The sequence below is a fragment of the Apteryx mantelli genome, unplaced genomic scaffold, assembly GCF_036417845.1.
Source record: "Apteryx mantelli isolate bAptMan1 unplaced genomic scaffold, bAptMan1.hap1 HAP1_SCAFFOLD_33, whole genome shotgun sequence".
Lineage (NCBI taxonomy): Eukaryota > Metazoa > Chordata > Aves > Apterygiformes > Apterygidae > Apteryx > Apteryx mantelli.
Genome location: NW_027118682.1, coordinates 6238290 through 6307600, shown reverse-complemented (window position 1 = coordinate 6307600; position 69311 = coordinate 6238290). Strand labels below are relative to the sequence as shown.

General features: G+C 55.4%; 1 protein-coding gene and 1 pseudogene across 1 annotated transcript; one reads left to right on the top strand and one right to left on the bottom strand.

Annotated features, from left to right (window-relative positions):
- Window positions 1–24575: 24575 nt before the first annotated feature.
- LOC136996282 (adenylate cyclase type 10-like) lies at window positions 24576–48522 on the top strand (annotated as a pseudogene).
- A 626-nt stretch (window positions 48523–49148) lies between these two features.
- On the bottom strand, window positions 49149–64990 carry LOC136996281 (olfactory receptor 14C36-like). The gene is made up of 3 exons (XM_067317208.1): window positions 64979–64990; window positions 62928–63919; window positions 49149–49317 (listed from the first exon to the last, which is right to left on the bottom strand). The coding sequence occupies exons 1-3, from the start codon at window positions 64988–64990 to the stop codon at window positions 49149–49151; spliced, it is 1173 nt and encodes a 390-aa protein (XP_067173309.1).
- Between the last annotated feature and the right edge of the window lie 4321 nt (window positions 64991–69311).

The window sequence follows — 69311 nt, the reverse complement described above, 5'->3', positions numbered from 1 at the left end:
AGCTACACTCCAGAAACCTCTCCAATTAGCCATACAAGACTTGAAGAAAATTATAGGGAGAGGCATGGTTCATCAGGGCTTTTTGCATTTTAATGAGCCCCATGGTGTATTTAGTGCTGAGTCCATGAATCACAGCTACTGAGAGGAGATTGAACAAAACATTCAATCAGTCAAGGTCAGAAGCAAACCCCAAAGTTTCATAGCACATTTATGGGCCCCACTGAGGGACACTAGCAACAACGACTCACCAGGGGGCTAATCAGAGCAGAAAACTGTAATCGCTGATTACAAGTAGGCAAAGGCAATGTGCAGGTGGCTCTGATGCCATGTAAACCCTTCATGTGTTTTATCACAGAATCACACAGAATCACAGAATGGTTGAGGTTGGAAGGGACCTCTGGAGGTCATCTAGTCCAACCCCCCTGCTCAAGCAGGGTCACCTAGAGCACATTACACAGGATCGCATCCAGGCGGGTTTTGAATATCTCCAGAGAAGGAGACTCCACAACCTCTCTGGGCAACCTGTTCCAGTGCTCTGTCACCCTCACAGTGAAGAAGTTTTTTCTCATATTCAGGTGGAACTTGCTGTGTTTCAGTTTGTGCCCGTTGCCTCGCGTCCTGTCACTGGGCACCACTGAAAGGAGTCTGGCCCCATCCTCTTGACACCCTCCCTTTAGATATTTGTACACATTGATAAGATCCCCCCTCAGCCTTCTCTTCTCCAGGCTGAACAGGCCCAGCTCTCGCAGCCTTTCCTCATAAGAGAGATGCTCCAGTCCCCTAATCATCTTTGTGGCCCTTTGCTGGACTCGCTCCAGTAGTGCCACATCCCTCTTGTACTGGGGAGCCCAGAACTGGACGTAGTACTCCAGATGTGGCCTCAGCAGGGCTGAGGAGAGGGGGAGAATCACCTCCCTCCACCTGCTGGCAACACTCTTCCTGATGCACCCCAGGATACCATTGGCCTTCTTGGCCACAAGGGCACATTGCTGCCTCATGCTTAACTTGGTGTCCACCAGCACTCCCAGCTCCTTCTCCGCAGAGCTGCTTTCCAGCAGGTCAACCCCCAACCTGTACTGCTGCATGGGGTTATTCCTCCCTAGGTGCAGGACCCTGCACTTGCCTTTGTTGAACTTCATGAGGTTCCCCTCCGCCCATGTCTCCAGCCTGTCCAGGTCTCTCTGAATGGCAGCACAGCCCTCTGGTGTATCAGCCACTCCTCCCAGTTTTGTATCGTCAGCAAACTTGCTGAGGGTGCACTCTGTGCCTTCATCCAGGGCATTGATGAATAAGTTGAAGAGGACTGAATGCAGTACTGACTGCTGGGGGACACGGCTATCTACAGGCCTCCAGCTAGACTTGGTGCCACTCATCACAACCCTCTGAGCTCTGCCATTCAGTCAGTGCCCAATGCACCTCACTGTCTGCCTATCTAGCCTGGGCTTCCTAAGGATGTTATGGGAGACAGTGTTGAAAGCCTTGCTGAAGTCAAGGTAGACAACATCCACTGCTCTCCCCTCATCTCTCCAGCCTGTTACTCCATCAAAGAAGGCTCTCAGGTTGCTGAAGCATGATTTCCCCTTGGTGACTCTGTGCTGACTACTCCTGATCACCTTGGAAATGGTATGCAGGATGAGCTGCACCTTCAGCCTTGCAGGGGTTGAGGTGAGGCTGACTGGCCTGTAGTGCCCTGGGGTGGGTACTCCTTCTTGCCCTTTTTGAAGACTGGAGGGACATTTGCTTTCTTTCAGGCCTCAGGCACCTCTCCGGATTGCCATGACATTTCAGAGGTGATTGATTGAGAGTGGCCTCTCGGGTAGTGAGGCAGAAGTGACCTCAAAAGTACAAAAAGCAGCAATGTGCCTGCTCTCAGCCTGTCACATACTCAGGTGGAAGTGACCTCACAATGATGACCCAATCTATGTGCCTGCTGCTGTGTATGAGTTGATGATGCCTAAGTCACCTCACAATCAGCATTGAAGCCATGGGACTGCTCCTGAGAAAAGCAAGTATTCAGCCCCTCAAGGAGAGGTCCTGCTTAAGGTGGCAGCCCAGCATGGTTCTCTGGCCCACTTGCCCTCTGAGGCGGCACTTTAAGAACAGGATGAGCAGCTTCTGGGCTTTCCTGAAGGCCTTCAGCTCATCAGTATGAGTTAAGGCCTTTGTGATGAGGAAGGAGTTCCAGTCCCCTTTTCAAAGCCAAGTGGTGCTCACATACACGTGACTCCATGCTGTGAAGAACACGCTCTGGAGGACAAAGGCAGCCCAAGCTGTCTTTTTGCCTTGCTTTCTTCCGGCAGGGATTGGCTGTTGACAACAAAACCAAAACCCAACCCCCTCATTCCTCTCTGTGTTATAGGCCCTCAGAAGAAGAGCTGCAGAAGGCTCCAAGCACACGCAATGGCTGGGCAAGAAAGTGTCAGAGGCTATTCACTGCAGGTGGAGTAAGGCATCTCGGGGAGGAAAAAGCCCAAATCTTCACTTTGCATATACAGTGGCAGGCTGTGAGCTAGTGGCTCTTGGTCAGGAAGGAGAGCCAAGCAGCGCAATAGGGATGTCCGTGAAAGCAGAAGCTCCTTGCTGTGCAGAGGTGAAAAGAAGCCAAGGAAATGTTCTCTGAAAAGGAACAGAAAAGCCAAGCAAGGAACCGCATTAGGCCCTGCCCTAGACTGATGGTGGCACTGACATGGCAAGGCCTCAGGACTGAGGCTTATCAGGCTTGCTCTCGTTGAACTTTTGGAGAGCTGTCTGCAGCTTGCTTTTGCTTGGTTGAGCTGGGAGAGCAAGTTCTCTCTTGGACCATGTTCCTATGGCTCATGGCCTTTGTTTCTCTTTGTGTGCTACGACCCTAGTTTGATCTTGCTCGCAGTAGCAAGCAGTTCTTGTGTGCAGGATGAGCTGTTTAGGGCTCTAAGGCAAGGCTGTAGTGTGGAGAAAGAGAGGGCTGGGCGAAGTGGAGAGGCAGGCCATGGCGGAGAGGAGTCGCGGTCTACGAGGGTAAGAGATGGGGCGCAGGCTTGGCACCGGAGACCCCATGGCGAGAAGCAGCTCGCCAATGGTGGCTGCAAGAAATGCAGACCTGGAGATGGACAGAACAGGCAGAACAGACACAGCTGCTTGCTTGCTGGAGTTTCCAGGTGGAGCACTGTGGCACTTGGAGGAGGCTGTCCTTCAAGACCTTCAAGACCTGCCAGCTTTCCTGAGCTCCCTTCAGCTCAGGGAGCTCCCTGCAGCTCCTTTCAGAGCTGCCTCCCATGGCACCCCCCTAGCAGGTCCCTGCACAAGGGGAAGTCTGCTCGCCTCAAGTCTGGGCTCTGTGTTCTGCTGTTCTCCTTCCTCGCTCCCCTCAGGCTCTGCCACTCCATTAGTTCATGGGCACTACAGCCAAGGTGGCCATGGACTCTCCTGGCACCAAGCCTCCTGGGTGGCAGCTTCCCCTTCTGGCCCTTGGCACCCTCCTCATTCCCCTCACACCCGCAAAAGCCCCACACTCAAGTGCACCCAACACACACACACACGAGTTGGCAGTTCCTTCCCACCGTGCAGCCACCACTGGGCACCAGCAAGGGAGGTGCAGGCTCAAGCCCTTCTCTGCCTCAGAGGCCTAAACCAGCTCTTCCCTCCTCTCCCCACCGGCCCCTTGGCCCAGGGCATGTGCTGGCCATGGCAGGGCCCTCTCCATGCCTCTCTCAGGCACCAACAAGATGCAGCACACCCCTAAGCCACAGCCACCACAGCTGCAGCCCAAGAGCTGCAGCAGGACCTTGGCACAGAACTGCCCTGGCAGCAGCCACTCACACCCAAGCCCTGACTCCTCAGCTGGCCTCTTCAGGCCTCTCCAGTGCTCCCATGCTGCAAACGGCAGAGCTCACAGCACACCCAGCAAAGAGCCACACCACTTGGGGCGGTTGGTTTAATTCAGCGGAACAAATCTTCCTGTGTGCCCGCATGGCTCACAGTCACTGCTGCTGCTTCTTCTGTGTCCGCACATGGCTATTCTTGCCCCTGGAGAAGGAGGGAGAAAGGAAGAGGCTGTGTTCTGGCCAGGCAGAAAGGCAGAGAACTACTGCAGACTAGTTCAGGCCAGCGATGTTTGCAGCAGGGGCTTCTGATGGTCTTGCCATGCTCACCGTCATGGGACACAGGCCCCAGTGTCCAAACAAGGTCCCGTGGGCAGCTCCTCAGCCTGGGGCTGAGTCTGCTGGCACCAAGACTCGGGGGGGAACCTGTGTCTTGGCTTCAGCAGTCAGTGAGAGCTTTGCAAAGGGGCAGACAACCACTGGAAGGATCCCTTTGCGCTCAGCTGCTCACAACTTGTCGGTGCCACAGTGGAAGGCAATTGTGAGCACCCAAGAGCTAGCCCTTGCATGGAAGGCAAGGCTGAGGCAAGGCCAGCCCTGTGGCTTGCTCATGGGGCAGTGTGGCTGCAGCAGCACTGACACCTTCTCTCTCTCACCCCTCCTGCTTCTCTCCTCCCCCAGCCCCTCCACCCTGCTCCCAGTTGCAGCCACAGCCCTTCAGCTCCACAGCAGTGTTGGGCATTTGCTTGTGGTTGCAGAGAGGTGCTTAGTGTCAGGCTTCAACCCATGCCAAGCCCATGTCAGGAAAAGTCACGGCACACTGTAGGCAACACAGTGGCTCTGGGATTGGGAGTGGGACCCCTCACTGGCTCACTGCCCCTCAGCTCTGCCAGGCTTCTCCTGGAGCTGCCACATACCTGCCCTGTCTCACGACGCCCCTGTTGATCAGCCAGCCTTTTGGCCTCTTCCTCTATGCGGGAGAAGTAAATCTTCAGGATCACTTCCTTATCTTCTCCCACCTGGTACTTCACGACCTCCTGAATACTTGGCTTTTTTTCAGCCACCTTCTTCCCACTCTGCTGCACCTGCAAGACAATTGCACACACCTTTGTGCCCCACTTCCAAGGCCACTCACCTGCCCTCAACATGCACCTCTCAAGCAGACAGGCACTGCAGGACCTGGGCAGTCACCAGCCCCCTGGCTCTGGCCCGGCCTCAGGCACCCCACGTGACAACTGCTGCCCCAGGCAGGGATGCTGCAGCCCCAGCTGGAGAACAGCAAGGGACACTGCAGCATGCCCCAGCCTATGTGACAGCCTGAGCAGGCTTGCCTGTCTTTCCCACGTGCTCACTCTCAGATGTGCCCTGCTGTCAAAAAAGAGTGGAGGGTACTGCCACGAGCAGAACTCGAAATCTGGTGGCTACAGCTGTTTCTTTTTTTCCCAGAAGGGAAGGTTATTTCTCTCCCTCTCCTCTGACCCTTGTCCTCAGCCTTCTTGTCAGCACCCTTTTGCCCTGAAGGGAAGCTGAGCAAGGCTGAACATCCCTTTCTTGTTCACAAGAAGCATCTAAAGAATCACACAGCTGAAAAGAAACTCTCTGTCTTCTATCACAGGAAGGCCCAGCAGTTTTATTGGCACCAGAAAGAGGGCCCAAGAGGCTCTACTGGTGTGTTCATGGAGAGCGCAGGAGCAACAACAGATGCATTGCAAAACTAGGGCACAACCAGCACCTTTGAAGGGAAGCCCCCCGCAAAGTCCACCAGGGCTGAAAGGAACCCAGTGGCAGGGCTCTTGTACAGCCAGCGCCCATAGGACAATGCTTTTGCCGAATGCAGACTGGCACAAGGAGGACCTCAAGGAGGAACACTTACATGTCTTGCGTTCGGATCGACTTCATTCAAAAGCCAGTCCGCTGGTGAGCTAACTTCTGGAAATGGCTTCCTCCCACCTGGCACTGCCTTCTGTGCAGAGCGCTCTGGGGTAACTGGGAATGTGCTGCAAATACACACGGTGGGGAGATGGTATGAGAACAGGGGGGGCAGGATCTCCACTCCACGCTCAGTAGCTTGGCACCTGCTTCTGCAGCAGAAGGCAGTTCTGCAGCAGAAGCATGTGGGTTCCACTGACTTGGGTCACATCAACGGACACAAGAGATCACCCCCCACCAAAACACCCAGGCCTGCACAACATGCCTGAAGAAGAGCTCCAGGTGCCTACAATGCGACTTTTTATCCAGCAAGGAGAGCAGCAGGGTCATCTACAAGGACCAGCTCCAAGACACACCATTACCCGCTCTCCTGCCAACTCCATCAGCCACTGCTCAGGGGCCCCAAAGACTCTGTGTTCCGGGATGGACAATGGACTGTTGCTGGGCACCCAGTGTTGAAGAAGGAGGAAAGGATCAAGGCAGTAAAGCATAAAGCCCGTGGAAGGTGGGAGCCAGCACAGAGCTCTGCAGAACCACCCCCCGCACAGAGCCCAGATGAGGCAGAGCATGCCTGCAGGTCACTGGGAAGCAGCCGTTGAGAAGACTTGCTCCCAAAGCACTTCCTGAGCAGCCTTCACAAGCCCTGGCAATGCAGCCCTACCAAACCTGTGCTGAGAAGCTGCTCCCTTTGACAGCCAAGGGTGAAGAAGCAAGCAAAGGAACTCACGTTAGAAACATATTGCGACGACGGGGAGTACGAGCCTCAATATCAAGTGCTCTGCTGGCTGCAAGGTCTGAGTTCCTCATCTCTAGCCTCTGTAAAGGTGAGAAACACAGGTGAGATGCTACCAAGAAAAGGATCTCGCGGCTCTCAAGGGCAGCCAATGTTTGCACTGTTCAGAGAAGAAGCTGCCTCTCAGAAACTCGGAAACAACCCTCACTCTTCCTCACAGCACCCCCTCAAGTCTACAGAAGAGCAGCTGCAGGGCAATACAGGCGAATGGCTCAAAGTACTGGCAGGCTTTTGGCAAGGGCAAGAGCCAAGAGGCTCAGCCAGGAGACCAGTTCTTGCCGAATGCAGAAGTCAAGGGTGGCAAGCACAGGGGAAGGCAGCTCACTAAAATCTAGGGCAATCTGCAGGGCAGTGCTGCGAGGGAGGCTGGGAGGGAGCAGTGGGGGCTACAGCAGGTCTGGTTTTCCAGAAAGGAAGATTATTTTTCTGCCTTTCCTCTGACCCTTCTCCTCAGCCTTCCTGTCAGCACCCTTTTGCCCTGAAGGGAAGCTGAGCAAGGCTGAACATCCCTTTCTTGTTCGCAACAAGCATCTAAGGAATCACACAGCTGAAAAGAAACTCTCCATCTTCTATCACAGGAAGACCCAGCAGTTTTATTGGCACCAGAAAGGGGGCCCAAGAGGCTCTGCTGGTGTGTTCATGGAGAGCGCAGGAGCAACAACAGATGCATTGCAAAACTAGGGCACAACCAGCACCTTTGAAGGGAAGCCCCCTGCAAAGTCCACCAGGGCTCAAGGGAACCCATTGGAAGGGCTCTTGTACGGCCAGCGCCCATAGGACAATGCTTTTGCCGAATGCAGACTGGCACAAGAGGGACCTCAAGGAGGAACACTTACATGTCTTGCGTTCGGATCGACTTCATTCAAAAGCCAGTCCATTGGCGAGCTAACTTCTGGAAATGGCTTCCTCCCGCCTGGCACTGCCTTCTGTGCAAGGCACTCTGGGGTGACTGGGTGCACACTGCAAATACACACAGTGGGGAGGTGGTATGAGCACAGGGGCAGTAGGGTCTCCACCTCACCCTCACAAGCTGGGCACCAGCTTCTGCAGCAGAAGGCAGTTCTGCAGCAGAAGCACATGGGTTCCGCTGACCGGGATAACATCAACGGACACAGAGATCGCCCCCCGCCAAAACACCCAGGCCTGCACAACATGCCTGAAGAAGAGCTCCAGGTGCCCACAACACAACTTTTTATCCATGGAGCAAGGAGAGCCACAGGGTCATCTATAAGGACCGGCTCCAAGACACACCATTACCCGCTCTCCTGCCAACTCCATCAGCCACTGATCAGGGGCCCCAAAGACTCTCTGTTCTGGGATGGACAATGGACTGTCGCTGGGCACCCAGTGTTGAAGAAGGAGGAAAGGATCAAGGCAGTAAAGCACAAAGCCCGTGGAAGGTAGGAGTCAGCACAGAGCTCTGCAGAACCACCCCCCGCACAGAATCCAGATGAAGGCAAAGCATGCCTGCAGGTCACTGGGAAGCAGCCGTTGAGAAGACTTGCTCCCAAAGCACTTCCTGAGCAGCCTTCACAAGCCCTGGCAATGCAGCCCTACCAAACCTGTGCTGAGAAGCTGCTCCCTTTGACAGCCAAGGGTGAAGAAGCAAGCAAAGGTACTCACGTTGGAAACATACATTGACGACGAGCAGGGGCCTCAATTACAACTCTTTTCCTGTCTGCGAGGACTGACTCCCTCATTTCTGGTATCTGCAACAGTGAGAAACACAGGTGAGATGCTACCAAGAAAAGGATCTCGCGGCTCTCAAGGGCAGCCAATGTTTGCACTGTTCAGAGAAGAAGCTGCCTCTCAGAAACTCGGAAACAACCCTCGCTCTTCCTCACAGCACCCCCTCAAGTCTACAGAAGAGCAGCTGCAGGGCAATACAGGCGAATGGCTCAAAGTACTGGCAGGCTTTTGGCAAGGGCAAGAGCCAAGAGGCTCAGCCAGGAGACCAGTTCTTGCCGAATGCAGAAGTCAAGGGTGGCAAGCACAGGGGAAGGCAGCTCACTAAAATCTAGGGCAATCTGCAGGGCAGTGCTGTGAGGGAGGCTGGGAGGGAGCAGTGGGGGCTACAGCAGGTCTGGTTTTCCAGAAAGGAAGATTATTTTTCTGCCTTTCCTCTGACCCTTCTCCTCAGCCTTCCTGTCAGCACCCTTTTGCCCTGAAGGGAAGCTGAGCAAGGCTGAACATCCCTTTCTTGTTCACAACAAGCATCTAAGGAATCACACAGCTGAACAGAAACTCTCTGTCTTCTATCACAGGAAGGCCCAGCAGTTTTATTGGCACCAGAAAGAGGGCCCAAGAGGCTCTGCTGGTGTGTTCATGGAGAGCGCAGGAGCAACAACAGATGCATTGCAAAACTAGGGCACAACCAGCACCTTTGAAGGGAAGCCCCCTGCAAAGTCCACCAGGGCTCAAAGGAACCCATCGGAAGGGCTCTTGTGCAGCCAGAGCCCATAGGACAATGCTTTTGCCGAATGCAGACTGGCACAAGGAGGACCTCAAGGAGGAACACTTACATGTCTTGCGTTCGGATCGACTTCATTCAAAAGCCAGTCCATTGGCGAGCTAACTTCTGGAAATGGCTTCCTCCCGCCTGGCACTGCCTTCTGTGCAAGGCACTCTGGGGTGACTGGGTGCACACTGCAAATACACACAGTGGGGAGGTGGTATGAGCACAGGGGCAGTAGGGTCTCCACCTCACCCTCACAAGCTGGGCACCAGCTTCTGCAGCAGAAGGCAGTTCTGCAGCAGAAGCACATGGGTTCCGCTGACCGGGATAACATCAATGGACACAGAGATCACCCCCTGCCAAAACACCCAGGCCTGCAGAACATGCCTAAAGAAGAGCTCCAGGTGCCTACAATGCGACTTTTTATCCATGGAGCAAGGAGAGCAGCAGGGACATCTACAAGGACTGGCTCCAAGACACACCATTACCCGCTCTCCTGCCAACTCCATCAGCCACTGATCAGGGGCCCCAAAGACTCTCTGTTCCAGAATGGACAATGGACTGTTGCTGGGCACCCAGTGTTGAAGAAGGAGGAAAGGATCAAGGCAGTAAAGCACAAAGCCCTTGGAAGGTAGGAATCAGCACAGAGTTCTGCAGAACCACCCCCGCACAGAATCCAGATGAAGGCAGAGCATGCCTGCAGGTCACTGGGAAGCAGCCGTTGAGAAGACTTGCTCCCAAAGCATCTCCTGAGCAGCCTTCACAAGCCCTGGCAATGCAGCCCTACCAAACCTGTGCTGAGAAGCTGCTCCCTTTGACAGCCAAGGGTGAAGAAGCAAGCAAAGGTACTCACGTTGGAAACATACATTGACGACGAGCAGGGGCCTCAATTACAACTCTTTTCCTGTCTGCGAGGACTGACTCCCTCATTTCTGGTATCTGCAACGGTGAGAAACACAGGTGAGATGCTACCAAGAAAAGGATCTCGCGGCTCTCAAGGGCAGCCAATGTTTGCACTGTTCAGAGAAGAAGCTGCCTCTCAGAAACTCGGAAACAACCCTCGCTCTTCCTCACAGCACCCCCTCAAGTCTACAGAAGAGCAGCTGCAGGGCAATACAGGCGAATGGCTCAAAGTACTGGCAGGCTTTTGGCAAGGGCAAGAGCCAAGAGGCTCAGCCAGGAGACCAGTTCTTGCCGAATGCAGAAGTCAAGGGTGGCAAGCACAGGGGAAGGCAGCTCACTAAAATCTAGGGCAATCTGCAGGGCAGTGCTGCGAGGGAGGCTGGGAGGGAGCAGTGGGGGCTACAGCAGGTCTGGTTTTCCAGAAAGGAAGATTATTTTTCTGCCTTTCCTCTGACCGTTCTCCTCAGCCTTCCTGTCAGCACCCTTTTGCCCTGAAGGGAAGCTGAGCAAGGCTGAACATCCCTTTCTTGTTCACAACAAGCATCTAAAGAATCACACAGCTGAAAAGAAACTCTCTGTCTTCTATCACAGAAAGGCCCAGCAGTTTTATTGGCACCAGAAAGGGGGCCCAAGAGGCTCTGCTGGTGTGTTCATGGAGAGCGCAGGAGCAACAACAGATGCATTGCAAAACTAGGGCACAAATGGCATCTCTGGAAGCAAGCCCTGGGCAAAGTCCGCCAGGGCTCAAAGGAACCCATCGGAAGGGCTCTTGTGCAGCCAGCACCCACAGGATGATGCTTTTGCAGAATGCAGGCTGGCACAAGAAGGACCTGAATGAGGAGCACCTACCTGTCCTCCCTTCTGAAGGCCTGCATTCACAGGCCATGCAGCTTGCACTCTCGATTCTGACGATTGCTTCCTCATGCCTCGTGCTTCCTCCTTTGCAGAGCACCCTTGGATTTCTGGGAGCATGCTGCAAATACACATGGCAGGCAGGTGGTATGGCACAGGGGGAGCAGGGTCTCCACCTCACCCTCACAAGCTGGGCGCCTGCTCCTGCAGCAGAAGCTAGCTCTGCAGCAGGAGCATGTGGGTTCCACTGACTGGGGTCGCATCAACGGACGCAGCAAAACACCCCAGGCTGCATAACATGCCTGAAGGAGAGCTCCGGGTGCCCACAGCGAGACTTTCCATCAATGCAGCAAGGAGAGCAGCAGGGCCATCTACAAGGACCGCATCCAAACCATTACCTGCTCTCCTGGTAACTCCATTAGCCACTGCTCAGTGGCCAGGTTTCTTGGAAGCTTGGGAAACTGAAACGGGAATAACTGCTCTGTCCCTTGGAATCCTTCAGTCTTCAGGCACTCATGGCCCACAGTTACATCCTCTTCAAAGTGCAAATACAACCAGCCCTTGCCTCTCAGGGCTGCCTGATCCAAGGACACACCCTCTCCAATCTGCTGCTCACCACCCTGTGACCGCTGCCTGGGAATAACCCTCCTTCCTCCTTGCTGCTGGGTGTCGAAGGAAGGGCGTTGCCCAAGGGGAAACACCACTCCTTTAGGGAGATATTCACCCAAGGCATTCCTCCCCTCCAACAGCATTCCTTGCAGCCCTCTCTTCCACCTCACTCCTCTCAACCTCTTCCACTAGGCTGCTCACCCCAGCTCCACACACCTGGAGACACTGCTGGGAAAGGATCCGCTGCCAGCAGGCACAGAGGCTCTCTCTCACTCGGAATGGGGCCCTCCTGCCTCTCCCAGACCCTGCACACACACACACACACGCGCACACACACACACACACACACACACACACTTCCCTTTGCGCTCACAGCCACCAACTCCACACGAGTGTTTGGCATGCCTTTGGGGACACGGAGAGGCACCTGCCAGCAGGGTGTAGCCACAGCCTGCTTGTGCCAGCCACCAGACAAGATTTCATGGGAAGCAAAGGGCTCCCAGGTCCCAGAATTCATCTGCAACTGCTCACTGCTTACTCACTGGCCTCTACAAGCAGCCCACACCTCGGGGCAAAGCTCACACAAACACCTCCCTCTTCCAAAGGCTTTACAAGAGCATGCAGACTTTGCCTCAGCCTCAGAAACTGCCCTGAGACCCCCAGCCCTGCTCTCGGCAAATACAGAGCATCCTGGTTACTTTCATCTACGGGCTAGGAGAAAAGGCCCTCCTCTTCCCGAAGGACCAATTGCACTGAGTTGCCCAAAGCTCTGTAAGCTGCAAGCAGAGGCGGCAGAAACAGGAAGCCGTAGGCAGGCTCTGCCAGGGACTTGCTCTGGGCTGCCCAGCCAGCAAGGCATGCCTAGTCCTTGTGGCACAGCACAAAAGGCGTTCAGAGCCCCTAGGGACATTGTGTCCAAGGGACACATCACCCTCCAAGACACACAAGGCTACACGGTCACCCTCCTCCATTGCTCCAAGCGTCTCACCTGCCATGAGGCTCTTTCTCTTTGCCTTTCTCCCCCTTGCCTTCCTCCAGACTGGCAGACGCTACTTTGCGTGCAGGCTGCCTCTCTCGCAGGAGGAGGCGCTGGCCAGACACATTCTCTGGAAGCAGGAGACAAGAAAACACTTCAGAGCAGCATCACGGTGACTGTTTGAACCAGAGTGGCGTGCAGGTCCTTTGACAAATGTCTCAGGCCTACATTGCCTCTGCTTTGGGAATGTGTGTGAGAAACTCACAAGAAAAGGCTACAACTGCCTGCTTTGAAAATCCAAGAAACTCTTGGCACACCTGAGCAGACTTTTGACCATCTACACTAGGGGACTTTTCCCATGAGAGGAAAATCCTTGGATTCCAGGAGATAGGTCCCTCCTTGCATTCACATTCTGCTCTGGGCAGAATGATGATTCACAAGGACTGTCCTCCAGTTGGACTCCCTTCTTCTCCAGCTCCTCAAATGGAGGAGCACTTTGCAGGGTGCACTAGGGCACGGAGTCCAGTGGCCAAGTTGAACTTGGCAGGACCAAGGGCTGTTGGGTGTTTTGAGCTGCCCTGAGGTCTTGGTGCCTCCTCAGTCCCTTGAGAGTTGCCATCAGGGCTGAGCAGCGTTGCCTCTAGTGCCTCATGCTAGCCGAGCCATGGTGCTGCAGCCTTGGCTCCAATGCCCTGCCAAGGAGGACCGAAGGAGAAGGCACAAAGCCCTGCCAGGAAGCAGCCGCTCCATTACCTTTCTTGCTGCTGCCGACACCTTGTCCCTTCTCCTCTTCACGGCTGGTCTTCACAGCTCGCACAGCTGGTTTTCTGGGGGCACTCTCAAGCACGTACCTGGAAACCGGAAAAAGACACTCGCAAGGAAGGCCTCCACATGTCCTTTGCCACTTCTGTGAATTCTGGGCACACAGACACATGTCAGAGCTGCTAGGAGAAGAGCTCCACATGTCCTTTGCCGCTTCTGCGAATTCTGGGCACACAGGCGCATGTCAGAGCTGCTGGGAAGCCTACCCTTTCGCAAAGGGGAATATGCAGAATAGGCCAGCTCCTGGAGGACTCTCTTAGGAAGCGCAGTGACCCAACATGCGTGCCTGCAGGGCCACAAGCTTCCTCCTCACACTGCTCCAGGGCTTCCCCCTCCCTCTGGTGAGAAAGCTCCTTCTCAGCTTTCCAAGCCAAATCCTCCAGCTGGCCATTGGAGCCTGTCCGCCAGCCCCTGTCCATGCTCCTGTCCAGGCAGAAGAGACTAGGCTCCTTTCCTCCAGCTTTCCACCACCACTGGAAATTCCAGGCTGGCCCTCCACAGCCCTTGCAGGCCCTCCCACACTCAGGACAGTGCATCTGCAAAGAACAGCCTCCATCCCCAAGCCATTAAAGGAACATAGCCCTTAGCAGGGCGGGAGACAGCACAGAGCTTGGCAGAACCCCCCCCACAGAGCCCAAGCAAAGCCAGAGCAAGCCTCGGAAGCAAGCGTTGCACAAGACTTGCTCCCAAAGCACTTGCTGAGCAGCCTTCACAAGCCCTTGCAACGCACTCCTATCAAACCTGTGGTGAGCAGCTGCTCCCTTGGTGAGCCAGGGGCTAAGAAGCAAAGAAGCAAAGTACTCACGTTGGAAAGACGATGACAGAGCCAGAACGGATCTGGGAAGCAGCTGTTTTGCTGCTTGAGAGGACTGAATCCCTCATCTCTGGCATCTGCAACGGTGAGAAACATAGGTGAGATGCTACCAAGAAAAGGATCTCGCTGCTCTCAAGGGCAGCCAACGTTCGCACTGTTCAGAGAAGAAGCTGCCTCTCAGAAACTCAGAAACAACCCTCGCCCTTCCTCACAGCACCCCCTCAAGTCTACAGAAGAGCAGCTGCAGGGCAATACAGGCGAATGGCTCAAAGCACTGGCAAGCTTTTGGCAAGGGCAAGAGCCAAGAGGCTCAGCCAGGAGACCAGTTCTTGCTGAATGGAGAAGTCAAGGGAGGCAAGCACAGGCAAAGGCCTTTCACTGCCTGCTCCTCAGCTGAGAACAATGCCTTCAGATGTGGCCTTAACCCCAAAGTCTCTCCTGACATTCCAATGACTGCATCTGCAGCAGGCAGGACTAGAGATGCACAGCTTGTCCTGTTCCCCTGTACAGCGGGGGATCATGGAGAGTGCCAAACTTCCGGGGGGTGGGGGGGGAGGTGTTCCAAGAAGCGTTGACGCTCCTGGTCTTGCACCCACTGGAACGAAGGCTGCAGAAGAGGCCCTGGCCCCGCAAATGGGCTGAAAGGACACCAGGGACTAGCACAGAAGGGAAAGACTCCCGCACCGGAAAGCCCAGGCTGAAGGACAGGGCTGCACTAGAGACCTGGGGAAGGGCACTGGCTTGCAGTGACTGTGCCTGTGACACACAGAAACAGTCTTGCACAACTTGAGGTGCAACTGCTGAATGCACTGCCCCAGAATCCCAAACACGGCCAGAGGAGGCCTGGAGTCAAAGGGGATGCTAACACAAAGATCCAAGCGAAACCCTGGCTTTCTGGAAGACTTCTGGAGGAAGCCTAGTGGGAAAACCACACAAGACCTGCCCTTTCCTTGGACTTTTTCCCTGAGCATTTGGGGACAGCATGCTGGGTTGCATGGCTCTCGGGCTGCACCCAGGACACCTATTGCCAGGGTCCGCTATGTCGCCAAGTGCTCTGAATGCTGCAGAAGAACTGTGCAGGGAGCTGGCATTGCTCGAGACTAGCACTGTCCTCGTGTCCGTTCCCTTGGACTTGGCTAGGGTTTCAAACAAGCAAGCAGGAGCGCTGCTGAAAGGGAAAACTTACGGCAAGAAGAGCTGCTAGCAGCTGTTGAGAGCCATTCAGCCTGCGCAGGAGGCCTTTGTAAAATCGCATTTTCACCTCCTTGCCTTCGATGACAAGCATGCCAATGTCCTTCAGAACAAGGGCAACATTCTTCCCATTCGCCAGGCAGCAAGAGAGAAGGTACATGGTCTCCTCTACGCAAGCCGCCACTGTTTTCCAAGGAACGGAGATGTCCACGCCTACGTGAGGATACTTCAGGGTCTCAGGTTTCTTGTGCCCTAGGCAGCAACGAAAGAGCAGCACAGTCACTGAGGGAGCACTTCAGCAGGCTCAAACACAGTGCTGCGAGCTTGAAGGTCTCCCAGCAGCACAGTGCTACAGAGCTGTCTTCTTCAAGGCCCTGCAAAAGCCCACAAAGGAGGCTCATGGCCTCCCTCCCTGGCAGAAAAGCAGAAATTCAAAGCCCTCTGCAACCTGCTGGGCCAAGGCTGCAGCAGTGCTTCCTTCCCTGCAGAAACACAAAGAGCGAGCCCTAGCCATCTCCTCTGAGCGTGAGGCAGGAGGGCAGGACAAGGAGAGCAGCAAGGGGGCCAGTTCCCAGCAGAAGGCAGTGCTCATGGGAATCGTGCCCGCACTCAGGGCCTGCCAGCTTTGACGAGACATAGCTGTGCCATGTCACGCTGGCTGCAAAGAAGAAGGAAAACACAGGGGCTGCACAACAGCCCTTCATCTTACAGGCTGGATCCTGACCATCTTCATTAGGAAGCCATATGAATGACTTGTCCTCTTGACCTTAGTCCTTCTGGCCACCCCCAGGCCCTCACAATTGCTCAGCACACATCCCCACTTTTGGGGCCGGAGGCCTGTGCCCGAGGATGCCACACTGCTGTTCACAGCACCCAGAAGAGGGAGTCATTGCAAAGCAAAGGCCCACTCCAAACACATCTCCGACCTCCTGCTGCCCCACGGCCATCCCCAGCCACACACTACAGCTGCACTGCTCCCACCACTCACCAGCAATCACAGCACAGCTGGCCTCTGACACCTTTGCCTACACACTAGGCTTCCCACCTCTGCTGCAAGGCTCTCTACAGATGCCTTTGCCCCACTTTGAAGCACAAGCAGCTTGCAAGAGCCAGCAGCAATGCTGCTCTTTGCCTGTACAAGGGCTGCTGTGGCATAAACAGGGCACAACAGCTGGAACTACATGGCATTAGAAGCAGCAGCAGCCCAAAACACCTGCGATGGAGCCAGCTGATCAAGCAAATCCCAGAGAGAGAGGGAGAGTCTCATCTGATTCTGCATTATGATGTTGGGATAATCCCCAAACCCTGAAGCTGTTCTCAGGACCCGGGGGAGCAATTTGAGATTTCTAACAGCCACTGCGAAACAGCAGAGCGCCACACACCCCACCAATGTCACCAGGGGAAGCAAAGGGTTCACTCTCGCTTCTTACCACCAACAGAGGCCTTATCTTGGATGAGGCCGTAAAGATCCACCAGGTTGCTGGAGAGGCAAAATGTGGGTCTACGAACAGTCAGAAGACCATTCTTGCCAGCAACGACTTGTTTTGCAACAACACTGAAGGTGCCAAGTGGAGAAATTCTCACATCCTGCAAGCAGAAGAGAAGAGGAGAGAAGCATTAGAAGCATGGGAGATGGAGAAACAAAGCCAGAACTTCTCAGAGCATGGCCATGGTGCTATGTGCCCTGCCCATGTCGGGCATACAAAAGGGGCAAGATAGAGCCTTCTGCAAAGCTCGGGAGAAGCCTTGGAGAAGTCCTTGAGAAGAACGTTCCGGGTAGTTTCCTCCCCCTCCTCCTCCCCCTCTCCACCTCACAAGGCAATCATGTCTCACCTCACAGCAGATCCATGAAAGGGTTTGCAAGAAGGCAGATAACCCTGGAGAAATGTGCCAGGCTCTCTCTTTGGCCTTGTCCTCTGCCAGGGGGCACCAGAGGAGGCCCAGAGAGCCTCCCACCCTTCCTGCACCTGCAAGTGCCCTGGCATTTGCCATCTCCCTGTAGGGAGAAGTTGGTGAGGGGCACAGCTGTCATTTGCAGCATCCTTCTCCAGGCGGGTTCCTTTGGCTTTCAAAGGAGGGGCAGGACTATTGCACCCAAGGGCACAGAGGGGTGAGGGCTGCTGAAACCGCGAGGGCCGGAGGGGAGGAACAGGAGGGCACACGCACCTTGTTCAGCACCAGCTTCTCTATAATGTAGTCCGACACACCACCCCAGATGGGCACGGCCACTGCAAAGCAAGGCAAAGACACGTCACGCTCTGGCTGGGCCAGCTCACAGCCGTTCGGCACACGCCTAAGCAAGGAGATGAGCAGAGCAGGCGTAATCAAAGAGCACCCCCTGCCCAAACTAAGCCCCTGCCTGACAGGGGCTGCAGAGCGCAGGTGGCGGCTGCCTTCAGCCTGCACCCTGTCATCTGACGCAAGCAGAGCTCTGGACATGAAGCAGCGGCAGGAGGCCGTGGAGCTCCCGCCGCCTGACATGCACAATGCCTCTGCCAGCTCAAGGCCTGCTCTGCCGGGCTGCAGGCACCAGGAGATCCAGTGGCCAGGACCAGAGGCAGTGGCTGGGCTCCCGCACCAAGAGCCAAGCTGAGCTGAGGAAAAGGCCGAGGAGTCATCTGGAGCACATGCGTTTCCCGCTGTCTCGCCAGCACCCAGCAGAGCTGCAGGACACCTCAGCCTTCTTCAGACGGCTCTTGGTTCCTTCCCGATGCCGATCTCAGCGGGCGACCCCCTCCCCAGGGATAGTGGCCATGGATTTCCACCCCACAGAGGCTGGTGCTGTGCCCGTGGGAGCCTGGGGGCTCAGGGTATCCCCAGGGGCTCCCCTGCGGGGCCAGTTTCCCCATATGGCATCCCCGCGTGCACAGGCTCTGCACAGCCAGTGGGCAGCTGCAGCTCCTTGCCCAGCTGGCGGCAGGGGCAGAGGCAGGGCCAGGCGCCAGCAGTGCTGGCAGCCACATGGCCCCCTGCGCCACAAGGCACCATCAGTCGGGGCTCCTGGGGCACCACCAGCGCGTGCAGCCACCCCCAACAGCCCCAGGGTGTGTGCAGCCAAGCTGGGAGTTCAGGCTCTCGACAGCGACCCTGGGGAAGGAGCTCCCGAAGGCCTTACCCCGCGGGGGGATGATGGGCACCTCCTGCCCACGCTGCGTGCCGTGGCCAGCATCCCCAAGCTCCATCGTTGTCCTCAGCGCTCTGGCTTCCCCCCACAGCGGGAGGGTGCCTGGCAAACGCCTCCTCACCACTTTCCTCCTGCTCCTGCGCCCTCCTCTGCAGCCCCGCGCTGCCCCGGCCTCCCCTCGCCGGCTCCCGCTCGCGGCTCGGCAGCTCCTGGCAGCAGAGCAGTGCCGAGAGCAGCCCCAGCGTCTGGGCTGGCGCGGCCTCGCCGGGACGTGTGGGGAGGGTCTGGGGCCGCGCGGGAGAGGGCAGCTGTGGCTGTGACACGGGATGTCCCCTGTGACGCCAGCCCATGTCACAGAGGGGCACAGCCCCCCGCGGACACCAGGGTCCCCACCCAGGGCTGGTCCTGCAGCGGCCAGGGGCTGCATGGGGCACTTGTGGGGCTGCCCCAGCCCCCGCGCAGGCCCTGGGGCAGGGATAACCCCACCGGGGCCCAGCCTAGCTGGGCACTGCGGCTGTGCTCAGCCCAGCCATAGCCCCCACGTGGGAAACCTGGCTGCCAGCGTGGGCAGGGGGGCACTGCGCCTCCCTTGCCCCACAGCGACACAGCACAGGCTGCTGCTGCTGCTGCTGCCACTGCTGCCGCTGCCGCCGGGGCAAGGAAGAGCTGACAACTGACCACATGAAAACCTCTAGCAATGCCTTGGCAGGGAGCAAAGCGTTGTTCCTGGGGCTCAGACAGATGCTTCCTTCCCTTGCCAGGTAGCTCATGCCGAAAACTTCCAGGGAACCCCTGGCAAGCACCGTGAACCTGGAGACGTCTTTTGCACACACTGCCTGCAGCAGCTTACGGCCTGGGATGGAGGGGAAGTGCTCTGCGAGGGGGACAAACTGCCACCCAGAAAGTCCCTGGGGGAGGACAGCCTGCGCCCCCCAGGCACACGGGGAACACTCTTAGCACGTTCCCTGTCCACAGCATTAGGCAGGAGAGCCAAGGCTGCTGGAAAGGAGAATTGCCAGGCTTGGAGAGCGTAGGCCCCTGCGTGGAAACGCAGCTGCCTTGCGCATCCCACTCCTGCAGCCCCCCCTGAATGTAGCCAGCATGGGTCTTTCCCCAGTGCAGTGGTGGCACTCAGGTGGTGGCACCAGGCACCAAATCCATGGGAGATGCCCTGGGGTGTCTGTCCAGCCTCCACCTGCAGCTCCCCTGCTGTCCCTGCCAGCCCTATGTGCTTCTGCTGGACACCCAGGCATCTCAGGGGGCCCTGGAGCAGTCTGCTTAGGCCATTAAATTGAGTTTCTGCCCTGAATCACCTTACCACATGTGTCTAAGCTTCCTAAGGAAGGGAGATCTCGTAAATCCAGTGGATGGAGCCTAGAGAGACACATAGCTCTCCTTATCATACGTGTCTCTTGGGTTCAGCTGAGTAGCTCTGCAGGCTGCACTGAACTCAGTGCCTGAGGAGAAGTTTCTTTCTCCCAGGCGTGGGCAGCTGGTGCATTTCATACGGCCAGGGAATCCCCCCCAGAGCCCCCAGCTGATGCCACACAAGGGTGTGTGTCTCTCAGCATTGCACAGGGAGGGCTTGCAGTCATTTGTGCATGCCTTGCATCACCTCTGGCACCGCAGATGTCACCTGGTGTTCCCGCAGGAGCAACTGACTCCCACCCTCCATCGCCTTGGACTAGAATGGGAGTGGAGACAAGGTGGCAGACAAGGTGGAGACAGGCCAGCGTAAATCAGGGGAGTTGCCTCCTTGCAGTTCATGGAGCTGTGTCAGATTTGAGCACTGAGGAGATGACCTTGATTTCTTAAGAGCTTGCAAAACAGGAGATGGCATTAAAAATGTGCATGAAGGCTAAAAGGAGAAAAAAAATCTGTGTTTCCCCTGTGCTGGGACATTCAGTGATGGCTGAATGGCAGGCTTGTTTCCCAGCTGTTCCCAGAGCGAGGAGGCCTAAGAGATCCTGTGTCGCTATTTCTTTCCTCCTTGCTGCCCGCAGACCTGAGAGCCTGTAATTCATGCTAGTTTCCTCTCATGCACTGCCAACTCATCAGCTCCAAAACTGTGGCCACAGGTCTTGAATGAAAAAGGAAATGCTGAGTGTCCAAAGCAAGAATGCTGCGGAAATCCTGTCCAAAGAGGCAAAATCTAGCACCTGTGAGGAGGCGCTGTGGCAGAGAAGGGGGAAAAGTCATTTGTCACTGTGCTGTTAATCTCAGAATGAATTTTCAAGAGCAGCCGGTGGTGGCACTGGGGATTGCGTCAGCTGAAACTGGATCTGCAGCAGTGTTGTGTCATCGTATTCCTGCACAGTGCAGAGCTACGCGGCGGTTCAGGAGATTGAAGCTTTCAGGAAAGACATGAAGTAAAGTTCCTGTTGTTTGCGCTTTGTCAAGGCTCCTCAGACGGTGCCTCAGGAAGGTGGGGAGGAACCCCACACTCCCTCTGGGGAGTCCACCTCCATGGGCTGTGGGGCAGCTGCAGCCATCCCAGATGGTTCTGCCTACCTTCCTCTTGTTCCACAGCGCCACCTTCCCCCTCTCGCTCAGCCGCTCTGCCTGGCTCATGGCTGGAGCCCCCATTACGGGCAGGAGCAGGGAGCTCGATCGCGGGCCCTGTCCCACCGCTGTCCATGTTAACAGCTCTGGCACAGCGGCGCTGAGGTCACTGCTGATATGGGGAGGCCATGGTGACAGCATACCTGGCTCAGTCCCCACCTGAAGGAGCCCTGCCGGGCTCTGCCCCATGGAGGGATCCTGGGGGCTAGAGGATGCCCCCGTGGGGAGGGAGCTGCGGCGCTGAGGGCTGCTCTCCTTGGCACACAGGGAGGCAATAGCCCAGGGGCCTCCAAAATTCACCTGCTCTCATGCAGATGCTCTTCTGCAACTCAGGACAGCTCCCAAGGCACAAAGCAAGGGACCCGCCAGCCACATCCTTGCTCACAGACACCTGAAACAAGGCAAGGTGCATGCTTGGTGTTCTTACCTAGTCAGGAGACACATGCTGTCATGGTGGGCCTGGGCATCTTCAAGGGAAGCCCACACACTCTGCTTCCCGAGCAGCCGTAGCCATCTCTTATCAGTTCACTTGCCCAGGACAACCTCTAAGGCCTCAATGCAAGGCCTGGTGAATAAAAGGAATAAATTAAATTAAATTACATTAAATTAAATTAAATTGAAATGAAATAAATCTCAAGCAAGAAAAGTTTAGAGGAAGATGTGTCTTGAGCAGTCCTAAGAAAGTTTTTTGAGAAAAATGCAACGTGCACAGAAATGAAACTTGATAGACCTGCAGTCTGCAAAGCTGAAAGAGCGCTGGCCTCTTCATCCTTTCTGATGCCCCAAAGCAACTGATAGCATGAGAAAATCCCAAGGCCCTAACACACTCAGTGCTAAAAATCCCAGGGAAGACCTAATGGCTCTTCTAAAAGGCAATTGATAAAGCCTAACTTGCAGACAGCAAATAGCACTTTTTGTTTTCCCTACTCTTTATGAGCTGGAAGGTCAGCAGAGCACTACAGTGCTACAAGGAAGGCCCCTGGGGAGGGCCCCCAGGTTGAGGGTAGAGATTTTAAGGGCTGTCTAATTTCAAAAGATCAAAAACATTCTCTTTTTGCTCTCAATGCTGCTGGCAGCCTGACTAGTACTTTGCTATTTCTCCGTTTGTCCCTGTGGTGTATTTCAAGCTCGTCTTTGGTGACTGTAAAAGGCCAAATTATGGTGCTTCATCATATGAAGATGTTGAATCTTACCTCCCGATTGGCATTTGTTGTCATTTGGCAAAGAAACTTCCTTGGAGAGGAGAGGAGAGGAGAGGAGAGGAGAGGAGAGGAGAGGAGAGGAGAGGAGAAAGAAGAAGCTGCTCCAGATGGCCGCAGGATGCCCAGAATTTTGTGATGCAGTTTAACTGAATGGTACTAGTTAAATGTTGATAACCTTAATGAAGTCACTAAGAATGAGCTTGGTCTGAGTTGTGCTTTAGTCTGCACTTTTTTGGCTTAAGCTGAAGTACAAGACTTCCAAACTAGAAGGGACTAAAAGCGGAACTCTCAGGCTTTTTTAACCATGCGAAGGTGTGGTTTTGCTACGTTTTCTTGAAAAAGGAACGTGACGGGCTTTGCAAGTTGCAACTTGGCTCTCCTGCTGAGGCTTCCTGTTCCTTAAAGAGTACTTTCCTGTAGGCAGATTCCCTTGCAAGTTGCTCTGGTTTTTTCCTTCCTAGTTTTCTTTTTCTACAGGATTTATAGGCTACCTTCATTGTGGAAGCAGTGTGCAAGTAGAGTCTTTTTCTAAAGAAAATTTGCCTTCTTATACTTTTTTACACACAATTCTTACTGTAATATGTTCCTCCAGAATATTAGCGACAGGTGTTTGGGGCCCTTCATAAACCACTATGCTTCCAATTAAATGTTCCCCCAGAAGTTTCTCCAGGTCCCTTCTGAGTTCTTCTCCGTGTGAGGAAGACAGCAGAGAGGACACTGACACTGTGAGTTGTTTGCCAAATGCATTTGCTACAGGGCTGCCTTCATGCCTGCCTGGCATCTCTCCAGGCGTGTCGTGATCCTGTCCATGATCACAAGCAAGCAAGGAAGTGTGTATTTCTCCTGCTCAGCAGTGCAGTTAACAACAGAACAAAAAAAGTGGGAGATGAATGTCTCTGCTGTGTAGTGTTGAAACCAGCTCTGCTGCATGGATAAAGCTCTGCTCATTCCCCTGGAAGATGTGTCTGGGGCTGAGCAGGGGCTGGTTTGGCAGCAGCATCAGTGCCCCATCCATGTGTCTGAGGGCAAGTGGCTGTTTGCTGCACTTGTGCTGAGCTTGGTGCGGTGGTCTGAACTCCACGGAGTTACCTGCAGGGTGATTTTTGCAACTGTAGCTTTGAAGCGAAAGGGCTGCAGGGAGCCTAAATCCTGAAGCAGGCCCCCAGGGGCCTCTTCTGCTCGGGCAGTTGTGCTGACTCCGCAGCCTTTTGCACGCTGAGTGCCTGTGAAGGAGGGAGCTGTGCTGTTCCCCTGAGAATCACTGTGTGCAGGGCACACAAGTGCTTTTCTTGCATGTGAGTTTGTGTTTGGGGTGATGGCCTCCTGCTTGCACAGTCTTCAGCCTCCTGCAGAAAAATGTTTCAAGTAGGGCGCTGAGTCTCCCTCTCCTGCTGGGCGGCTTTGTGGCCACAGGGCCGCAGGGCTAGTGCCAGAGCTTCTCTTCAGTTCAGAGAAAGCTTGCTTGGTCCTGCCTAGGAAGGGGAGGGATGCCTACATGGACACACGTGAGCTTACACGGCCTCTACTTGTCTCTGAGTTTTGTGGGAGCTCAATTAAAGTAGCCCTGTGGCTGGTACAGAGCCCTACTTTCACCAGCATGTGCTGGACAAATCCTCTTAAATTTCTTCCTGCATTTCTTCCCGCCCTGCTGATGTCAGCCCCTTCCTTTTGCTGGTCTGAGCGTTACTGTGATCACAGGCTCGCCATCAGTCCCAAGGCAAGGCAAGGCAGCTTTACAACTGAATGCATGCCCTAGTCCGTAGAGAATAGGGATGCCTCCAGCAGCTGCTCTTAGGCACTCGGTCTCTGCAGGAGCTGGTCCCTGGAGCCCAGGTGCTCCCAGCTGGTGCCCTCTGGACGGAGCAGCCCCCAAAGCCCGCAGCTGTCTTCTGTCTAAAGGGACGGGTGCGCTTAAGTGTGATGCCTGGCAGGCTAGATTCTTGAGTTTATTTGAGAAAGAGAAACCAGGAAGAAAAGAACAGAAAACAAGCAACTTGTAGCAGCCAGCTGTACTTCGCCTGGCTAGAGGCCAGCATGCAGCTGTCCGTGCCGTGTTCAGCCCCTGCGGGACTGCGCCCCGTGGGCGAGGGCACTGCCTGCGCGGGGGTCACCCTCAGCTCCCGGCTCACCTTCTCATAGGGAGCAACGAGCTGTGGGCTGCGTGTGAGCTGGGGTGCCCAGTGTGGGTGCATGTCCCTGCAGCATGAAAGCTTTACACAGCTCTCAGCCCCAGAGCAGGGAACTGGAGCTGCCTCCTGCCGAGTCTTTCAGCTTTTTCTTCCCCTCTCTGATGCGCCTGTCTGCCATGGTCCTGGTGCAGCCCTGTCCATCTCCTTCTGGCCTCCCCCAGGAGGCCTGTGGGTGGAGGTTTGCTCTGTCGCCCACCTTCTGGAAAACACCCACTTGTTTGACGACAAGAGAACCCAGGACATGCCCGGCTGTGTGCTGCAGCTGCCAGGGAAGCGATGGCATGCAGAGGCTGTCGCTGTTAGCTGACCCTGTAGCCTGATGACAGCATAGAGGTAACGGATGACGTGCAGCTGATGTCACTGCCAGCCGATTGTGACCCGCCCCTTGGTGGCAGAGGGCCAGCCGCCCCTCCCAAGGCCCAGGCTTATTGCGCAGCCCTGCGTGGTGCCGTGCTATCCTGTCCTGCTCCCTGCTGGGCACGGTCGTCTTGTCCCGAGGTACCCCGTGTACCCCAAGGGTGCTGACGATGTCTTGTGCCTGGGAGAGAAGGTCCAAGCACTGCTCAGGACTGGGGGAAGTAGCTGCTTACGTCCCCGATCTCGTTTTGTCTGAGGACTTGAGGCACGAAACCGGTTGCGTTCAGAATTTTCACGGAGTACTGCTCTTTGCAGATGTGTCAGGTGGGTCAAAGGCTTGTGAAGGGTGAGCGTTGAGAAGAAGTGAGAGACACGAGGCATTGGGACTCCTCGGGCCTTTTGGAGCCCTGGTGCCACCTCTGGTGGCGAATGGATCAGAGGAGTTCTCTTTGCTGCTGACGTCTTCCGCTTTGGCGGAAGTAGAGCTCGGAGGTAGCTGACGTCCCAAGGAGCAAGGGGCTCCAGAAGATGAGAGGACTGGAAGAGGCCAGGAGTCGGCTAGCTGAGCTCGGCGGAGGCACCCAGTGCCAGGCAGTCCTCCATGGGCTGCAAGAGAGCGTGGGCCAGGGGCACCTGCTCCAGGCTGTGCGGTGTGGGGGAACACACACTGCCAGGAGCAGCGGCCAGTGCGAGAGTGTTGGTTTCTCTTGGGCGGTCAAGGCTTGTTGTAACCGGCCAGGTCAGGGCGAGATGTGATGTGCAGGATCTCTGAGGTGGGAGCGTGAAGCTGGCTGCCAGGTCCTCGGGCCATGTAGGCACTTCCTGATTTCTGTGTGCCTGTGTGTCCCTGTTCTAGGTTTCACTGCTCTGACAGAGAAGTTTAGCCAGAGCATCAGCATAGAGCGGGGTGCAGATGAGCTAACGCAAACCCTCAATGACTACATGGGTGACATTCTGGAGGGTAAGTGCCGTTCTGCAGGACTGTCTGCGATGGGGCCATGAGCCTGCTCTTTGGGAGAGGAGAGAGGTGTGCTGGGCAGCCTGCTGCTGCCTCCTTGTGCAGGCTGGGCGTTTCTGTGGGCCCTGAGGACCACCGAGAGCAGCTGGACTCTTGCGATGGAGGAAGCTTTTGCTGGTGTTGGGGCCCAGGGGAGTGGGGGGGCATGCAGCCAGTATCAGTGTGCAAGTGACGTGGGGACGCTGGTGCTGACAAATGAGCGTGTTACCTTCCCTAGCTCCCTTTTGCAGGGCCCGGTACTGCAGGCACCAGTGCTGTGGTCCCTGTGACCAAAGTAGAGAGGCTGCAGCTGTGCTTTCCTGAATTGTGCCCCACAATGCACTGCTGCCCTTGTGCTCCTCTGGCAGCAGAGTGCCTTCTTCTGCGGCTTCCTTGAAGAAGGCATAGAGGCAACTCTTCTCTTTCTTTTGCCTGCAGAGCTGCTGGGCTTTGGAGGAGACATCCTGAAGTTTGCAGGTATATCTTTCTAAACGAACCTTAGCTTTGTCTGCTGCCACTGAAGAGGCATGCTAGGGAAGAGGACAGAGTGAGCGGCAAGCTGGCAAAGCCCAGAGGGGTGGCTCTGTTGGCACGCAGGTGCTCAGGGGGAGCTGCCATCGTGGGCCCCAAGCTGGAAGCTGCAGCGGGATGGCGCTGATGTGCAGGTGTTGGGGGGGGGGGTACCCTGGGAGCTCAGGTTTGAGGCAGCATGTGAGGAACGAGGGGTCAAGAGAGCCCTTGCATCTCTGTGCTGAGTGGGAGTGGCTGTGGGGATGCCAGTGTTGCTGCAGACCCGCTGCGCGCCCTGGTCCTCTGCCAGCGTGTCTGCTGTTGTAGCTGGCCTGGAAGAGGGGAAGGCGTCCCTGTGTGCAGGGTGCTGTAGTTGAGGAGGATGCCTTCCCCCAAGTGCACGTCCCTCAGCACGCCTGCTGGTTTCTGCTATCTGTGCAGGTGGGTGCAGGTGAGGGAGTGTCAGGTCTCACCAGAGCCTTCCCCCGTTGCCTTGGTTTCCGCAGGGGATGCTGTGCTGGTGCTGTGGAGAGCGAGAGAAACGCAGCTGAGAGACACCATCAGCCTGGTGTTGCAGTGTTGCTGGCAAATCCAGGAGAAGTACAGCATCCGTGACACAGCCGTGGGTCTGAAGCTCCGAATGAAGCTAGGTACGGGGAGTACTGGGTTAGCTGCGCCGTGCGAGGCTCCATGGCCCTGTGCAGGGCTGCAGGGTGCTTTGCCCCCTGAGGCAGAGTTGTGATCCCTCCTGGGGCCAGTGGAAGCCTTTTGCCTGGAAGGCTCTTGTGCATTCTCAGGCAGCCGGTTACAAGCTGCCTGCATGCACCCTGAGCAGATGGCCAGCAAAGCTGCTGGTGTGCTGGGCCTCTGGGGTAGGCAAGCGCAAGAGGTGCCCTGGCCCGTGAAGACTTTGTCAGTGTCAGCTTCATTTGCCTCTTTCTAGACGCCCATTTCAGGCCCTCTGCCAGGAGGCCCCCGCTTAGGACCCCCTCCCTGTCGATACTCAAGCTTGACTCCATAAAGAGGGATGGGCACCTCCAGCTGAAGCAGTTGAGAGAAGGAGCCTGTCTTCAGGGCTGAGCTTCAAACTGAGCCTGTGAAGAGTTGAGCGGTGGGAGGCTGCGGAGGTAAAAGTGCTCTCTGCCTCAGCTGTGCTTGTCTCTCCCCAGGGATCTCTGCAGGGCACATGTCCCTGCTGACTGTTGGAGACAGAAAGGAGCAGCGCTTCCTGATCCTTGGCAAGGCCGTGGGTGAAGTCTGGCAGGCCCAAAACCTTGCAAATGCAAGTGAAATTATCCTGTCAGCCAGCTGCTGGGAGCTCTGCAACCAGAACCAGGTCAAGAGCAAGAGAGCGAAAGGCCAAGGAGCTGTGAAGGTGGGTGAGATGGCCTCTCGAGTGGTTTTGAGGAGCTGGAGGTGGCGGTGAGGGAGGAAGGTGTGAGAAGGCTGAGGAGACGGCCGTGGAGGGAGTTGTAGCTGTAAAAGGAGGTGGGCAGCTCTAGCTGTTGCCTTTCCAGCTGAGGCTTAGCTCTGGACTGTGCTTGCTGGGTTTGAGGTGGGGTCAGGAGGGACTGGCAGGATTTGGCCCTACTGGTAATGTCCTCTGTGGGTCATGGAGTTGTTCTGGAGACGGGGGAGATGCTTGGCCGATGGCTGCGCAGCTCGTGTGCTGCCGATGCCAGTGTTTGTCCCGGCGCAAATCCAGCAAGGTGGCCTTGACACACGAAGATCTTCTCCCCTTCTCTGGGAAGTGACAGCGGAGGGTAGGAGGGGGCCTTGGGACTCTTGGGGAGGCCGATGGCAGTGCTTTTGCTGCGTGTGCCTTCAGGTTACAGGCATGCAACGGCTGTCTGTGTCGGAACATGAAGACCTTTTGTCCAAGTTCACGCGAGCCCGGCTGAACTGCTGTTCTCCTGAAATGCCAGGTGAGTGCCAACTTTGCCTTGTTCTGTGCCTGCCCAGAAAGATGGGCACTGGCTTGCTGAGGGGCCAGTGAGGAACGGCCTCTGCCCTCTCCCCCTTGCAGTTAGGTTTTGTGCCTTGGGCCCTGCTGTGCTCCAGCGGAGGCACTGGCTGCTTCCTGCTGCTGCTTCCAGGGGACTGCTGTGGCTGAGCACCTGCAGGAAGAACACACGGGCAAAGGGCGAAGAATTTTTCTCCCTGAGTTGCAGTGCCAGCCCCTGCTTTGCAAGGCCCCCGTAGCCAGGCTCGTAGCGCCATCCTGCCAGTGACCGCCTGTATTTTTCTTGCGTAGGCATCCTGAGACCTGCTGTTACCTTGGCCCCTCATCGTACTCTGGGGAAAGTGCTGAGGAAGTACATCCCAGCAAGTGTTCTGCGCAAGGTATGGCCACAGGTGCTGGGAGGTGCCTTTTGGGGAGAGGGGAGAAGGAGATGTGCATTGCAGAGAGGGAGTTCTCAAGAAAGCAGACAAGGCAAAGAAAATGCCCCCTTCCTTAGGTGAGAACCTGGGGAAACGGGTCCACTGTGCTACACATGCCAGGAAGCTGCCCGCTGTGTGCTCCTGCAGAGAGAGACGCGGGCGGCGGGAGGTGGATTGCCCTCTGCATTTCCTACTGATGTTGTTGTGGCCATGACCCTGTGATAAGAGAGAGATTCCTCTGGAGTCGCGACAGCATTGCTGAGGGTGGCCCCTTGTGTGCATACCTGCAGCAAGGTGTGGTGTTGTCAGCAGACGTTTCTCTGCCTAGTGCTTTCTTGTCCGGTTCTGTGTCTGTCTTGCGAAGGCTGATGCCTGCTTTGCACTGCGGGGAGGCTTTCTTCGTTCCTCTGATAGCGCCTGCTACTGGCCCTCTGTGTGCTCTGCCTTGGTATCTGCTGCAGGCAGTAAGCACCCAGGGAGAGCTGGCCGGTGAAGGTGCCCTGCTCTTGTCTTCCAGATTGACGACGGAGAGCCCCTGGCGTGCTTATCCGAGCTGCGGCCGGTCACCTGCCTCTTTGTGAGGCTGCAGTTTGCTGCCAAGGTCAACCTAGCCCAAATCTGCAAGGCTATCCAGGACAGCAGCGTGCTGATTTCGGAGATCCTCCGTCCTCACAAGGGTGAAATCAACAAAATCTCCATGTTCGATAAGGTGAGCGTGGGGGAGCAGTGCCCCCGCGCCCAAGCGTGGGTGGCAGAGCGGAGGGAAGCGGCTCTGTCTCTAGAGCAGTGGGGAAAGGAGAAGCAGCTCTGCCTCGCTGCTGGGATTGGTACCTCTGGCCTGGGGTTGCCCTGAGGCTCTGCTGGTCTGGGCGGAGGCTGGAGCCTCAGGGCAGGAAGGGTTTGCTGCAGGCGTTGTGGCAAGGTGTGCTGCCTCTGTCCTGGGCAGGGCTGCACGTTGCTGTGTGTGTTTGGCCTCCCTGGAGGAAAGCTGCCCTGCGAGAGCGTTCACGCCTTGGAAAGCGCGATTCAGATCTCCACCGCCTGCTCCACAAGGCCGAGGAAAATTGAGTGAGTGGGGAGGCATGCCGCCCGGGACGGTACGGGGTGAGGTGGGCGGTGGTTTCTCGGGGAGACGTGCCCTGCAGCTTGGCCTCCACCGTCGCTGGGGGGAAGGAGGCCGTGCCCTGAGAGGTGGCAGATGGCCCTGGGGTGCGCCCCCCATAGCCAGGGGAGTTCCTGCAGCCACCACAGGCCACTCACGGCCCTGGAAGGAGCCACCACGAGGGCAGCGGCCTCCTGCGGGCCAGGGGCAGGCGCTTGCAGGTGCCCGGCGTGTGGAGCGGGACCAGGCCACGGCACCTGGCCCGAAGTTGCTGTCGCTGCAGGCGGGGTGCAGAGAGAGCCGCCTCCCCCCCGCTGAGGAGACGTGCTGGGGCCTGCTTGTGTCGGGAGGGGATTTGGGCACGTGGCAGCTCTTGGGCCTTAGGGGAAGGGTGCCAAACCGCCGGGCTGCTCTCCGCAGCCCCTTCAAGCTGGGGCTGTCCGGCTCCTGAGCTCTGCCAGTCCCCGAGGCCTGCGCTGCTGGGGCGGCTGGCGGTGCGCGGGGAGATGGGGAAGGGGTGGAGGTGGGCAGGCAGCACTGCGCACGGGCGCTGCTGAGTCCCTGCCGCTCTGCCTGCGCGTCAGGGCGGTGTCCGTGGGGGTCACCAGCGGGACGGCGTTCTGCGGAGTCGTTGGCCACCGCGTCAGGCACGAATACACAGGTACGAGGTGTTTGTCTTGGAGCGGGTGCCTGGGCTGGGTCTGTGGAAGGACAAGGCAGAGTGCCGGGGAAGAAGCTGTGGGCCGTGTGCGCTGGGCTGGGACGAGGGCCTGGCCTGCGGCCCGTCAGGAACGACAGAGGCTGAGCGGGTCCCACTGTGGGGCGGGGGAATGGGCTCCAAGCCTTGGCGTTCCTCTCGGTCGTGCTCAGCCGGGTTTGGCTCTTGCCTGTGCTGGCGGTGATGCAGCCGTCAGCCTGGCAGGGTGGTGCGGGTTGGTCTCCTGGGTCCGTCAATGCGTGCTCTCTCTCTGCGGCAGTCATGGGCCAGAAGGTGAACCTGGCAGCGCGGCTGATGGAGCACTACCCTGGGCTGGTGTCCTGCGATGCAGCGACCTACGCGGCCTCCAGGCTGCCCCAGTCTTACTTCAAGGAGCTGCCGAAGGCCAAGATGAAGGGGGTCGGCGATCCTGGCACTGTCTATCAGTACCTGGGGATGTCGGAGAAGCTGTGAGTGTCCTCTCTGAGCAGGCTGGCTGGGGGCGTGGTGGCACACAGGGTCCAGCCTTGGTCAGCAAAGAGGAGTTGTGCGGAAAGAGACCGAGCTGCCGCCCTGCCCACACCTCCCACCTCTGTGGCTGAGAAGATGGAAAGCCATAGTGTGGCTGTGCTTTTTGCCTGTTCCCCTTGGGGCCTGTTGCTGTTGGGAGAGTGGGAGCGATGCAGTAGGGGTGGAGAAGGCTCGTAGGTGTCTCTAGGCACAGAGTGGCCTGTCAGTCCCTGTCCAGATGGCTTCCAACTGTACTTTCTGCTCTGTGCTTGCTTGGTTGCGTGCAAGACTAATGCAGTGGTATTTCTGAGCCACCGAGGGGGTTTTCTCTCGGCTGCTTCTAAGCAGGAAGCTCTTGGAAAGCTTTTGGTCAGTGCTGTTCCCCTGGGAAAGCGTGGCTGGCTGGGACTCACTTCCTGGTGGAACTTGAGCTGTTCCTCTGGGACAGGCTTTGAGGTTCTCTTTGGATGACGTTTTGAACATTAGCATTGGCCGTCTCTTTGAAACTACAGAAAAGCTTGAGCCCAAGATGCCAGGCGCTTGGTGTCTTGGCCAACTAAGTGACCCTTGTGCTCCTGTTGCACGTCCTGGCTTGAACCGAGAGCTCTTTATTCCTCGTCTTTACCTGGATAGCATCTGTTGCCCTTCTATAAATTGCTTCCTGTGAGCAAACCGCAGGGAAGCAGTTTGCAGGACCAGAGGCTTGTTTTGCTTGTCACGTGTGGTAAAGCAGTCTGCTCGCCAACGGTCCTCCCTGGGTTCTTTCTCCTGTCTTTGCTTTCTTTGGTTTTGGCCTCTGGTGCTTGCGTGTTGATACAGTGTGCTGTCGCAGTGTGGCCGTTGGGCTTGTTTGTGCCGAAAGTTTTGCTGGTGCTTGTTTGGTGTTTTCCCCCTCTCATGGGTGAGCATGAACTTTGGCAGTGGGAGCGTGGGCAGGATACCATGGCGCTCAAAAGAAGAGCGGTAGCTGAGAGTGCATCCTCAGCTCCACGCATGGCTCTCCATCCTCAGCTTCTGCCTGCTTCATTGACTTTTGTTTTTCTCTTCCTCTGCTAGCATATTTGGCCTGGATCTTATGGAGGAGAGGTCTGCATATGGCCCCTTGTTCGGTAGGTGAATGCCTTGCTCTTCTGAACACCAGTTTCTTGCCCTTGGTAGCTGTTCGAAGCAGTCTGGGAATGGAGAAGGTTTTGCGAGGAATGGTGTTGCCTGCAGTGGCCATAAGGGTTTGGTGCATCCCTTGGCTCGTAGCTGGTTCATAGGTTTGGGGTTGGGCCAGAGCTGGAGGTGGGAAGCAGGGTGAGGCGCCTAGTGCTTCCTGCTGTGCTCCACAGCTAGCATGGCGGGAGCTTTCAAGCATGCAGTTGCTCCCAGGCTCGGGGCTAAACTGATGCACATAGCTAGGATGAGGAAGGAGCTTTCCTTCTGTCTGTCTGCCTGCCAGAGCTTTTTTGGCAGTGGCTTCTCTCCCTTGTAGTCCCGAGCATTCATTTCTTGGCAGCACCTGGGCATCTTCCTGTGAGGAGTGCCTGCTGCTGTGGAAATGCCAGCGCACACAGGATGCCTGTAACTGCTGCTGCTGTTGTCAGCTGTTTGGGGGCTGAAGATGTTGCCTTAGCTGCAGGGAGGTGGGAAGTGTTCTGTAGCTCTTGGTGCACGGAGGAGATGTTCTGCATCTCTTTGGGCCCTAGGGGCCTGCAGTGACTCAGATTGTCCCTTCCGACCTTGCCCTGGGTGACTGTGGGGAGTTGTGGGAGGATGCCTGAGGAGATCCCTTGCCTGTGGGCAGGGAGGCAGGGAGGGAAAGGGGGCATGGGAGTTGTGGCGTGAGTGAGGCAGGGAGGTGGGCCTGTCAGTGCTCTAAGGCAGGCCTGGCTGCAAAAGTGTAGCTGTTTGGGTGGGAAGGAGCCCTGGGTGCAGGCAGGCTCGCAGGGGCGATGGAGAGAAGGTGCTGTGGCAGCAAGAGGGAAGGACGCCCACGGCTGTTTGCTTTTGAGCTCGCTCCAGCAGCTTGCTTTCTTGTCTGCCTTCACAGGTCGGGAGAAGGAGATTGCCCTCTTTGAAAGTGCCTTGGAAGCCTACGTGGCTCGTCAAGAAAGGCACATCCTAGCATTTGAGGGCATGCTAGGCTCTGGAAAGAGCCATTTACTCACGGAGCTTGCCTCTTTAGGCCAGGCTGCTGGCCACAGGTGAGTGTTTTGGAGAGCTACCTGTGGGACACTTCCCCTGCCCATCCACTGATGTTCCCGGCATCCTCGAGCCCCTCTGCTAGTGCGCCTGGCCCTTGGCCTGCAGCGTCCCAGAAAAGCCTCCGGGAGCCCCTGGTTAGGAGCAGCTGCGTGCTCTCCCACTCCCTCTTGAGGGAGCTAGAGGTGGCTTGTGCAGTCAGTGCTGTTCCTCTTGCATCCTTGGGCCGGGCCCGAAGGGAAGGAAAGAGCCCAAGCTGCGTGGGCAGAGAAGAAAGCTGGGGGGCAGGGGCTGCCTGAGAAACGCTGCTTGCCCTCGGGCTTTCATCCCGAAGGCCCACTGGGGCAGCAAAGCCTTCCCTCCCGTGGTGTAGGAGGCAGATTGTGAAGCTGTGGAGTGGAAACACAAAGGCCCAACTTGCTCGGTCCTTGCTGCTTCAGCTGGCAAGTTGCTGTGCAAGGGGGGGAGTGCTGAGAGCTGTGGAGACGCAGGGTCTGGTGGTGGCTCTGCCAGGGGCTTGGCAGGAATTGCCCCTCTGTGCCCTTTCCTTGTAAGAAGAGGGAAAAGCTTGGCCCTCTGTGAAGCGCTCTGAGGTGTGTGGATGAAGAGTGCGTCTGGGGCTGTATGTCCAGAGTTCCCTTGCAGTCAGCCCTGGATGATGTGTCTCTTCTCTCCTAGTTTTGACTTGGAAGTCTGCAGCTCTTTGCATGCCTTTCTGAGTCTCAGTCCCTTTTGCTTTTGCATGGCAGGGTAGTAGCCGTGGAACTGACGGAGCTAAACCTGAAGCAGGTCCACTCTGCTGTCCGTATGGTGCTGGCCATGGCCCTGGGCCTCCAGGCCTGTAAATCCTGCAGTGCCAGACAGCTTGTCCTGCAGGCAAAGCTCCGAGGGCTGATGCAAGAGAGCAGCTACTGCCTCCTCAATGAACTCTTCCTCGTTAAGGTGAGAGGCGAGACCCTCTCTGGCCCTGGCAAAGGGCTGCTTGTGAGCTTTTGTCATTTGGAGGCTCTGATGGGGAGTCGCTCCGCTCGCTGGTGGCAAGAGCAGGGGGATATAGCACAGGCTTCTGTTCCTGGGTGCAGCGGGGGGGCTCCCTGTTGGGGGTGAGCTCAGGTGCCAGGCTGGTGCACGTAGTTCCTGATGTCTTGCTCAGCACCCTGGAAGGGGCTTTGAAGAGTAGCTTGGAGGTGGGGCTGATGACCTTGTGTTGAGCTGACTGCTGCGTGAGTGGTCTGCTCCCTCCTGAGATTCCCATCGTGAGAGAACAAGCTCTTCACTCCTCCCACCCCCAGGAGCTCTGCTAGAGACCCTCAGGCCTCAGAGGGCCTCTGTTCTAGGCACCAGGTGATGTCTGCCCTGTGTCTCCTTGCAACTGTGATGGGGAGAGGGATGATGCTGAGGCCAGGAGAGGCATTTTGCTGGGTTGGTGTTATGTGCTGGGTAGGTGTGCTGAAAGCCCCTGAAAGGCTGTTTCTCTGACTGTGCTTTTCTGGGCAGTTTCCCCTCTCGAAGGCGGTTTCCCAGATGAGTGGCACTCAAAGGCAACTGGAGCTGGAGGCGGTTTTGAAGAAAGTGCTGCAGAAGGTGAACTATTCTCTCCATCGTGGGTCAGAAAAGGAAAACAGCCCTGCAGGTGGAGGGTTCTGGAGGCGAGTGGTGGGAGCTGGCGGGAGGACCATGTACTTGAGTCATTGTCCTTCAGAGCCTAAGCACCCCTGCCCATACCCCCTGATAACTTTCCTCCCATAAAGTTGGTGGGCACATGCTTGGGAGAAGCAACGCTGTCTTTCTGTACCACCTTCCGTGAGAGACCTTGAAGTCTCAGAGAAATTGCAAGTCATTAAGATTCTGAATGCCTAAGTAGCTGGGGAGAGGAAAGGGACTTCACAGTGTTCTCTCTCGAGAGAGAGAGAGAGAGAGGCCAAAGTTGCTCCTGTGGAAGCTACTTGAGAACCCATCAGAATGCACCCAGAGCAAGCTGTTTGTTTCAGGCTGTTGAAGAAGAAGTCATCATATTTGTCATCGACAATGCCCACTGCATCGACTCTCTCTCCTGGAGTCTTCTGTGGAGTGTGCTCAGGGACGTCTCGATCTTTATGGTGATGGGCTTCGCTGCCGGTCACTGTAGAAGACAGAGGCTTTGCAAAGCTGCAGCAGACATCCCGAAGTTGCAGAAAACAACCTCTGTTCATCTGGGAGGGCTGAAGGCTTCCGCTGTGGTGCAGAAAGCCTGCCAGGCCCTTGGAGTTGCCAGCATACCCCAGGATCTAGAGACGTAAGTCGCAGGCAGGGCCTCTGAGCTCTTCCTGAGCGCTTGAACCTGTGCAGGGAGCAGAAGAGAATGAACCCCTAGAAAAGGCAGTGCAGGGCTTCTGGAAGGGCCAGTGCCTCTAGCCAGTGTCAGATGCTCACAGTTGTGAGCTGTGAGTGGGCAGCTGCCCAGGCACAGAGCATAGGAGGTGTCAGGCCGCCTGTGTTGCACTGGAAGGCAGGAAGGAAGTGGTCCTGCACCCTGGCATGGCTGAGGTGTGGCAAAGGCGTTTGTCTGTGTGGCGGGGCTGTGGGGGTGATTCGTTGGGGCCTAGGTTCTCCCTGGTGCCGGAGAGGATCTAGGCTGCTGGGGACAGGAAAGACGAGGCTTACTGCTCTGTGCCTTGGGCTCTGTCCACGATGGTTTTCCTGTGGATTCCAGCAAAGGCTGTAGCTTCTGGGTGGCTCAGGTGCCAAAGCCAGTGGGAGTTGTGGCCCTTTCACAAGTGAGGTGGAGCTGTGGTGAAGACGTTGCTTCCTGCGTTACGCCCGAGTGGCTCAGCACCCATCTGGAACGTGTGCACGTGCCTTACTTTGCCTGTGTCAGTGAGTGCTGGATCTGCTCCTTTGCAGGTTCCTGATGCAAAGAAGCTATGGCATCCCCTATTACTGTGAGGAACTGCTGTGCTACCTTAACCGCCACGACTTGCTCTTGTTCCACCCACTGGGGAAGGAAGAGAAACGAGAGGACAAGTGGGAGAGCCTCTTCAGTAAGCACCTTTGTGGCTGCCTGCCTAGCGGCTGTGGTGCATTTTCCACAGCACATTCTTGCCTGGGGGTTCCCCTGTGACCTAGGAACAGTCAGCTCTAGCAGCCATACAAAGCTTGGTGTGGATGGGGTGTGGGTCTGTACATGCCTTGCTGCTGGGACAGCCAAAGGAGAAGCTGGGGAGTTTTGGTGTCTTTGAGAGGCCAAGCAATGGTGCCGTGGCAGCCAGTTTCAAAGGAGGAGAAGAGATGCTGCCTGGCACTAAGCTAAGCACTGCTCTTGTTTTGAACCTGTATGAAGCGGGGTGCTTATTCTGGCCCAGTACTGTGAGTCCCGTGGCTGCAGTGTTCCTTGTGCACAGCCACACGGCTGGACTGATTCTATCAATGCCCCTCGGTGCCAGCTGCTGTAAGACCTGCTGGGGGATGAATGCTAAAGGGTTGAGGCTGGAGGGAGCTAAAGGATGTTGGGTGGGGAGGGATTTAGAGGAACGGAAAGAGGGCCAGAAGAGTTGAGTGGGTTAGTGAAAAAACCTAAGGGCAGGGAAAGGAAAATGGATCCCTGGAGTCAGCAATGTCTGGTCCGCCGCTGAAAGGAGAGCTCCTGCTGGGCCCATGATCTTCACGATATGGGTAGATGTCATCGGCGCACTTTACGTTCCTGCCCACACCCTAAGTGTTTGTTGGTCAGAAAAACTGTCTTCATCAGCAGGTGGGCCGAGGACTCGGGCTTTTCTGAGCCCCTGCTGTGCTTCTCCTCTGCCTTGTAGGCCAAAGCGTAGTTTGAAGCATGCGTCAGGAGGCAGGGAAGAGCAATTTCTGTCCCTGAGTGCAGTTGCTTAGGAAGTGCAATGTCTGGGGTCAGGGCAGGCAAAGGCAGAGCAGCATGACCGCAAGCTGGCTTTGGGGATCCTCTGGTTAAAGAGAGTGAGAGATTAAACACAAGAGCCCTGTTAGGCACAAGCAGGGCACATTTCTTTTGCCTGTAGCATGCCCCATGCGGGGGGGTTTTCATGGGGGCCTCTAAAGTGCTGCTGTCTGACCTGTGGAAAATCCCTTCCTTCTCACTTTCAGTCCCACTCCAAATTCTTGGGCTGCACTGGAGAACTCTGCTCTCAGGCAGACGCATGTGTGTTGTTTATTAGGCATTGGAATGTGCATGTATTTACCTTGGCAAAAGGCAAAAAAGGTCACTTGCAAAGAAGTCTGTCACCAAACCCACCCGGAGGCAAGGGACAGGCCTTGGAAACTTGAATGCCAAAGTGTGAATCCCCACAAAGGTGCTACTAAGTGAAGAAGGCAGTGGTAACACCACCTGGAGATGAATGCCAACCAGCTTGCCATGGCTCTGGCAGCAGCCCTGAGTGACCTGCCCTTTTGGATGAGCACTGGCAATGTGCCTGGCTCTGGGACAGTAGCAACACTGCTGCTTTCCGTCCTGAGGCGTTCCTTCCCCAGCTAGAAAGTCTGGAAGTTTTGATTTGGGAGTGTTTGGGAAGACTGCCTGGCAACAGGAAATGTTGGGGAAGGGCTCTGGAAGCAAAGGTATGCAAGGGCAGTGTTTTGCTCTTCTTAGCGACCGTGTTGGGGGCAGGCCGAGTGCATCTGCCCACCTAACGCAGGCCTTGTCCTAGCTAAGGTGGCTTTGGTAATGTTTGCAAGCAGGAAGTCATGACATGAATTGTCTCCCTTTGCTAATGGCTTTCTCCTGCTCCCTTGCTCCACTCAGCTTCTGTAATGGAGGCTTCAACCACTGCAGCAACGTGGAGCTCCAGCACGGGGAAGGACCGCAGGGTGTGCACCATCAGACCGGACGTGACCCTGCAGAACACCATGCTTCCCCCCACATTAAAAGGTGAGGGGCCGAGCCCCGCTGTGGCAGCTGGCGGCTGTGCTGGGTCCCTTTCCCGGGACATGAGCTGGAAACTCTGGGCATCCATGTGCTGCAGAGGTAGCCCTCTGCACTCTGGGACTCTGCTGGGAAGGTTGCTCTGGTCCCATTAGATTTTCCATGGAGAAACATGCCTGTGGCTGTGCGAAGTGTTTTTCCCCTCCTGGGTGTGGCCCACCTGGGAGCGTGTTGTCTGCTCTCGGTGAAGAATAGGAGAAAAGAAGTTCTTGGGGCCACACTGTAATGTTTCGCTCTTCTCCGCGAGAGCAAATGCATTGCTGGGGAGTATTTGACTTGGCTCTGACTGAGCTTTGAACTAGGCTTCTCACCTTACTGTTCTGTTTGTAAGTTTTCCAGCTCATGCTGCTCTCAAGACACTGAACGGCAACCAAAGCCATCTTGTGAATCTCTCTTTGCCTGTTGTTTTCTGGGCTGGCCCAGAAATCCCCCTTTCTAGGGGGTGCTGGATGGGAAGCTGTGAATGAGCATGGCTGCCCTCTAGCTGAGCCCTGGCAGAATGCAGGTGGCAGAAAGCTCCTAGTTTCCAAAGTGTTCTTGTTGCAAGAGCTGCTTTGTCAAAGAAGGGGAAAGTCCTGTGTGACCAAGTGAAGGCAAGGGTTGTGGGGAGCTCTGAGTCGGCCTCAGTGGTGGGGGAAGGGCTCTCTGTCTGTGTGCCCTGCGGGCATAAATACACCCTAGAGCTGGCAAGCCGCATCCCGGGATGTATGCATGTGTTGGATGCTGCCCTGCTCATCCGTGGTGGGGGAGCATTCGTTTGAGCATCTCTGCTTTCCGACGACCTTGTTTCCTGTGATTCGAGTAGGAGCAGAGCCGTCTTGAAGACATGTGCCCTGGGTTGTGATTGCCCAAGGGGCTGAGTCCCTAGGAAAGATGGGGAAAATCTACCATGTCGGGTGTTGCAGCTAATGCAGCCTGTGCAGCCTGAGCCTGGGGAGTGGGCAAGAGAGAGAGCTGTGGCTTGTTTTGGACAGGGATTGCGCTGGCTGAGCTGGACAGCATGAAGCCCTCGGAGCAGATGGTTCTGAAGTGTGCAGCCATCCTAGGGCCGCTGTTTAGCACCGAGCTGCTGTTCCACATGCTTCCCGGGTGGAGCAGGTCCAAGATGAACAAGGTGCTGAGTGACCTGGTGCGATGCAACATCCTGAAGTGGCTGAATGCTGAAAAGGTGGCAGAAGAGAGCAGTGTTCCCACCAAGGGGTCAGGCACCTCTCTGGAGGAGGAGAATGGTAAGTGGTGGTAGCAGGAGCCTGGGAGCCCTGTAGGTTCCTGCTGCTGCCCCCAGCTATGTCCTTGGTGGGGCTCCCCAGAGCACGCTGCACTGCCCCAGTGGAAGCGTGTAATGCTCAGGGCACCGTGGGTGTTAGGGATGGGTTGTTAAAAGCTCTGACAAGTCCATTTCAGATTAGCCTGTGCCACTAGCTTTGTGCTGGAGGGCAATATTGCAGTGAGCTGCTCTGAGTCCCTCTGCTCTCCTGCCTGCAAACGCAGCTCATAGCACATGCAGGGAAAGGGGTATGAAAGCCCTGACATGCTTGCGCAGCCTCCCGCAGTGTGCCGATGCGGGATTTTGTGCAGTGGATTTTTATTGCCCCCTAGCCCAGGGGGGAGCATAGGAGGCTGGGAGTGCCTTGCAGAGCGGGCAGAAAGAGCTGGCTGTGTCTTGCTTCTGCTGCTGGCAGCATGCCCAGCTCCCACCTGGAGCGCAGCTGCACACACTGTCTGTTGGCAGGGAGAGCAGGCTAGCAGCCTGTTGCGCTGGCCATGCTAGTCTGAGGAAGGCAAGCTGGGCCCTTTCGCTGTATGGCCGCGAGGTTCTGAATGCAGGAGCGCTGGTTTCCTGCCAAGGATGCACGCCAAGGCCTGTCTTTCATTGTGCAGCTGTGGCGTCCCTGAGTTCTGGCCCCAGCTCTGGCTGATGGGAAGCCCCGTTGCCTTTCAGATGCCCAGAAGTCATCCATGGACGAGACCAAGAAGATGGCGAGGCTGCAGTCTGGTGTGCTGGCCTTCTGCGCCCCGCTGCTGCAGGAGGCTGCCTACGAGTTGTGGCCGAAGGGACAGGGGGTGGCCATGCACCGCAAGTGTGTGGCCTTCCTGGAGAGGCACGTGCACAAGTGCCAGTGCTGTGGCGGAGGGGACTTTGTTGCCTTCCACCGCTTTGCCATCGGCAGCACCCAGGAGGCAGAGAGCTGTGAGGACCATGGCAGCGACTGCTACTGGCGCAGCTGGGAGGCCTCGCAGGCAGCAAGCGAGGAGATGAAGACGGATGAGCTCCCCACCACTACGGGTATGCCCTGTGCCGTGCTCTGGAGCCTGGGCCCTGCCCACTGTTGTTGCACACATAATTGCAGTGCTCCTCTATCTCAAGGCCTGCCTGCAGAGCCATTTCACACAAGCTTGGGGATGCTTTCAGTGCAGGGCAGCTGCATTTGTAGGACTAGTTCAGTTCTCCACTGAGCACAGGTGTGCAACAAGAGACATGATGTGGCCACAGCGTAGAGCCTCTCTGCCCTTGAGTGTCCTGCTGCGTTTCCCCAGAATTACAGGAGAGCAGCCCATCTCCTTGCAGAGACCAGAGCCTCGGGGTGCACCCACGGCTCAGCAGGCTGAGGTGTATTTGCTAGTGCGTCTAGTACCCTTGGCCGAGCTGGGCTAAGTCTGGAGAAATAGCAGCCGCACAGTGAAGGCAGATCTCAGGGGAAGGGGCCGGGAAGGGAGGTGCCGTCAGTGCCTTTGGCTCTCCTCTCCTTCTCTTAGTGCTCCAGAATGGCAAGAAGCAGCTCTTTGTGCATATGCAGGGAGGGGGTGTTTAACCCCGTGCTTTCTTTGCAGATGCTGCAAATGGTGGGCAGAAGAAGAGTTTCTTGGAGGAGACTTTTCGGTGAGGAGACAGGGTTTTGAAGATTATTTTTGAAGGCAGTGGGCTGAGGGTGTGCAGAGGGGACAAGTGGAGTCGCACCAGCTTGGGCTGCTGGTTGTGACTCTGGCTTAGGAAAGAGCAGGCCCCCAGCTGTGGGAGCTGGCTTGAGATGGCCATGGAGGTGAGCATCTTTGAGGAAGCCTGTGGGATCCCAGTGATGCTAGTCACTAGAGTGGAGCAGCCCTGGCTTTCTAGCTGTTCGAGAGCAATGTTGCAAGCTGTGCAGGGGCAAAGCAGCCCTTGGGAGCAGGGTGGCTTGTAGAAGGTGACCGAAATGCCAGCTGGTCTCTCTGGCTGCCTAAAAGAGCAGTGTTCCTCCAGAGCAGGGTCAGCAAAGGCCCCAACAGGATCTGTGCTCATGCCTCCTTGTTACAGCTGTAGCCAAACAAATAGCTTGCCAGTGCTGAAAAGGGGAGCTGCTGCTCCTCATGCCAGTTCTGCCCTGCCTGAGCACACTGTCGCTGTGCTCTGGGGCCCCGGGGCTCCTCCCCCGAGTGCCCAGTATATTGGTCGACATCACTGCACTGGCAGGGAACGAATCTTGCCAAAAAGTGCCGTGTCAGTGAGTTGTCCTGGCTTTGCTTGCCGTTAGGGGAGAGCCAAAGGTCTTGAGCAAGGAGAGAAGGCAAGAGTGGAAGGGAGGAAGGAGCACAGCGGGAAGACAGGGCAAGGATGGGGGGTCCCTGCCCACTCAGGAGTCGATGGTGTCAATTGTAACCTGGAATGCCCCAGGGAAACTCTGGGTGCAGGTCACCGTTGTGTGGGGCAGAAAGAATGAGTGACCGAGCTCACTCAGCATGCCTGGGAAGGCTGTGAAACCCATGGCCCCCGCGTGATGCCTGTATGCACGTGGCCTCATGCTGTGCTAGAACGTGTCATTAGTGTAGGCTGAAAGAGCAGTGTTGGTGACGCTAGCGTGTTCTTTGGTGTCTTCTTTCTCCGTGATCTTGTCTCTGACTAGAGCGGCAGAGCGGTTTTTGGCTAAGACCAAAGGGATCTGTAAGGTGCCCAGCAAGACCCCGTGGACCCACGGTGTCGTGTGTTCCTGCAACTGCAAGGCCATCGTGGAGCTGGTGCTTGTGCCCTTGGCTCACCATCACATGGCAATGGGCAACGATGCCAGAGCCTTTTATTATCTGCTGGAGGGTGCGGCTGCCTACTTGCACGTCTGCAACAACTACCTGGTGAGTTGCCCTGCTCGCCAGAGCCCCTTTGCCCATGGCGTCCTCTCAAGTGCCTTGCCCTGAGCAAGCCCATTTCCCCACTGCAATAGGGCATGCCTGGGGGCATGCCTTTGTGGGGACTCGGGTATGAATTGCTGGGGTCAGGCGCAGAGTTTGCCTCCTGTTTGCCTCTCCTGTGGCAAGAGAGACAGGGCAGTGAAGCAGGCCCTTTGCGCAAGGTGCACCTCCAAAGAGGTGGTAGGAGGGAGTGCTTGTGCCCGTGGTGTGAGAGGCAGCGTGACTGTGCTCGGGTGGGCATCGCCGGGCCAGATGCAGGCCCTCCTCAGAGAGATGCTGGAGGCAAGCGGGAAGGATGGGGCTGGAGGCAGGCTTGGCAGCGATGCTCAGCTACTCTGTGTGTTTGTTCAAAGGCCTTCCTGACCCTGAACAAAGCAGAAGCGCTGAGGAACTCGGTGGCTAAGAAAGGAAATGTGCTTGCGTGCTTTGAAGAAGCCACCTTCCTGAGCCTCCAAGGGGAGGTAAGGTGACAGGGAGGTTTTTGTGGGCTCTGCTGGTGGGTGGAGTTGGATGCCTTCCTGGGGGTTGGGGGAGGCTATCCCTGGCATTTCTAGCCACGACTGCTCTCAGCAGCCTTTCCTGGGCCCACTTCGCCCTCCGGCCAAAAGCAGTTGAGGTTCTGGCCTTGATTCCGCCAGAGACTTGCAATTGGGTGTCTGCTGAATCGGAGCCCTTTGGGACCCTTCCCAGCATCCTTGCTCTCAGCGTTCCCAAGAGGGCGGGAGGCTCAGGATTCTCTGCTGTGCCTGGGGCTGCTTGACTGACTTGGGATGACCTTTCATGCCAGACGGGACTGCCTTAAAAGCCCTTTTGCTGTGCAGGTCTGCTACAATATGGGACAAATGGAGCTGGCGAAGAAAAAGATCAGGAAGGCATTGAGGCTGCTGAAGAGGAAATTCCCCAAGACCTCCACTGGCGCCTTCTTGCAGTTTGTGCTGGAAAAGTCCGAGCATGCCTCTCACAAGAAGAACAAAGACTCCTCCCTTCATCAGGAGGCAGGGTGAGAAGCAGAAGGGAAAGCGAAGGGAAGGAAGAGCCATTTCATAGCTGGTCGTGGGCATCTAGGCCCCAACCAGCCAAGGCTTATGCCCAGGCTTTGCCTGATGCATCGGTCTTAGCAAGACGGAGGCACAAAGTAGCGAGGTTTGGGTAGAATGGGGAACGACGGAGCCTGACACTCCCGTGTGTACAAGCATTAGAGCGAGGCATGCATTTGCGTAAAAAGCAGGCTTGTATTGTGAGGGCTGCAGCTGCATTTGGTGGTGCTGCTGAGAGCATTTGGTTTGCTTAAAGGCAGTGCAGATGCTTGAGCTTGGGACCAGTGCTCTGAGTGACCCGTTTCTGATGAGACGCTGGCAGGAAGGTCACGCGAGCAAGTTTGTCCGATTTTTACCCTGCGCTGCAAGTCTCCCAGAGCAGGGCTGTATGTCAGCACATGTTATGTGGACTGTGCTGGTGAACGTGTTTCCAAAGGCTCTTCTATGCATAAGTGTGGAGGCTGTGGGGTGTGCAGGGGGAAAGCAGCTGAGGGAGCTGGAGGCTAATGGATGGAGGAGCTGGGGGTTGTGATGGGGAGCTCCTGGGGCGTTGGCATGGGGGCTGGTGTGAGTGGGAGCAGAGAGATGTTAGCAGGGAGTAGAGGCTGGAGAGGGGAAGGGAGTGCGCTGGCGGGAGCAGGAGGTGGGCCTGGCGGGGTAAGTGGAGGCGAGATGTGGGAACGAGGAAGCTCAGAGGCTGTAGCCAGGTGCAAGCCTCCCGTGCAATGACCCTTTTCCTCCCAGGGCCCAGCTTTGCTTGGCCTGCCTGGGCTGTAGTGCCAAGACACCCTCTTTAGCAGTCCTGTTTCCTCAGTGGTACTGCTTGGTTCTCCCGCTTGCATCGCTGCAGCCCTCCTGCGAGGAGGCGCAGCTGCCTCCTCCGTCCCCCTGCTTCCGCCATCCCGTTGGACTTTGCACTGTGCAGCTAGTGGCTGTGGCCCAGCAGTTTCCCTTGTATGGCAGGAGGGAGAGGCTCCCCTGGCTGTTCCGGCAAAGCCACTGCCTGTCCTTACTGTGGCAGCTCTTCAGCCTGGAAAGCACTTGCAGCAGCCGGAGGCTGTCCCGCCTGGCAGGGCTCATGAAGGTGAACACGGCCGAGGAGTCCGAGGATGCGAGTCACGTGAGTGCCTTCTCTCTGCAGCAGCAGCAGACCCCTTTCTGACATAGCTCCTTTCCCCTGGCCTGGCAAGAGTACCACCAGGCCTGCCCCCAGCAAGAAGAGCCCAAAGATGACAGAGATGCACGTGTGCCTGCACTTTTCTGCATGAACTTCCAGAAGACGTGGGTTGCTGTTCCTTTTGGTTGTTCCTCTCCTTGGATTTGTTTCATAATTGTAAGCGTGGAGCTGGTTCTGGTTTTAAGCCAGCACCACTTTCTGTAGTCTGTCGTTTCCTTGTGGCTCTTGAGAATGCTTGTGTGCAACGCACGGGGGCCCCTGCCTAGACACGGCTGCAGTTAGCAGTGGCAGTAGCAAGAGCCATTTGTCGCATGGGTGAGAGCCCTGGGAGTACAAGAGAAGAGAGAAGCTGGCAGTTGGGTTTATGGCCTGTCCCCTCTAGGCCAGAGAATCACCCTGGAGAGATTCAGTCCTGTGCATTGTCCTGTTTGGACCCTTCTAGGTCCTCTTCTCCTACCTGGAATATGCGCTGTGCTGCCAGAACCTGGGCTGCCGGGAAGAGTGGCTGCAATACGGGCGGACGGCCATGCAGCTTAGCGCTGACGTGCAGCTCTTTGGAGGAGGGGTATTAAACACTGCCAGCTTCGCCCAGGCCCTGTCCCATCTGACCCTCAGCCTGGGAAATCTGCCCCTGTCTATCGACGTAGGTAGGTACTGCCCCCGCTGCCTGCGAGAAGGAGTCTCTGCAGAGAGAGCCTGTGCGAGCCTGCTTGTTTTCTTCCCAGGCTATTGCGCCGAGAGGCTCTGCATGCAGCTGCAGAAGCCCGACCTGGACTACGTGGTTCTCAGGACGCTCTTCACAGCGCTCTTTCTCCAGATGAGGTAATCATGGTGCCGGAGAGACTGCTGGTTGCCCAGTGTCAGGGGGCTGACCTTTGGGTGCAGAAAAGTCTGATGGAGAAACTTGGATGGAGTTGTGAGAAAGAGCAAAGAAGGGAAAGCGAGGCAGAGAGGGATGCTGGGAAGGGGAGCAGAAGTGTCTGGAGGTGCTGACTGGGCTCCCACCCCATGGAGACGCTCCATGGAGGCTCATCGTGTTCCTCCCCAGGTACCCTGAATGTGAGGCAGTGCTGCGCAGGCTAGAGAAGCAGGTGTCTGGAGAGCACAGGATCGTTGGGCAGGCGTGCTTCTTCTCCTGCTGCTTAGACCTCTTGCTTGATGCTGGTGAGTCCTCAGTGATCAGGTCCCGGAGAGCCAGGAGGCTTGCAAAGACGCCCACCTGTTTCCTGGTCAGGCAAGACTGCCATACTGGACTTGTCGGCCAGAACTGGTGGCTTTGTCCAAGATTTAAACAGGCAGAGCCCCCCCAGGGCAGGCATAAAGGAACCGGCAATACAAGACTTGTGGAGTATCTTCTACCCTTTGGAAACACGGAAACAATTGTGCTGGCCAAAGTGGTTTTTCTCCTGATATAACAATGACCCCAGAGCCCCCAGCAATCCTTTTACTTCCTCGACAGAGTCCTTGGCCTTTTGGCTGTGTGCATGTGTGTTTGTCTCTTGATTTTTTTTCCCCTCCTTTTTTTTTTTCTTTTTCCATTTTCTACATGTGAGCAAAGAGTAATTTCACAAAGCTTTTAATTATCCCCTTTCCTTGCTGTGTTTTGAGATTGCCCTTTCTGAAACCTCTTCTCCGACTCACTCTGCTCTGGCTTCCCAGGAAGCAGGCCTAGCAGTGCTGGGATGTGCCTGAGCAGAAGGCACCTAAGAGCCTGTGCTCTGGGGTCCCTGTCATTGCTGATCAATGGCAGCATGCCTTTGTGCAGTGGTAGAAAGCTGCAGCTTTTGCAGTGGAAAATGCTCTCAGGGGAGTTGTGAGTTCTCTTTTTTCCTTCCTGATGTTCTCTGCCCTTGCCTTCAAGGGCATTTCTGTGGAGCTTGAAGAGCCCTGAGGAGCTAGGGTAGAAGTTGAGCCCTTGCATCCTTCCTGTGTGGTTTGCTTGCCCTCTGAGTGGTTTGCCTGCCAAGAACTTCCCTGGCTGTGCTTGAGCCTTCTGCTGCTACGAATGCCTGAGGCAAGTTGAAGCCGGGGAGGGAGGTGCTGCTTCTCTGAGACCCATTTGTATTGCAGGGTGGCAGTACAAGTCATTTGAAGAGTGCAGGAGCTTCGTCGAGCAGAATGAAGCCAACTGCATTCTCAAGTCACGGAGCAGCATCCTGCTTGGACTGTATTCATGCCTGGCTCTTTGGTAAGTTAGAGACTTGCTTTGAGCACGGAGAGGCTCAGGCAGTGATTGTGGCAGGGAAGGTGGGAGCTCTGGCCTTGTCACATCCCCCCATCGCATGTCCACCAAGGCGGCCATCTCTGGGGCACTGTGGTGAAAGGGGCCGGGGGAGCCGTGCACTGTGAGCAAGGTGGCAAGGAGCCCCGGGATGTGCTTCTGTGGAGCCCTGCCAGGGAAGGGTGACTGGCGGCATTTGGCCACAGCTTTCCTTTTCCCCTTTTCTGCTCTGAGTGATGCTAACCAAGAGGAGCTACAACACACTGCAGTTCACCCCCCCCATGTCCCCAACACGGCCCCAACATGCCCCCAGTAACTTCCTTTTCCTATAAGATGCATTGCCTCTGAAAGCCAGCTTGGGGCTGGAGGCTATAGCCTAGGAGACCTTTTGATTACTTCATCTCTACAAAATGTGTGTGTGTGTGTGTGTTTCTCTGGACAATGTAGGTTTGCAAGGCTTGGGCAGTGGGACAACTTCCAGAAGCCCTTTGAAAAGGCCAAGAGGCTGCTGAAGAGAACTGGTGCCTCCCTTGTGGCCAGCCAAGCGTGCAGCCGGCTCCTGGAGTGTCACAGCCTGGTGCTGAAGAAGGACATTGAGCACGGATCGGCGAGGGCCCGTGAGAGCCGCACCAGGGCTCTAAGGGTGAGGGATGAGGAGGAAGGGGAGGCGCATGTTGCAAGGGGACTCTAGGGAAAGCCGTGTTGCTAGCAGCAGTGGGTTGACCTGTGCGGGTCGCAGCAGCCATGACAGCATGGAGTCAGGGCAGTGCCAGAGGGTAGTGGGTTAGAGAGCAACATGGCAAAAGACTCCTCTCGCAAAGGTGTCAGCAAGAGATGGAAAAGAAGGCAGTCAGGTGAAGGCGTTCTTCCTGGGCATGTGAGAATTCCCTTGTGGGAATGGTCGGCAAGAGAGGAGAAGAGACTTGCAGAGCCATGAGCTAGTGAGCTCTGCTGAAATGCCTGCTCCATATGAGGTCCTAGGGCTCAGGAGAGATTTGTGCGGCATCTCAGCCTTGCTAGCTGTGCACTCCTTGTCTCTTTAGGGCTGGTTTTTCTCTTTGGGGAATTGGTGGCCTTCTCAGTGCCAAGCCGTCGCTGAGCTCTGTGACTTCTCCCAACGTGCTTCTCTGTTGTTTTCTGGGCAGCTTGCGGAAGAGGTTTTCTCTCGGTGCTCTACAAGCCCCGTCTTCTACCCCAGAGTTTACCACCTGCAAGCTTACATTTTCCTCATGCTGGGGAATGAAGAGCAGAGCCTGTTGTGCCTCAAGCAGGGCCTCCAAGCCTGTGAAGACTATGGCAACCTCCTGGAGAAGACTTGGCTGGAGATGAGCACTGTAAGTACTTCATCTGTGCCTTTGAGGTGCTTCCTGGGCAGAGGAGCATGCTGTAGCAGAAGGTGGGCCAGACTGTGCTCCAGCAGGTACACGCAGGGAAAGCCCCCAGAGAGCTTCAGGGGCATGTGCTGAAAGTCCCTGGTGAGCTGGTAGGGGCTAGTAGCCCTGCTCAACAGGAGGGCAGAGACAGCTGCGATGTATCTCCCCCAGGTGGGGCTGGACTGACACCTGAGGAAGCAAGATGCCTCCTTCCCAGCATCTCTGCTTGGCTGAGGAGTGGTGAAGTTGAATCTTTCCCTGTTCCTTAAGGCAGCTCTGGGAGGCCAGGATCAACGTGTGCTGAGTCTGAATTTGCCTTCCCTCTCCTTCTCCTCACTGATAGACTTTGGCAGCCCGGCAAATTGGTTGATGGATGGAACAAACTCCTGAGAGAGGCCTTGGTTGCCTTCCCAGACAGAAATGACAGCTCTGGGGATCGCCTGCTCTTCTCAGCTCTCACTGTGGCTTTTTTTCTTTTTTTCCCCTTAGGAGTCGTGGTTCACTGGAAAAGGCCCCATGGGAGATTTGTGGCTGAAGACAGCTCCACATTTTCCCCAGCTGAATCAAGCAAAGCCAGAGGTCTATAGCTCCAGGTACCTGCTGAAGCTGCCAGCACTGCAAAGGGAAGATCCTTTCCCAGGAATTAAATACTGTCATCATTAGTCCAAACGTTTCTTCCTTTCCTTCTTCCTTTACTATATGCTGCATCAGGCCTCGTTCTCTCCTTTCCCACAACAATGTTTGCACAACAGAAGATGGACTGAACCAATACGTACACAATTAGTAAGGTCAATACCTGAAACAAAATAGTCTTCGCTGGTGTTTTAAGCAGATTTCCCAACCCTCCTGTCCATGGTGGGGCAAAGGCAACTCTAAGCCACATTTTGAAGAGTTAGTTACACTAACCCGTTCTTGGGCAAGATTTCAATCCAGGGTAGCGTCCCAAGTACTCCAAAGGAAAACTGGAAATGGCTGTATTGAAAACAGTCGGAGCATTTTGAAGTTCTTAGCAGTCAGGCTTCCATCAAGTGAGGAATATGATAAATAAGGCACAAAGCACTCCAGAGAAGGTAATGCTCTGGGGGATTAGTAAATTCTCATAGTTTTAGAGTTGTTGCCATGGGTTAATAGTATTCCTTCTTCCTGGGGAGAGGTAAAGCATCGGGCCATTTCAGGCCAGTCTCTGTGCAAATCTTCACCAATTTGGTTCTCCTGCTGGAGTTTTACCTTTCTGCAGCCCCACGGGATTGGGGGTGATAGGCACAAGGCAACTAGAAGAAGCCTCCCAGTCACTGGCCCTGGTCCTCCTGGGTGACTTGAACCATCCCAATAGCTGCTGGAGGGACAACGCAGCAGGACACAAGCAAGCCAGGAGGTGCCTGGAGAGCATCAATGACAACTTCCTGACACAGGTGATAGAGGAGCCACTGGGGAGAGATGTTCTGCTTGACCTCGTACCTACAAACAAGGAAAGACCCCGTTGGCCAATAAGCAGGGCAATAAGTAGGATCGCAACCCTGGACTTCAGGAGAGCAAACTTTGGCCTCTTCAGGGACTTCCTTGGAGGATTGCCATGGGTTAGGGCCCTAGAAGGAAGGGGGGCCCAAGAGAGCTGGTTAATATTCAAACATCACTTCCTCCAGGCTCAAGCTCAGTGCATCCCTAGGAGTAAGAAGTCAAGCCAAGGGGGCAGGAGACCTGCATGGATGAGCAAGGAGCTCCTGGCAAAATTCAAACAGAAGGAGGAAGTATACAGAATGCGGAAAGGGGGACAGGCCACTGAGCAAGCAGTTCTTGTGTGAAGGATGAGCTGTTTAGGGCTCTAAGGCAGGGCAGTAGTGGGGTAGAAATAGCGTGCTGGGTGAAGTGTAGAGGCAGGCCAGGGCATAGAGGAGTCACAGCCTGGGAGAGTAAGAGAAGAGTTGCCCAAAGGTCCGTAACCTGCAAGCAGAGGCGGCAGAAACAGGAAACCAACAGCAGGCTCTGCCAGGGACTTGCTCTGGGCTCTTCCCAGCCCACAGGGAGCCACCAGAGGCTCCCGTGCACACCAGGACACGGCAGCCTGCAGTGTCACTCTGGGTGACAATTCATCTTGCCACAGTTTCAGAGGAGCACTCAGCATCCCTGAAACTCTTGTCCCGCCCTTTATAAAATACTTGGCGGTTAGAAGTAGTTCGATCACACTGGAAGACCCATGCTTAAATACCTCTCTCTCCAACAGCAATGCACACCTCCAGCAGAAGGTTACACTCTGTCTTTTCAATTTAGGTTTGACCAAGGGCCTGGCAGAAAGCAATAAGGCCATTGCTGTCAAGCAATATTGGAAACAAAATGAAAATGTGGGCCCTAAAATGTAAATCGCTTGAAAAGACTAGGCATGCAAGCATGTGTTCACCTCCTTCTCCTTGCTCCAGAGAAGGCTGTGCCCATTCGTGCCCATCCTTTCCCTTCCCTCCTTAGCAACTGCAGGAAAAGAGGAAGCCATCAAAAAAGCGCTACAACTCTACCTAGACGTACAGAACTTCAGGCCCTGCTCTTTGCAAAACCCTTTTCCTCCACAGCAGCAGACAGCACAGCTTCTCAGGGGGCATCACTTTAAGCTGCCAAGTCAGGAAAAAGTCCCATTTTCATAGCTTAATCAAAACCTTTGACAACTGCCCTTCCGCCGGACACTACAACAGCAGCTATTGCCCATCGACTTTCCCCAACAGCTCCACCACCCTCACCCAGAGCCTTTCGCCTTCCCATTACGCCACAGCATCCCTGCACTCTCCAGCTGCCGCCTTGGCTTTCACTCACGACCTGCAGTTCTCAGAGCTCAAGACCTTGCTACAGCTGCCAGGCCACAGCGCTGGCTGAAAACACCCCTCGCTCTCATCGCGATGCTCACAGAAAGCACCTGCCCCCCCGCCACAGCTCATGCTGCTCTGCACAGGCGCCTTCCACACACTCGCCCAGGCCACCGCAGCAGAGCTGGGCCTGCGGCAGCAGCTCCCGAGCACCAGCGGTGCCCAGCGGCTGCTTACCCACAGCACAGCTCCCGCAGCCCCAGCGCCAGCCCCGGCGCCGGCCCCGCTCCCTCCCCACCACCTTTCCCACCCGCAGCAGCCACCGCAGCCTCCCGCCCGCACCAGCACGCGGCAGCCGCCAGCGCCGCTCCGCGCTCCCGACACCACAGCCGGCAGCAGCCCCAGCGGGCACCAGCAGGCCGCAGCCATGGCCGCCACAGCCCCGCCCCCAAGCCGGAAGTGACGCCTCCCGCCCCACAGCCCCGCGCTCCCCCATTGGCTGCCCGGGCTGCCCAGGCGGCAGGGGCGGGGCCACAGCAGTGCGCCTGCGCCGGCGCGGGGGGAGGGCGGGGGGTCGGGTCGGGTTGGGGGGGGGGGCTGGAGCCCCCCAGCTCTTGCGGCCCTTCTGCTGGCGGCCCCGCGGCTTGGTCCCGGCTGCGGTGGCCGTTTCCCAGTGCCACCACGGCTGCCAGGGCAGAGCAGGGCCCCGGAGCAGCAGAGCGCGGCGCAGACACGAGGGGAAGCGCTGCGGCCCTGCTGCGGAGGGAAGCGCAGGCCGCAGAGAGCCCCAGGCCCTGCGCAGAGCCTTGCCCTCCGCCAGCAGGGCTGCCAGCTGCCCAGGAGCCCCCGCGGGGCCGGCGCTCGCAGCCCCTGCGTGGGGCAGCGGGACACGGGCCGTGGCGGGAGCTGGGCCCCTCTCCTCTGCCGCAGCGCTGGCCGCCGAGGAGCTGCCTCGTGGCCTGGCCCCCGGGGCCTCTGGGGCAGCATCACCGAAATGGGGAGTAAAGCTCCTTAACACCAACGTAGCCTTAAGAAGCAGGCATTCTCTTCATTACGGCGCCGGATGCACGGGGGATCGCTCCGCCCAACGTGCATGATGCATTAGCCAAAGTTTCTATTGCTCTGTTACATACATACGCATTAAATTTCCCGGAATGATTATACGTATTCATTCTATTTCCTGGAACTAATTATCATATTTACATAGTCATTATGCATGTGGTCTGAGTCTCCAAGGGCTTCCATGGGGGTCTCTGGGGGTCCCTAGTGGTTGCTGAAGAGGTGCCTTTTCCATGAACTCCGAGCTCCTTTTCCGTATATGGTCTCGGCTTGGCTCATTTCTTTGCTTGAGAAAGCTGTCTTGTTCCTAACCTTGCTTTCAACTGGTTTCTGCTGGTTTCTCTGTACTCCTTTAGGATGTATCAGTTACAGTTGCGAGAATTGTATCCTTGGGTGCATTCTTGTCTGAGGCTCCTGGTAACAGTTTCCCCCTTTCCCACCCCCTTTTGAGACTTCTTGTCTGAGGCCCTTGGGAACAGTTCCCCCCTTTGAGACTTCCAAAGTAAGATCTCTCTGGGAGTCTCACCTAGATTGCATAATTCTGATAATACTTTCGACTTTCAGGTACCCACAATTGGGTACAACATACCGTAATTAAAGGTAAACACTGGATCATAATACAGCACAATATGCATACCACAACTACGGCTATGATTATTACCAACAATTCTTTTAACCAGGTTAGGTTTGGTAGCCATGAAGTTAACCAATTCCACCCTGAGGAAAAGGACTCCTTTTGTTTTTCCCACTCCTCTACTGCTTTCTCGATTGAGTTTAGTACAATATTCTGACCATCCTAGAGGGGTGGGTTTAAAAGGAAATCCTGTCCCCCCCCCCCAACATTACCTGAAATACCCAAACGAATGAACTAGGCAAACCAGTTCTGACTGATCTTACCCACGCGTTGCCTCAGCGGCCAACCTACACTCAGTACCAGGGAAGTAACTGCGGGAGGGCGTCTCTGTCCCGAGGGGCTCCGCAAGCTGGCAGACCCTCTGTCATCGTCAAGAAGCCAAAGACAGCCTCCGGGGCCAATCTGTTTATACCCTTCAGGGGAAGGTGGAGGTGGAGTCGCTAGGCCAGTTGCAGTTCTCTTCACGCAGGCGCGGTCCCTGGCTCTTGGCTGCTGCAGGGTTCAACTCTCCTCCATCGTTATGAGGATCGATCGCACCCATAGTCATGGGGTAAGGGGGGGTGGCCGAACACCCCCAATGGTAGGCTAGCTGCCTTGCACACTCTTCAGCACTGAAGAAAGGAGTTTGAGTGACTGCGGATGACTGCTTTACTCTTGCAGTGGGGGTCCCAAGGAGAGATCCCAGAGCTGGGCTAAGAAGGAGTTAATTCCAGTCCACAATGGGGCCCCAGCAGTGAAAGCAGGTGTTACCTCTCAGGGTCCTGATGAGGAGGAGACAGTCCTGACCACAGCAATTAACACTGGCCCAGCAGTGAGAGGAGGCTTTTGTTTCTCAAGGTCCAGGTGCCCAAGCAGGCCTTATCTTCAAGTCTTGACATCCTTCCTTTTGGAGTGTAAAACACAGGAATTCAGGCTACTTGTAACTGGCACCCAATGTGTATGGGGGGTGGGGGGGAAGCTGGGAGCATCCCCCCACACCAGTGCTGAGGTTTGGCAGGTGGACTTGTTGCTCATTAGGCTCCTTGAGGACCCCCTGCAGACCCCTGCCCTGTGGCTGTACTGCAGAGCCGGGTCATAGCCTCTTCATGCTGCCTTCCCTGTTGTGCCTCTGTCAATGCCTGAATAAAATCATACCCCCGAGCTGCATGTCTGTGAGGAGGCAGCTAATGCCATGGATTCATTACAAAGGATATACAAATGATTGCCTGAAGACTTCTGAAGAGAAGGGAAGAGTGTCTTTTCTGTCCTTTGTCTCCATTTCCTGCTTTTCCTAGAGCAGGAGAACAGAAAATGGGTAACTCTTATCCTGGCTCCCTTTCTTCAATTCTGTTTTTGTCACCTTTGCAATTCCCCCCTTCCCTCGCTTCTCTCTGTCCTTTGCATCCTTTTCAGATGACAAAATCTTGCAAGAGGCAGCCCAGCCTGAAGCAGACCCCCACCAGGAACAAGACTAAGCAAGGGAGAAAACCTCTTTATTGCACTCAGCTTCTGATGTGCTCAGCTGTCGCTTGGAATATACAGCTTTCAGGTCAAGTCATACATGGTGTGAAATACAGAAATAACACCGGAGGAGAAATTGTCACTTGTGTGCTTTCAGACATAACCACGACCCACGAACCATTGCAATGTGACAAGCAGAGAGGGAGTAAGCAAGTTAACCATAGCTGGTAAAGGAGTATCTGGGGACATGAAAGCAATATGGGTTCCAGTATCATAAATGCAGAGTTCAATCAAGAGTCCCAGATATGTATTTCTTCTTTTTGCATCAGGCTATTCTCAGAGAGTCTCCAGTGTGGGAAGCTCCCTATCAAGCGCCAGAGCCACAAGCAGCATAAATCAAGGGAGCTGCCTCTTTCCAGTTTGTGGATCTCTGTCGGATTTGACCACTGAAGAAATGACCTTGATTTCTTCAGAGCTGGTAAAACAGGACGTGGCATTTAAAATGTGCACAAAGGCTAAAGGGAGAAAAGATTTCTCGTGTTTCCCCTGTTTCTCTCTCTTTTTTTTTTTTTTTTGATGCATTCAGATGTGCACATCAAATTAGATTTCCCTTTTTAGACCACAGAGGTTCCTTCTATTGTTGATCCTGAAAGATCCTGAAAGGCCACATTTGTGGCCAGAATATCCACTGTCTGTCAGGGGATTCTGGCTGCATTTGAGCTGCCTGGGACACAGCATTGCGGGCAGTGACGGCTGAATGGTAGGCTTATTTCTCCGCTGCTCCCAGAGAGAGGAGGACTAAGGGATCCTGTGTCGCTGTTTCATTCCTCCTCTCTGCCTGGAGAGCTGAGAGCCCGTAACTCATGCTCCCTTCCTCTCGTGCCCTGCTGACCCATAAACTCCAGTGCTATTGCCACAGTTCTTGAACAGAAGAGGAAATGCTGAGTGCCCAATACAGAAATGATCAGGAAATGCTGTAAAAATAGGGGAACTCCAACACCTGTGAGGATGCACTCTAGCAGAGAAGGGGAAGAAGACATTTGTCTCTGTGCTGTTAGCCTCTGATACACATGAATCTGCAGCAGCTGCAGGTGGTGGCACTGGGCATTGCATCAGCTGGAATTGTCTGTCTGCAGCAATGTTGTGTCATCCTATTCCTGCACGACACGGAGCTCCACAGCACTTCAGGAGATGCAAACCTTAAGGAGAGACATGAAGTACATTTCCTGTTGTTCGTGCTTTTTCAAGGCTCTTCAAAGGGTTTCTTAGGAAGGCAAATGTGAATCTTGCAGTTGTGACCACAGTCGCTTTGCACTGAACGTTCTCCTTTTCCTAAATTCTGTTGTTAGACATGTATTTGGTGACAGTCCCTCATCTCCTGTGCCTGTGAAATATATGTCTTAGTCCTGCTGCTTTTCAGTAGAAGGAAAGCGATTATGGTTTTGGGGAGCCGAGTCCTACAACCAGCTGCACACAGACATGCTCTTGCCTCTGCTCATAGCCCATTGACTTTGTCCAGCTGACATGGGACTCCCGTGCAGGCAGATCTTGGGGCCCAGCTGCCAGGTGTGGGCCAGGAGATGGCGTATGGCCCAGCACTCCTCAGCCTCCCCCAGCGTCTTCAGCCCAGCTCCCCTCAGCTGGACACCAGCGCCAGCATGGGCTTCTGGGGGGGTGGGGGGCGTGCCCTGGCTGGTGGGGAGTGGGGAGCCCCCCTGCTGGGCTAGCGCCTCCTCCTCCTCTTTGGCCCCTCGGCCAGGGTGATGAGCTGTGGGGTGGGCTGCCCCTCCGGCTCGTCCGCCTCTGGGGTCTCCTCCTCCTCCAGGGGGTCCACGTCCATGGACTGCAGCGTGACTGCGGTGGTCCCAGATGGTTCTGCCCACCTTCCTCTTCATCTGCAGTGCTGCCTTCCTGCTCTCCCACAGCCCCTCTGCCTGGCTCGTGGCTGGAGCTCCCTGTGGCAGGCAGGAGTGGAGAGCTTGATCCTGGGCCCTCTCCCACCACCAGCCGGGTCCCAGCTCTGGAACAGCAGTGCTGAGGTCACTGCTGACACAGGGAGATCATAGTGACAGCACGTCTGGCTTGGTCCCTACCCTCAGCCTGGCTCTGCCCCATGGGGGGATCCTGGAGGCTGGAGGGTGTCCCTGTGGGGAGGGGCCCATGGGGCTGTGGGCTGATCTGCTTGGGACCATTTCCATGGGCCGTCTTGCTTGCTCAGGGAAACAGCTGCTCCAGAAGTCCCCCCAGCAATGGGAGGAAGGAAAACCACATTAAGCAGAAGTCTTTGCCTTGAAGGAGCTGGTAACAGAAACAGAAAAGGCAGCTTGTTCGGAGAGATGAAAGAGCTGCCTGGCAGTGAATGGCTTTACTCAACATGAGCTGGAGGAAGAAATGCAATGAAAGCCTCCAAGCAGGGGCGGGAGGTGGTACCCAAAGTTCTCCTAAGTCAGAAAACCCTGTCTCTGGGAAGAGGGGAGAGTTTTGTAGCACACTGGGATGTTCTCATCCCATGGGAAAGGACAGGGCAGTCTGGGTTTATTCCTTCTCAGGATGGAAACCAGTCCGAGAATACCCTCCTCTGCTCTGGGATGGAAATGCTGCTTCCTGACAACCTCTGCTTTAAATATGAATATGCTGTGAGTGTGTGATGAGGAGGGAGAGACTGTGCCACAACCTGCCCCTGCTCGGAGCGGAATCACAGAATCACAGAATGGTTGAGGCTGGAAGGGACGTCTGGAGATCATCTAGTCCAATCCCCCTGCTCCAGCAGGGTCACCTAGAGCACGCTGCACAGGATTGCATCCAGACGTGTTTTGAATATCTCCAGGGAAGGAGACTCCACAACCTCTCTGGGCAACCTGTTCCAGTGCTCTGTCACCCTCACAGGGAAGAAGTTTTTCCTCATGTTCAGATGGAAGCGTCTGTGTTTCAGTTTGTGCCCGTTGCCTCACGTCCTGTCGCTGGGCACCACTGAAAAGAGTCTGGCTCCATCCTCTTGACACTCTCCCTTTAGATATTTGTACACATTGATAAGATCCCTGCTCAGCCTTCTCTTCTCCAGGCTCAACAGGCCCAGCTCTCTCAGTCTTTCCTCATAAGAGAGATGCTCCTGTCCCCTAATCATCTTTGTAGCCCTTCGCTGGACTTGCTCCAGTAGCGCCACATCCCTCTTGTACTGGGGAGCCCAGAACTGGACACAGTAGTGCAGATGTGGCCTCAGCAGGGCTGAGTAGAGGGGGAGGATCACCTCCCTCGACCTGCTGGCAACACTCTTCCTGATGCACCCCAGGATACCATTGGCCTTCTTGGCCACAAGGGCACATTGCTGCCTCATGCTTAACTTGGTGTCCACCAGCACTCCCAGGTCCTTCTCCACAGAGCTGCTTTCCAGCGGGTCAACCCCCAACCTGTACTGCTGCATGGGGTTATTCCTCCCCAGGTGCAGGACCCTGCACTTCCCTTTGTTGAACTTCATGAGGTTCCTCTCTGCCCACCTCTCCAGCCTGTCCAAGTCTCTTTGAATGGCAGCACAGCCCTCTGGCGTATCGGCCACTCCTCCCAGTTTTGTATCATCAGCAAACTTGCTGAGGGTGCACTCTGTCCCTTCATCCAGGTCATTGATGAAGAAGTTGAACAAGACTGGACCCAGGACTGACCCCTGGGGGACACCGCTAGCTACAGGCCTCCAACTAGACTCTGCGCCACTGATCACAACTCTCTGAGCTCTGCCATTCAGCCAGTTCTCAATCCACCTCACTGTCCACTCACCTAACCCACACTTCCTGAGCTTCCCTATGAGGATGTTATGGGAGACAGTGTCAAAAGCCTTGCTGAAGTCTAGGTAGACAACATCCATTGCTCTCCCCTCATCTACTCAGCCAGTCATTCCATCATAGAAGGCTATCAGATTGGTTAAGCATGATTTCCCCTTGGTGAAGCCATGCTGACTACTCCTGATCACCTTCTTTTCCTCCACATGCTTGGAGATGGCCTCCAGCATGAGCTGCTCCATCACCTTTCCAGGGATGCAGGTGAGGCTGACTGGCCTGTAGTTCCCTGGGTCCTCCTTCTTGCCCTTTTTAAAGACTGGGGTGACATTGGCTTTCTTCCAGTCCTCAGGCACCTCTCCTGTCCTCCATGACCTTTCAAAGATGATGGAGAGTGGCTTAGCAATAATGTCTGCCAGCTCCCTCAGCACTCGTGCGTGCATCCCATCAGGGCCCATGGATTTGTGGGTGTCAGGTTTGCCTAAATGATCTCTAATCCACTCCTCCTCCACCAAGGGAAAGTCTTCCTTCCTCCAGACTTTCTCTCTTGCCTCCAGGGTCTGGGGTTCCTGAGGGCTGGCCTGAGCAGTAAAGACTGAAGCAAAGAAGGCATTCAGTAACTCTGCCTTCTCTGCATCCTTCGTCACCAGAGCACCCACCCCATTCAGCAAAGGGCCCACATTTTCCCTAGTCTTCCTCTTGCTACTGATGTATTTGAAGAAGCCCTTCTTGCTGTCCTTGACATCTCTCACCAGACTTAATTCCAAATGGGCCTTAGCCTTCCTTGTCTCATCCCTGCATACTCTGACAACGTTCCTATATTCCTCCCAAGTGGCCTGTCCCCCTTTCCACTTTCTGTATACTTCCTTCTTCTGGTTGAGTTTTGCCAGGAGCTCCTTGCTCATCTGTGCAGGTCTCCTCCCTCCTTTGCTTGACTTCCTACTCATAGGGATGCACCGCTCTTGAGCCTGGAGGAAGTGATCTCTGAATATTAACCAACTCTCTTGAACCCCCCTTCCTTCTAGGGCCCTAACCCATGGGATTCCTCCAAGTAGGTCCCTGAAGAGGCCAGAGTTTGCTCTCCTAAACTCCAGGGTTGCAATCCTACTTATTGCCCTGCCTCCTCCTCGCAGGATCCTGAACTCCACCATCTCATGGTCACTGCAGCCAAGGCTGCCCCCAGCCTTCACATCTTCAACCAGCCCTTCTTTGTTTGTTAGTACGAGGTCCAGCAGCACACCTCTCCTCATTGGCTCCTCCACCACCTGTGTCAAGAAGTTGTCACCAATGCTCTGCAGGAACCTCCGGGACTGTTTGTGCCTAGCTGTGTTGTCTTTCCAGCAGATATCAGGGTGGTTGAAGTCCCCCATGAGAACCAGGGCCTGGGATCGTGAGGCTACTTCCAGCTGTCTGTAGAAGGCCTCATCAACTTCCTCTTCCTGATCAGGTGGCCTGTAGTAAACACCCACAACAGTGTCACCCATGCTAGCCTGCACTTTAATCCTTACCCATAATGCAATATGCATGGTCTGACCAATTATAGCTTGTTTGCTTAAATGTCCTAGCCTAGGCACTTTATTATTAACGATCTCCAAGTCCGTGGAATTCAACACTCCTGCGCCCAATCCCACAGCTTCCAATCCAGTGGAAAGATCCCTAACTCTGCAGGTTTTCCAATGGGACTTAAACTATTGATCACATATGGTATTGTCCATTGTGAGCAATTTGAATATATCTTACTAATGTTAACATTGTCTCATCGAATCTTACCATAAAATGCATGTACTTCAGAGGTAAAAACTGCCAATCTTTTCAGAAATCCTTGGACAGCTATTATTGGTATTGCAGTAGTGGCAGTGGGAGTCAGGGAAATTTGAAATTGCATACGCCCACCGTGGCGCATGAGCCATGAAGTCAGTGGTTAACTGGCTCACAGACTCCCATAATGAGTCCTAATGGCTACATGGCCTGTGGACATTGCCACCCTTTGTTGGAATTATCTGCTGTTTTTACATGTGCACAGTTGTGTAAGAGGACAGACTTAATAGACCACTCGTTAGTATGGTGATCATATTGGGGGGTGTTGTCTCCTCCTGTAATGTGAGCATTAGTTTCTCTGACTCAAGTCCGGGCTCCTGGACAGGGACTGCTGACACTTAAGCAGAAGGTAAGGTTGGTGTGAGCAATCAGGTGGATACCTTGGTTTCTACTGCCCCACTGGTGGGTTTAAATATGTTGGGCCTCACACGCCATGTCACAGAAGAGGTTGCCAGCCACTGTGGGTTCACTGGATTATTGCAGAGTGCATCAACATTTATGTGACAGTATCCAGGATTGCCCAACACAAGGGTCAGAATTGTCTGATACGTGAGGGGTCCTGTATTTTTAGATATTGCCAACATACTCCCTGGTGATAACACCACACCATCGAGAGTGTTAACAAAGTCCCCAAGGATGCTTACTACTTGCAAGGTGGATACTTTCCATGGTATGCTGGTCAAGTAGTGGATTTCACTCAGTCATCCAGGGGATTGGCAGTTCCTAGGGAGGGAAAAGGTGACTTAGGTCTTGGATTGTATTCAACCAAGCCTCGGTAATGATGAATTTCACTGCCATAGTATCTGCATCTAATGACAGGAGGCCTTCTTGTTGCCCACCCCATCCCTGGCTGATTCCAGCTCCAGCTGAGCTCTGGCTTTCCTCGCTCCACGCCTGCGTGCACGGACAAGGTCTTGATGCCTGTCCCCCTTCCACCGTTTGTGCCAGGGCAGAGGTGGAGGATCACCTGGAGCGTCTCCTCAGGCAGCTCCCTGGGAAAAGCTGTGCCCAGCCCCAGCCCCGGCCCCAGTGTGGCAGAGGGGAGCTGCCCTCTCCCAACCCACCTTGTCTGTGTCCCTTCCCCCTCGCTGGGGGCTGGAACTGCCCCAGCCCAGGGCAGCTGGCCAGCACCAGGGCTGGGAAGACGCATGGTGGGACAGGGAGCATGGGGGGCAGTGGGGCAGGGTGACCAGCCCCACTTGGGGCCCCACAGCTGGGCCAGGGAGGGCTGAGGCCACTGGGCCGGCTGAGCTCTGGTTGCTGCTTCGGCATCAGCTCCATGCTGGGAATGTCGGGGTTTCACCCTTTACAGGGAGCAGCCTGTGGTGGGGCTGTGAGCAGGGCCCTATCCCAGACCCAGGCCTTGTCCTGCTCAGAGGCAGAGGAGGACGAGGGAGTGTGGGGCTGGCCAAGGACTCTGCCCCTCACCCACTGGGAGTGCAGCCGATGGGACAGGCAGAGCCTGTCTCTGTGCCCAGGGTCTTTCCATTCATGGAGTCGCAGAGGAGTTTTGGTGGGAAGGCACCTCTGGAGGTCTCTAGTCCAACCTCCTGTACAAAGCAGGGCTGGTTGAAGCCATTCAGCCTTGTCTGGCAACTGCTGGGCTGTGCCTGACCCTGGTTACCATCCCCAAACCTGCTCTGCTCCTCTTGTCCGGGCACTGTGGGACAGGACCTCTCGTCGGTGGGTCACTGCCCTGCCTGCCTTGCCGGCACCCTCGGCTCCCGACTCCCCTTCCTGTTCGGAGCAGCCCTGCTCTTGCTGCTCCCAACAGCATACTCTTTGTAGCAGGACCCCTGTCACAAATGGTGCATAAACAGTTGAGCTGTGATACAGGAAAACCTGCTCTCCCAACTATCCATTATAAAATCACACCCAAGTGGCTGCCCTCGCTTTTTCAACCAGCTAAGACTCTGTATGCAGTGTTACCTGGGTAGAGGGTCCAAATCTGTGGCACTCCTTACACCTTTAAATTGGCTGTCAGGCAAGGGTTGTTGCTGTGGGCGTATACGGTCACCTTTGGGACCTACAACCTTCTCTGGGATCTTCTTAGATCCCAGCTTTCCTTACCAAGGCTTCCTTGACTGTAGTGTAGAGGCAGGTCTGAGGCAGAGACGAGGAGTCAGGTCAGCAGGATGAGGGCAGGGTCAGGTCAGCACCCGAGAGGTGCAGTGCCGGGCACAGACATGTGCACATTGTAACTCAGGCAAGGACCAAGGAGAAGGGGAGCAGCTCCTCGGAAGGGGAGGAGGCCCCACAATGATGCCAGTCACTCTCTGTCTCCCCTGCTCTTGTGTCCAGGAGATCCCCCTCCCTGTCTGCCTGCAGCCCCTCCATGCCCACCCCGCTGCCCAGCACAGCACGAGAGCCCTGGCCCTGCAGCCCCTCCAACAGCTCCTGCTGCCCAGGGACAGAGCAGCCTGCCCCAAGCTGGTGCACAGAGAAACCGTTTCTTGTTCTCATTTTCTACCTCTGAACGCTGCCCTGCTTTTCTCCTGGGACATTCCTGCTCCCCAGAGAGCCTTTCCCCAAGTGAGTGTGTCAGATCACACTGGGGCTCTGAGCTCACCCCCGGAACCCACAGATTTCACAAGCAGAGCAGCAGGCCCTTTTGTAGTGCAATCCGCTGGGCGTAGTTTTGACTCCAGCCTCTGAAGAAAGGCCAGACTTCATGTAGGTCACTGATAAGAACCACTTTTATTATAGAAAAGTTATTCTGGAGGCCAGCTCTGGCAGAAGGGTGCCCATTGCCTGGTGGTGCCTGTGCTCATAGAACACATGCACAGCCCTACCAGCACCACGTTACAGGAGCACTAAGGCCATATACACACTTCAGAGGAAGGCAAGACAGTGTGGCAATGAGGAGAACAGCTCTGAGAAGGGACAGTCCTGCTGCTGTTGGTGGCCCTGTCTCCAGGGAAGCTGCAGCCCCAATGTGAAGGCTTCAGTGATGAAATGCCTGCTGTGGCAGTGGGGGGAACGGTCCTGAGGAGCACAGGATCTGTCCCCACAGGCTGCATGCAGACTCTCCTCCACTCCCCTCCTGTTCCACTGAGCATTGGAGCACTGTAGAGGGAAGGTACAAGCCCACAATGACAGCTGGCAGCCACCCTCTCAGGAGAGGGATGTGAGATCCCACCCTGACTGTGGCCAGTGGATGTGAGCACTCCCAGTGAAACAGGAACCATGGCCACACCCTGTCTGTACTGGTCTGAGCCTGACTCTGCCCCCCCGAGCTCCCTTGCTGTCAGAGCTGAGAATGTCACTTCCAAGGGAAACTCTTCTCATTGCACTGAGGACATGCAAGGGAGCTCAGACTAGTGGGCTTCATCTCTGCTGATGAAGGGGAAAGATGCCTTCTTGCTTCCACACAGTCTCTGGGCCAGATTCAAATGAGAGATTCCTGAGAAGTGGCGCGAACCAAAACTTTTTCCTTTTTACAAGAAGGCATCAGAGAAAAGGAAGAAAGAAAGAAATGAACAACACATAGCTTTGATGTCAAATACCCTGGGAATGGGGAGTGTGTGCACACGGGACAGTTATTGGTGCCGACATTGTATCCATTGGATCAGTTTCCTCAGCGCATCCTTGAGCTCCTTGTTCCTCATGCTGTAGATGAGAGGGTTCACTATTGGAGGAACCACCGAGTACAGAACTGCCATCACCAGATCCTGAGCTGGGGAGGAGATGGACAAACTGAGCTGGGCAAACATGAGGGTGCTGACAAACAGGGAGACCACAACCAGGTGAGGGAGGCATGTGGAAAAGGCTTTGTGCCGTCCCTGCTCAGAGGGGATCCTCAGCACAGCAGTGAAGATCTGCACGTAGGACAGCACAATGAAAACAAAACACCCAAGGACTAAACAAAGACTAACCACAGTAACTCCAGATTCCCTGAGGTAGGAGCCTGAACAGGAGAGCCTGCGGAGCTGGGGAAGTGAACAGTAAAACTGCTCCACGGCATTCCCTCGGCAGAGTGGTAGTGAAAAGGTATTTGCAGTGTGCAGCACAGCATTGAGAAAACCACTTCCCCAGACAGCTGCTGCCATTTTGACGCAAGCTCTGCTGCCCATGAGTGAGCTGTAGTGCAGGGGTCTGCAGATGGCAACAAAGCGGTCATAGGCCATGACTGTGAGAAGAAAGTACTCAGCCAAAATGAAAATGACAAGGAAAAAGACCTGGGCAGCACATCCTGAGTAGGAAATGGCCCTGCTGTTCCAGAGGGAAATGGCCATGGATTTGGGGACAGAGGTGGAGATGGTGCCAAGATCGAAGACGGAGAGGTTGAGGAGGAAGAAGTACATGGGGGTGTGGAGGCGGTGGTCACAGGCTATGGCTGTGATGATGAGGCCATTGCCCAGGAGGGCAGCCAGGTAGAGGCCCAGGAAGAGCGAGAAGTGCAAGAGCTGCAGCTCCCGTGTGTCCGCAAATGCTCGGAGGAGGAACTCGTTCGGGGAGCTGCTGTTGGACATTTGCTTCTTCTGGGCACAGGGGACTGTCCAGCGAGGGAAAGACATTGACAAGTTAGGACAGACTTCTCTGAGCAAAACTTTCTATTTATTACAACTCTGCCCTCCCCCAAAAGCAGACATTACCTCTCCCCATGTTGGCTTGCAGCCTAGGCAGAAACCCCAGAGTCAAATGGTCAAATGTCCTATGGATGGGGTGTCTTGAAGAGAGAGCTGGCTCATTCCCAGCCATCCCCCTTTCGCAGAGGAGTGATGCACTTCACTCATAAGAGGGAAGCAGCACTATGTTTATTGTGGAAAGTCAGCAACTTAACAAAGTTCAGCCATAAATAAGAATGATTTAACGAGGTTTGACTGGCAAGGTTCACTCAGTTATTTACTGCATGAAGGACAGGGTCAGATGCACATGCAACAGAGACCCCCCCCCCCGTTGAGTCACAAGGTTCGGAGTGGACCCCCTTGCTTTCTAAACTCCTTCTGAGAGGAGCCTAGGAGCAGCTGGATCCAATCTTAGCCCCAGACTTTGTCAACTGTTCATGTCTAAAGGAGCATGTGTGAAGGGGACCCTCCCGTTGAGTCACGAGGTTCAGAAAGGACCCCCTTGCTTTCTAAACTCCTTCTAAGAGGAGCCTAGGTGTGGCTGGATCCAATCGTAGTCTCAGACTTGGTCAGCGGTTTACGTCTAAGGGATTACGTGCACAATCAATCAGAGATATAACTTAGCAAAGTTTAGCATGCTATTAATCACTTACCAAGGATCTGTTGTGGGTAAGGAATCTCTCAACCTCGAAGAGTAACCTTGAGAGGCGTCCCTGCTCAAAAGAAGGTTCTGCAATGCAGCCCGCTGCTGTGCAAGAGAGCTCAATGGGCTCTGGGCTGCCCCCTATTTATGGGGGGGGGGGAGATGACTGATTCATAGTCATATTTGCATGCTAGACAGGTCTTAGTTGGTGCCTGCTCAATTAGCCCCTGCCTACATGCTGTTTACAGGGAGGTTAGGTTGAGGGGGAGAGAACACATCGGGGAGGGGGGGGAAGAAGCACACTGTCACCCCCCCCACTCCCCACTGCATTGCCCAGAGCCCCAGAGGTGAGAGGGGGACGTGGGCAGCTCATTGTCAAGGACACGTCCGCGTGACAGGACCCACAGGGTCATTGTCGGAACTGCATCTGAAATCCCCCTGCCCAGAAAGTCCGAGGGGAAGGACAAGAGCAGCATGGACAAGTGGGGACACATGAAGCAATACCATGATATTTCTGCCAAGGGAGGCAGGGACATGGAGAGACATGAGGACGCTTAGCAGTTTCTCCTGTTCTGGATGGCCGGCTGCCAAGGAAACGACGCATGACCTAGACCCCACAGCACTGAGGGCCAAGGGCAGTGCTGGCTGGGAGAGGAGAGGAGGCAATGAAGTTTGCAGTTTCCACTCACTCTTTGACCATGACTCTGCTGCCTGGAGCTGTCCCTGTGGGGAGCTGCTTCTCTGTCCCCACGTCTCTCCCCTGTCAGTGCTCACAGACCCCATCCCACCCGCTGGGTGCTCAGCTCTGCCCTACAGAAACCTCCTGGGGGCAGGGCACTGCACAGGGGCACCTCCAAGTTTGCAGGTGCTATGGAGCAGGTGAGACAAACCTTGATGAGGCTGGAAAGGTGATGCTGGCTCTGCTTGTAGGCTGAGGGGTGGATGAAGGGATTTCCTGAGTTCCTCCCAGAATTGTTCCTCTCTCACTGTTGCTGTTCTGGAGTCTCAATCCCCTGTTTAAACCTGGCAGATCCAATAACATTTCATGCCACCCAAAGAGAATAAAACTGAAAGCAGAGACTCATGAAAGCTCCTTCCCTTTCAGTCATCCCTGCCTTGATCTTCCTTTTGGAACCCCCCTCCAGAAATGCTCCCAGGGTGAGATGGAGCTGTGAGCAGCCCTGACCCACACAGCACCCTCTCAATGGGAGAATGAACCTGCCCTGACTGGGGGGTCGATCCTCCCACCCAGAGCTTCTCCCTGCAGTGCCATGGGGAGCTCCCCGGGCAGTTTGAGTGCTGACCCTCGCAGGTGGCAGAGTCATTGCCTGGGCACACAGCACCCTGGGGGGCAGGGACACTGCTCTGAATCACAGCTCTGGGCAGACCTGTGTGCACACCATGGCTTAACCCCCCTGCAGCGATCCTGGGAGAAGGCAGCAGGACACCCTGTCCCTCTGACAGTGTGGCAGGGAATCCCTGCTCTGAAGCATCTCCTCCTCCTGCTTTGCACTCGAGAAGCTGGGAGAGTGATCGTTAAAAAAAAATAATGGGATGGGATGGATTTAGAAGACTCCTCCAGGAACCTCAGTAGCATTGCTCTACAGCCAGGAGTACAGAATTACCATGTCAAGGGCTGTGAAGATTTCTCCCACAATAAGCTCTCCTCTGTCCTCCCACTCCAGACTGCCTTTCACTTCTCTCTGTCTTCTGTCATCCTCTGTCAGCAAGAGCAGGCAGTGCCTGGAGCCCTGCTGCTCTTTGCAGAAGAGCTGCTCCTGCACAGAGCTGTCTCTGCGCAGTGCTGCCAGGTTGCCAGGAGCTCCCTCCATCCCAGGAGCCTGGCAGAGGCTGTGCTGAAGGCGTAAACTTCTCTCTCCCTTGTGCTCCCTTCTCCTGGGAAATGTTCACTGAGGTAGACCTATGGTCTCTCTGTAAACAGTGGAGAGAGACTGATTCCAATATTGCAATTTGTTACATCAGGGGATGGTTATCTACAAGACATGGAAATGTCCCACCCTGGACACCCCTATTCCCACCTCTTAGCTACACAGGACACCTAGACAGGGACATGAAGGGAGCTCATTTCCCCAGGGTTCAGGTATTGCTTCAGATGAGTCAATCTGGGCATGTCATGCCAGTTTAGAAGCTCCCTCCCATGACCTCCACAAAGAAACAGGAGGTGGGATTCCCCTTGTCAAAGCTGAAGTGTGCTCAGCAGAGATGTCTGAGGGCAAGCTCCTTGTCTAAGCTCCCATTATAATCAGTGGAGATGGAGGTTGGGAGTCAGTTGCCCACACACAAACACCTGGTGACCTTTGAAGAGACAGGGTGTTCCCAGACATGTGCCAGTGTCTGCTTGCTGTGATGGAGCAAGTGTGAGACCTGCATCCTTCTAGAGCATGAGGTGGGGGCCAGGTGGGGAATTTCCTTGGCCATCCGAAATGATTCTAGAGATCTACTGCTACTACTACAGCTCCACTCAGTACAAAGCCAAGACACAGGCAAACCCCTACAGTGCAAATAGCTTATGTAATTCAGTGCAGACACTTGATTCAGTGACATAAAGATAGGTTGTCAGGGCCATGTCAGATGCCTGGGGTGTCCAGCACAACCACAGGTCTCTAGCAGATACAGCATGGGACCTACAGGAAAGCCATATCCTTTTGGGGTGGTTGCTGGGCAAGTTCCCAAGGGCATCTCAGGTTTTCTGCCTGTGCCCAAATAACTGAATTCCACCACTGCCTCTAGACAAAGTCCATCCCATCTACACTCAAGCAGCTGCATAACTGGGAGGCACATGACACCAAGGCCTCCGCTGTAGTTTCTGCACTCTCAAACCCTTCAAGCTCTCCCACCCCTGAACCTCTTCTCATCCCACATGATATGAACAGGGACTGTGCTAATGATGTCCACAGGATGGCTGGATCACAGGCTGTTCAGGCCCAGGGACTTCTTCAGTGACACCTTGTCCTTCCTGGAGATCGGTTGACCTCTTTCACAGGCCCTGTGGTGCTACAAAGCCAGCTCAGGCAGCAAAGCCCTTTCCTGCCATTTCTGCACAGCCCAGCTCTCTTTTCCTCCAGCCTCAGGCACTGCAGGGTTTGCTCCCTTAGTGGGAACCTCCTTTCACCATTACATTGACACCTGCTGTCTATGCCAGCATGTCCCTGCACTGAAGTGGGCCATTGCACATACAGTGTCCTTGACTCTTGGTAACATGGTTCACCATGAGCAATCTGTGCTCTGTGCCACAGCTGAGGCTCTGCAACCCAAATATATGCAAGCGAATGCAGCCTGGGGCACAGACAAGAGCAGATGGAGATGCACAAGTTGTCCCAGGACTACAGCATTGCCAGAATAACTGAGATGTGGTGGGATCACTCACATGACTGGAGGGCTGTGATAGCACAGTACAAGCTCTTCAGGAGAAACTGTTGGGGAAGATGAGGAGGGGGAGTGCCCTTTCTGTGAAGGGGCAGCTCAGATGTATGGAGCTCTTCCCTGGGATGGACAAAGAGCTGCATGAGAGCTTGTGGGTAAGCATGAGAAGAAGGATGACACTGTGATGGGAGCTACCGACCATGTGATCTGGGTGAGGAGGTGGACGCAATCTCCTTTAAGGAACCTGAGGAAATCTGTGGCTCACGGGCTCTGGTTCTTATGGGCAGACCGTAATCTCCCTGACATTCACTGGAAGGACAAAGAGCAGAGTGCAAGGAGTCCAGGAGGTTTTTGGAAGACGTCAGGGAAAACTTCTTAGCACAGCTGCCAGATGGGCCAGTAAACGTGATGCTTTCCTGGATGTGGGAATTGCAAACAAGGAGGAACTGCTCAGGCATGGGATAGTCAGTGTCAGCCTCGCCTACAGTGACCATGAAAAAGTGGAGTCGCAGATCCTGAAGGGAGCGAAGAAGGACAGCAGCAGAGTACAGAGGCTGGGCTTCAGAGGAGCAGACTTGGGCCTGTCCTCAGGACTGGTGGGGGAGCCCATGAGAGGCAGCTCTGGAAAACTGGCAGGCTTTAAGGACAGCACCCACCAAGCACCAGAATGGTCCATCCTGATGCACAGTAAAACCAGTAGCCATGTCAGGGGACCAGCTTGGCTAAACAGGGAACTTGCACCTGAGCTCCAGGGCAATAAGGTAGCGTAGGGGAAGGGGGAGGAGAGAGAGGCTGCAAGGAGGAATTTAGAAATATTGTCTGGCAAGGTAGGCATGGTGTTTGGGAAGACAAAGCTCCCCTAGGATTGACACTTGCAGAGGATGTCAAGAGCATGAGGATGAGCTGCTACTGCTCCAGTAAGAATAAAAAGGAAAAGATGGGCTCACTGCTGAATGGGGCAGGGAATCTAGTAAGAGCAGATGCAGATAGGTCTGAAGAAACCAATGCTTTGTTAGCTTCCGTTTTCACAAAAAAGGTCTCTCAGGCTCTTGTGCCTTACTTCAGGACTCCTGAGGAGAAGAACAACCAACAGGGGATGAGGCTAGTGAGGGATTACTTGTGAGACCTCAAACTATGCAAGTCAATGAGGTTGGATGGGCTATATACAAGGATGCTGTGAGAGCTGGCTGCTGTCATAGCAAGGCCACTCGCTATCGTCTTTGAAAGGCTGTGGAGATAGGGAGAGGTCCCAATGACTGGAAAAAGGCAAATGTTACATCCATCTTCAAAACAGGCCAACAGGACTACCTGGGGAGCTGCAGGTAGTTTAGCCTCACTTTGGTGAGGAGC

Bases quoted from the DNA above. Each gene is read 5' to 3' on its own strand.
- LOC136996281 (XM_067317208.1), bottom strand. The intron at 49,318-62,927 runs GATACAATGTCG...CCTTGTTTGTAG, and splicing joins CTGAGGAAACTGATCCAATG to GTACGAGGTCAAGCAGAACA.